Source organism: Ranitomeya variabilis, chromosome 1 (assembly GCF_051348905.1).
Source record: "Ranitomeya variabilis isolate aRanVar5 chromosome 1, aRanVar5.hap1, whole genome shotgun sequence".
NCBI classification, from domain to species: Eukaryota; Metazoa; Chordata; class Amphibia; order Anura; family Dendrobatidae; genus Ranitomeya; species Ranitomeya variabilis.
The window spans coordinates 439,778,955-439,851,043 of NC_135232.1; positions in this window are offsets into that span (position 1 = coordinate 439,778,955).

Consider the following 72,089-nt stretch of genomic DNA (forward strand, 5'->3'; position numbering starts at 1 on the left):
GAAGGAGGGGAGTGAAAAACGAATACGGAAAAACGGAAAATCCCACGGTCATGAAGGGGTTAAAAGAGGTCTGGATACACATGATGAGAGCATTATACTGCCTCTGTACAAATATCTGGTTAGACCGCACATGGAGTACTGTGTACAGTTTGGGCACTGGTGCTCAGGAAGGATATAATGGAACTAGAGCGAGTACAAAGGAGGGCAATAAAATTAATAATGGGGATAGGAGAACTACAATACCCAGAGAGATTAGAAAAGTTAGGATTGTTTAGTCTAGAAAAAAGACGACTGAGGGGCGATCTAATAACCATGTATAAGTACAAGGGGGCATTTTCAGCATCTGGAGGAGAGAAAGTTTTTCCACCAACATAGAAAAAGATTCTTTACTGTTAGGGCAGTGAGAATCTGGAATTGCTTGCCTGAGGAGGTGGTGATGGCGAACTCAGTCAATGGGTTCAAGAGAGGCCTGGATGTCTTCCTGGAGCATAACAATATTTTATCTTACAGTTATTAGGTTCTTTAGAAGGCCGTAGATCTGGGGATTTATTTTGACGGAATATAGGCTGAACTGGATGGACAAATGTCTTTTTTCGGCCTTGCTAACTATGTTACTATGTTACTATGTCCAAAGATGGGACATCACTGTACAGTAACAGTTCACTGATCTGATACTCTACAATGTTTCTCCACTGCAGGGCATCAGAGCAGTGTCTGACAGGCAGGGAATGAGGCGTGTCAGCTCCTGCTTTTAGCTGGTGCTTACAGGCCACCTTCCCATAAGGACCCCGTGGCCATATTGCGACCGGGGGTCTCCATACAGACTATCAGCACAATGCAATTGCATTGCGTTGTGCTGATGGAAGCACACAGGGGACCCCCTCCCTGTGCAATATCCTCAATGTCCCTGTCTCTATTGACAGCGGCATCAGAGGGGTTAATCACCGGCTAGCACCGATCGTGAGCGTTACTGCAGTGTTTCAGATCTCACATGGAGCTGACACCCGCACCCCATCATGGTGGCGTGAGCCTTTGCAATCACAGCGTAATACATGTACTGTGCTTTGCGGGAATGCAGCTCCCGCAGCACCGTACATGTACGCCAAATGTCGGGTAGGACTTTAACCCCTTCATGACCCAGCCTATTTTGGCCTTAATGACCTTGCCATTTTTTGCAATTCTGACCAGTGTCCCTTTATGAGGTAATAACTCAGGAACGCTTCAACGGATCCTTGCGGTTCTGAGATTGTTTTTTCGTGACATATTGGGCTTCATGTTAGTGGTAAACTTAGGTCGATAATTTCTGAGTTTATTTGTGAAAAAAACGGAAATTTGGCGAAAATTTTGAAAATTTCGCAAATTTTCACATTTTGAATTTTTATTCTGTTAAACCAGAGAGTTATGTGACACAAAATAGTTAATAAATAACATTTCCCACATGTCTACTTTACATCAGCACAATTTTGGAAACAAATTTTTTTTTTGCTAGGAAGTTATAAGGGTTAAAATTTGACCAGTGATTTCTCATTTTTACAACAAAATTTACAAAACCATTTTTTGTAGGGACCACCTCACATTTGAAGTCAGTTTGAGGGTTCTATATGGCTGAAAATACCCAAAAGTGACACCATTCTAAAAACTGCACCCCTCAAGGTGCTCAAAACCACATTCAAGAAGTTTATTAACCCTTCAGGTGTTTCACAACAGCAGAAGCAACATGGAAGGAAAAAGTGAACATTTAACTTTTTAGTCACAAAAATGATCTTTTAGCAACAATTTTTTTATTTTCCCAAGGGTAAAAGGAGAAACTGGACCACAAAAGTTGTTGTCCAATTTGTCCTGAGTACGTTGATACCTCATATGTGGGGGTAAACCACTGTTTGTGGGCACGGCAGGGCTCGGAAGCGAAGGAGCGCCATTTGACTTTTTCAATGAAAAATTGGCTCCAATCTTTAGCGGACACCATGTCGCGTTTGGAGAGCCCCCGTGTGCCTAAACATTGGAGCTCCCCCACAAGTGACCCCATTTTGGAAACTAGACGCCCCAAGGAACTTATCTAGATGCATAGTGAGCACTTTAATCCCCCAGGTGCTTCACAAATTGATCCGTAAAAATGAAAAAGTACTTTTTTTTCACAAAAAAAATTTTTTAGCCTCAATTTTTTCATTTTCACATGGGCAACAGGATAAAATGGATCCTAAAATTTGTTGGGCAATTTCTCCTGAGTACGCCGATACCTCATATGTGGGGGTAAACCACTGTTTTGGTGCACGGCAAGGCTCGGAAGGGAAGGCGCGCCATTTGACTTTTTGAATGAAAAATTATCTACATCGTTAGCGGACACCATGTCGCGTTTGGAGAGCCCCTGTGTGCCTAAACATTGAAGCTCCCCCACATGTGACCCCATTTTGGAAACTAGACCCCCCAAGGAACTTATCTAGATGCATAGTGAGCACTTTAAACTCTCAGGTGCTTCACAAATTGATCCGTAAAAAATGAGCCCGGAGTTTTTTATTTTCCCAAGGATAATAGGAGAAATTGGACCCCAAATGTTGTTGTCCAGTTTGTCCTGAGTACGATGATACCCCATATGTGGGGGTAAACCACTGTTTGGGCGCACGGCAGGGCTCGGAAGGGAAGGCACGCCATTTGGCTTTTTGAATGGAAAATTAGCTCCAATCATTAGCGGACACCATGTCGCGTTTGGAGAGCCCCTGTGTGCCTAAACATTGGAGCTCCCACACAAGTGACCCCATTTTGGAAACTAGACCTCCCAAGGAACTAATCTAGATGTGTGGTGAGCACTTTGAACCCTCAAGTGCTTCACAGAAGTTTATAACGCAGAGCCATGAAAATAAAAAATTATTTTTCTTTCCTCAAAAATGATTTTTTAACCCACAATTTTTTATTTTCCCAAGGGTAACAGGAGAAATTGGACCCCAAAAGTTGTTGTGCAGTTTCTCCTGAGTACGCTGATACCCCATATGTGGGGGTAAACCACTGTTTTGGCACACGTCAGGGAGCGGAAGGGAAGTAGTGACGTTTTGAAATGCAGACTTTAATGGAATGCTCTGCGGGCATCACGTTGCGTTTGCAGAGCCCCTGATGTGCCTAAACAGTAGGAACTCCCCACAATTGACCCCACTTTGGAAACTAGACCCCCAAGGGAACTTATCGAGATGTGTGGTGAGCACTTTGAACCCCCAAGTGCTTCACAGAAGTTTATAACGCAGAGACGTGAAAATAAAAAATGTGTTTTCTTTCCTCAAAAATATTTTTTTAGCCCAGAATTTTTTAATTTTCCCAAGGGTAACAGGAAAAATTTGACCCCAAAAGTTGTTGTACAGTTTCTCCTGAGTACGCTGATACCCCATATGTGGGGGTAAACCACTGTTTGGGCACATGGCGGGGCTCGGAAGGGAAGTAGTGACGATTTGGAATGCAGACTTTGATGGAATGGTCTGCGGGAATCATGTTATGTTTGCAGAGCCCCTGATGTGCCTAAACAGTAGAAACCCCCCACAAGTGACCCCATTTTGGAAACTAGACCCCCCAAGGAACTTATCTAGATGTGTGGTGAGCACGTTCAACCCCCAAGTGCTTCACAGAAGTTTACAACGCAGAGCCGTGAAAATAAAAAATCATTTTTCTTTCCTCAAAAAAGATGTTTTAGCAAGCAATTGTTTATTTTCACAAGGGTAACAGGAGAAATTGGACCCCAATATTTGTTGCCCAGTTTGTTGTGAGTGCGCTGGTACCCCATATGTGGGGGTAAACCACTGTTTGGGCGCACGTCAGGGCTCGGAAGGGAAGTAGTGACATTTGAAATGCAGACTTTGATGGAATGGTCTGCGGGCGTCACGTTGCATTTGCAGAGCCCCTGATGTGCCTAAACAGTAGAAACACCCCACAAGTGACCCCATTTTGGAAACTAGACCCCAAAAGGATCTTATCTAGATGTGTGGTGAGCACTTTCAACCCCCAAGTGTTTCACATAAGTTTATAACATAGAGCCGTGAAAATAAAAAATAATTGTTCTTTCCTCAAAATTATGTTTTAGCAAGTAATTTTTTATTTTTGCAAGGGTAACAGGAGAAATTGGACCCCAATAGTTGTTGCCCAGTTTGTCCTGAGTACGCTGGTATCCCATATGTGGGGGTAAACCACTGTTTGGGCGCACGTCGGGGCTTGGAAGGGAGGGCGCACCATTTGACTTTTTGAACGCAAGATTGGCTGGAATCATTGGTGGCGCCATGTTGTGTTTGGAGACCCCTGATGTGCCTAAACAGTGGAAACCCCTCAATTCTAACTTCAACACTAACCCCAACACACCCCTAACCCTAATCCCAACTGTAGCCATAACCCTAATCACAACCCTAACCCCAACACTCCCCTAACCACAACCCTAACCCCAACACACCCGTAACCCTAAATCCAACCCTAATCCTAACCCTAATCCCAACCCTACCCACAACTGTAACCCCAACACAACCCTAACCCTATCCTTAACCCTAACCACAAGCCTAATCATAACCCTATTTCCAACCCTAGCCCTAATTCCAACCCTAAGGGTACCGTCTCACATAACGATTTACCAACGATCACGACCAGCGATACGACCTGGCCGTGATCGTTGGAAAGTCATTGTGTGGTCGCTGGGGAGCTGTCACACAGACCGCTCTCCAGCGACCAACGATGCCAAGGTCCCGGGTAACCAGGGTAAACATCGGGTTACTAAGCGCAGGGCCGCGCTTAGTAACCCGATGTTTACCGTGGTTACCAGCGTAAAAGTAAAAAAAAAAAACTTACATACTCACATTTTGGTGTCCTTCAGGTCCCTTGCCGTCTGCTTCCCGCTCTGACTGAGTGCCGCCGTACAGTGAGAGCAGAGCGCAGCGGTGACGTCACTGCTGTGCTGTGCTCTCACTTTCCAGCCGGCAGACAGTCAGAGCAGGAAGCAGACGGCAAGGGACCTGAAGGACACCGAAATGTATGTACGTTTTTTTTTTTTTTTTACTTTTACGCTGGTAACCACGGTAAACATCGGGTTACTAAGCGCGGCCCTGCGCTTAGTAACCCGATGTTTACCCTGGTTACAAGTGAACGCATCGCTGGATAGCTGTCACACACAACGATCCAGCGATGACAGCGGGAGATCCAGCGACGAAAGAAAGTTCCAAACGATCTGCTACGACGTACGATTCTCAGCGGGGTCCCTGATCGCTGCTGCATGTCAGACGCAGCGATATCGTATGGATATCCCTGGAACGTCACAGATCGTACCGTCGTAGCGATCAAAGTGCCACTGTGAGACGGTACCCTAACTCTAATTCCAACCCTAACCCTAAGGCTATGTGCCCACTTTGCGGATTCGTGTGAGATTTTTCCGCACCATTTTTGAAAAATCCGCAGGTAAAAGGCACTGCGTTTTACCTACGGATTTACAGCGGATTTCCAGTGTTTTTTTGTGCGGATTTCACCTGCGGATTCCTATTGAGGAACAGGTGTAAAACGCTGCGGAATCCGCACAAAATTGACATGCTGCGGAAAATACACAGCGTTTCCGCACGGTATTTTCCGCACCATGGGCACAGCAGATTTGGTTTTCCATAGGTGTACATGGTACTGTAAACCTGATGGAAAACTGCTACGAATTCGCAGCGGCCAATCCGCTGCGGATCCGCGGCCAATCCACTGCGGATCCGCGGCCGATCCGCTGCGGATCCGCGGCCGATCCGCTGCGGATCCGCGGCCGATCCGCTGCGGATCCGCGGCAATCCGCTGCGGATTCGCAGCCAAATCTGCACTGTGTGCACATGCCCTAACCCAACCCCTAACCCTAACCCAACCCCTAATTCTAACCCTAATTCTAACCCTAATTCTAACCCTAGTTCTAACCCTAACCCTAGCAGAAAAAAAATATATATATTTTATTTATTTTTATTATTGTCCCTATGGGGGTGATAAAGGGGGGTCATTTACTTTTTTTTCATTTTGATCACTGCGATAGGCTATATCGCAGTGATCAAAATACTTCTGAAATGAATCTGCCAGCCGGCAGACTCTGCGGGCGCAGTGCGCATGCGCCCGCCATATTGGAAGATGGCGGCGCCCATGGAGAAGCCGGACGGACACTGGGAGGCCCGGTAAGTATGTAGGGGGGGGGGTGATCGGATCACGGGGGGGGGACCGGAGCACAGGGAGGGGGCACCGGAGCACGGGGGGAGCAAACAGGAGGACGGAGGAGCGGACAAGACGACTTAGGGGGGCGGACCACGCACCGGAGCACTGGGGGGGGCGATCGGTGGGGTGGGGTGGGGGCAGATTAGGTTTTCCAGCCATGGCCGATGATATTGCAGCATCGGCCATGGCTGGATTGTAATATTTCACCGTTTTTTTGGGTGAAATATTACAAATCGCTCTGATTGGCAGTTTCACTTTCAACAGCCAATCAGAGCGATCGTAGCCACGAGGGGGTGAAGCCACCCCCCCTGGGCTGAAGCACCACTCCCCCTGTCTCTGCAGATCGGGTGAAATCGGAGTTAACCCCTTCACCCGATCTGCAGGGACGCGATCATTCCATGACGCCACATAGGCGTCATGGGTCGGGAAGGCACGGGTTTTCATGACGCCTACGTGGCGTCATGGGTCGGGAAGGGGTTAAAAAAAACATTTTTGTATACTAGCCTGAGAAGTTGCCCCAATGCTCTAAAAGATTGAGATATATTTGTAACCAATGTAGGTATCACTCATCGAACACTTTCTTGGGCATACAATTATTTACACATTGCAGACAACGATGCTATTGTGCACAACATTGGGTTGGACATTGTGTGGATTTATGATTGTGGCTTTGCTAGAAATGTGTAAATATTTCACAAATTATGGCACACACCATTTGTATGCCATAACTTGTGACATTTTTTAACTTTTACAAATAGGCTGAGCTCAGCTGACGGGACAAGGTGATGCACAGCCCAAAATAATTTCTATAATTTAGACATTGGCATAAATCTTTTGATAATCTATCTCAGCTATGGGATGGTGGAAATTTGTATTTCTGTCTCACACAGCATGTAGTGTGTCAAATTTATTAAGAGGCTTTAGCTTCTTAATAAATAAGTCATATATTACTCCAGAGTGCTTTTTATTAAGGCCAGTGTAAAGCATGCCAGTCTTAATAAATCACCCTTCAGTATTTAACTTTCAATGACTACAGGACAGATTCTTGCTGGGACTGTTATAGAAAATCCATGGCTGGCACTGCTGTTCAAATTCTGTGTTGGCGATAGGTATATTGGATCAATTGTTGGAATTGATAGGTGGACAGTATGGTTTTCACAGTAACAATGCGGCTGACACAGTTGTGGGAACACTTTAGCCTCCAGGAAAGTGATGCATTGCTCAGTTCTGTTACTGGTAGTAATATTATTATTATTATTATTAATAAATAAAAGGTTCTGTACAAAAAATAACAAATTTCATCAACAAAAATAGATGATTTGATAAAACATTATTACATTAATGGAAAATATTGTGCAATATATAGAGAACTGTATGAGATACAGGAAATGAATAATCTGACAAACTATCAGTGTACAAGGATGTGGTCAAACGTTTCCACTAAAAATAAGATATGTGTCTCTCAAGCAATCTAAGGTTCCTGAATTTATAAAGTTATATGACCTGATAATTGAAGAAAATGATTTTCCCTGTGAGAAATGCATTTCCAATACAATACAGTTATTTCAAAAGCTGAAAACTCCGAGTTAAATTTTGTGGTTTTAAGTATTAGAACGTAAACAATAAAAGTTCTAGAAAAATAAAGAATCAGGGTGCTTCAATGGCTCAGTCAGTCCAGACCTCAACCCAATTAAAATTCTAAGAGAGCTTTGCAAAAATGAATGCACACAAACCTCTATGAACTTTAGCAACATTGTAAGGTGTAGCGGGCTGGGTGGTGGAACCACTGTGGGGTGTGTATCTAGGTGCCTCACCAAGTCCGATCTAGGATGTACAGCGGCTGATGACACCGTGATTCGAGAAGAGACAAAGGAGGTGGAACCAGGTGCGACACCAGGACAGAACTCGAGAGGATTGCAGCTGACCCCCAGGGGATTGGAGGCAGGGATGGCGTCCTGGGAAGTCCAGACAGGATTGGCCAGAACAGTAGCTGGCACAGCTGACACACAGGCAAGTACTGGTGGACACAGCAGGTACCTTCATAGACAGGTGCCGGCCGGCACTGCTGATGGACCGGCCTGCGAGCATGGCTGATAGACAGACAGATGGGCACAGCTGATAAAAAGGCAGACAGTAGGACAGGTATACAGGATACACTTCCTGAGACCTGAGAACTAGAAAGCCTGTTAGACATACAACAATGTTACTCAGGCACCTCCATGCTGGAGGAGGTGCCTGATATAGTAGGAGTCCTCCAGCTATTGTCTGGGGACATTTTAGGGAAGGTGTGTAACCCCTTTAAGAGAGGGGAAGAGTGCGCTCGTTACAAGCACAGTGCCCGGGGATCTGGATGCAGTTCGCGCACACATGGTAGCCGCCAATCCGGAAAGAGAATACAGAGCAGGACAGGGGCGTCGGTGGTGAATAAGCCGACGTCTCTGCCAGGGAATTGGGACAGAAGGCAGATATGCCAACACTGCATTAGGGCTCATAAACACCAGCATATACATAGCACACTGACCCATGTTATTCAGTGAGGCAGTGCACAGAGCCCATTTTTTTCACTGACAGAACCTGCATGTGAGAAATCTTGCAATGTGCTGTGATTTCACTCTGAAATTGGTTGAGATTCACTCACTCAAATCTTCTTGTTCAATCAAAAAATCAGATGCCACAGTATGGCATCCAATTTTTACGGATTCATTCAATTCTTTGACATTGGACACTATAAATAGTCTTGATAATGACTGACAACTGTTACTGTAAAAAAATTGATTGCACATGTATGACACATGAAACAAATCTTCCCACTTTTCTGGATGAAAATCGGACCAATTTTTTTATACTGTCATGTAACCCTAGTGTAAAGAAGATTAGGTCAAAAATTTCTAAGGAATGAGGTGAGAAATTGATAAAGTCAATGATGGTGTCAAAGTTGAGCACCATATTTTTGGAAATGGATTGTACATTACATACATTAAATAAAGCTAATGTGGAAAAAAATAATACTATGTAGAAAATTAACACATTCAAGATATAAATATATAGATGAATACGGTAAAAGGAAAACTTATTTAGGATAAAATTAGTAATTAAGAGATAGATTAAGATAAAAGAAATGTGTGGTGCACGTATACATATAATATTTAAGGAGCAGCATCTTACAAAACATTCTAACGATTTCTGCAGGCTTAGCCTTGCTTTCTTATAGCTGAAACTAAACATGACCTTATACAGTTGGAATGCAACTGAGATATAAAAAGTAATAAAATATGTTGGCAAATTGTGGATTATTATAGGTATATTCATCATTTTCTTTGTTTACTTCCTCCTTTTATTTAAACATAAACACCTTTAACAATCACAAAATCATTAAAATCAGTAGCTGCTTTTACGAGTAGGAAATGCACTGTTTGCAACTATTCATGAAAGTTTGAGATACAAAATGTAAAATTAAAATTTAAAAAATTGGCATAAGTGGTTTGAGAAATAAGCCAAAGAACGCACTCAACCAAAGTACTATGGAACCTATACATGAGAACGGGTCCCATTCACCCAAGTTGGAAGTTAACCCTTAGAGTTTCTTTTACCTTCCTGAGATGCCATAGCTATGGATGAGCAGATCGTTACTCGCAAGTCCACAGTCTAGGTCAATGCTTTCTGGTCATGGAGAGGAGCTGGACAAATTACCTGAGATTCCAGGTTCCCTCATGTGGCGTACGTCACACAGGTGATCAGACAACAACCCGGCAAATCAAAAGCTAAGCCTGGGATCCCTAAAGGTAAGAAAATTTGATCGGCTCCTATCCACAGCCAGAGAGCACGGACCTGTACAGTGGACCTGTTTTGTGTGAAGCGATCCGTTAATCTCTACCATTGACGCAAGGTCAGAGCTATCATCCTCCATTAGGACACACACCCTGCATTGCACTGCTGTTAAAAACAATCATCTCACGTATTCTGTAAAACGACTCTGTATATCTGTGTTAATCAAAACCGCACAGCTGCAATTACTTATAAAGTTAACAGACACGGTGGCCACAAAGGAAATACAGATTTCCAGACAAAATCACAGATTCATTTATATAATGAAGTAGAAAAACTTTAGTTGCTATCTGCAAGAATAAGTAAATTAGGGTCAGAACTATTCTGCCTGGTTACTTTTTGTGTGCATAGAATATATCTATAGCAATATACTAATGTCATTATGAAGAACATTTGTAGTATTCTGCCAAAGTGATGAAACCAGTGTGACTTAAATTGCTTTACTACATGAATGAAGTAGAATATATATCAGGACATTCATCTTTACAGTTGTTTTGACATCTAATATTAGAACACAACTCAAATGCAAAAAAAAAAAAGTTCCAAATAGTATTTGTACTCTTCTAAGACCTTATAATATTTCTACAAAAATAATTTTACTTTACAAAAAACAAGGGTTTCAACAAAGTTTAAGGGAGCCATCGAGCCATCGAGCAGCAACGTTTGACACACCCATCACATATGTTTAGGTCTCTTATTGTGACATAGTACAATTAAAGTAAAGTTTCATTCCATCCTTATGCATTGGAAAGCACTAGGAGAAAAATAAAAAGGGGGTGTTCATCTTCTCCCGATGGAAGGCTGAAGGGGGCTTAGGGCTAGTTCCGTGGGCTGGTTCTGACTTCTATTCACCCTGAAAAACCTCTTATAAATGGGGACCTTCCTCCTGTGTACTGTGCTATGGTATTTGCTCTGCTCTGCTACATCTTTGTCCTTGGGACCGGTATTAGTAACAAACACACCAGGAGAACTTGAGTACAGTTGATGTTCCCATAAAGCAGTATGCTTTACGATCCTGCCTCCATTCTGCCCGAACTGTCCCCAACTCAACAGCTTCTGTTGGCACTAGGTACTCCCATCTTTCTTGAGTCTCGCCATTGTTCCCCCTCACTCTCCCCGGACCGGCGTCTTACTCTTAGGAGAAAATAAGACATGGACTCCATTACCTACTCTGGGCTATAACCCCAGACCGTCCAGGGATCTGTGCTAGGCTTCTGGCACGTCCCCCTACTATTTGGAAGCTTGGTACTGTTAAGGCCCAGCACAGCGTGAACGTGAACTGAACTTGAACCTTTCACTAACACTGTGTGAGACTCCTATGGAATGAAGCTACTCCAATAGAATGAAACTGAAAGGGAGAAGATATAGATTAGGCATTAAAAAAGTTTAAATGCCATCTTTATAAAACTCTGAATTCAAAACAATCCACTGATGTATCTGTGATCATGGAACTTAAGTGCTTCTCTGGTTTCAAGCATCATGAGTTTTGGCCTTGGGAAACCGCAGAAATATAATTTTGCCCCAAATAATGAATATGCCATAGTCATTTTGGTGTGTTTTGGATGGAAAAAAATATGCTTGGGAACATGTCGGTCATATTATTTCACTAGGGGGTTCTATAGGAAAATATTGTATAAAGTAAAGCACATTAAGTGCTGTAACTTTCATTCCTTGTATGTATGCAGCCATCCTCCTCATCTCACCAGGGGGAGGGTTGAGAAGGTCTATCTACTTTTTCTCTTTTAAATAGTTTGCCTTTGAGTATGTCCTGTTTATGTTGGCAAATTTATAAGCACTATAACTTTTGAATATTAAATCTAAAAATTAATTGTTCCTTGTTGTTCAAATGTACCCACAACCTCAAAGAGGTATTGCCCTGTGAGAGCTAGAATGCTAGAAGTTGACTTCTTTGATACTGAACAGCAGGGTATGCATATGGATTTGTGTATTATCCAGGGTGCATCTTATTGGCCTAAAAAATTGACACGTGATGGCAGAAAGAAGTTTGGCATGGATGTATGAACTAGTTGGCTGATTTTAGCCTATTGCAATAGGTACAGTGGCTTTCAGAAGTATTCAGTCCCTTGGCATTTTCATATTTTGCTACCTTGCAACCTTGAATTTCAGGGTTTTTTAGGGGTTGCATCAGTTCATGTAAAGAATATACCTACTCTTGTGAACATTTGTTTTTTTTTAATTGTGAAGCAAATAATAAATAAGACAGAATACCTGAAAACTTCAGTGTGCATAACTATTCACATCCTTAAAGTCAGCCTTTTCCAGCAATTACAGCGACAAAGTGCTTTGGATAAGTCTCTAGGAGCCTTTCACATCTTGCCACTGGGATTTTTGCCCATTCATCAAAGAAAAACTGCTGCAAGAGAAAAACTTAGAATTTTTTGTCTGAAGGACTTTCAGAAAAAAATACCATACAGGGGAACAACGCACCTTTGGCCTGTTATGTAGCCGATTGGGGGGCTCTGTGGAATACTTGACCAAATTCTCCCTCTGGTCAAACCACTACCTCTTCTTGCCTGTTTTCATGCTATGGATCCATCCCTCTCTGCACAGCTGTGCTCGCTATGCGTGCCTCCGTGCCAGGTTGAATCAGTGGCCTCATCATCCCCCAATTCATCAATCTTATCCTCCTTCTGAGTTGCGATTTTAGGCTGACCTGATGGCCACTGTGCGTCATCATTATCCTCCCCCTCTTCAGCCATAAATGGACATTGCTCATCGTGTCTTCCTTCTGTACATGGGTGCTCAAATGTTTTTTCATCACTGCACTCCACCTCCTCATTATCTTCTTTAATGGTGCATGATGAGAGGCCTGAATAATTACTAGGGAACCTAAACAGTTCCTAAGAGTTGCCAGCTTTGGAGTCAGATGTGTCGTGTCACGTGACTCTTGATGTGGGGAGGAAGGAGGACCAGGTTGAGGATTCTGAAACCCAGCCTCTTGGCTACTGAGATTGGACCATAAGGAAGACTTGATGGTTCTGCTTGAAAACACACCGCAGCCTTTGTCTGCCATCCAACCCACAACATCCTCACACTTGTCTGGGTTTGATAGTGGTGTAGCGTGCTGACCAAATTTTGACAGGATGCTAGAACGAGATACAGTCACCTTCTGATTAGTGTTGAGGGATACCTTCTGATATCCGGAAATATCAGATCGGATTGGATCGGACCGATACCCAAAAAATATCGGGTATCGCCGATTCCGATACCAGAAACCAATGCAAGTCAATGGGACACAAATATCGGAATTAAAATAAACCCTTTTTTTTCTTGCACGTTAATTCTACATGAAGGAAAACAACTAAGAATACTGTAGAATGTATTGGGGGAGGTGAAGGAGACATTAAAGGCATAGAGGCCCAATCAAATGGAATAGCAGGAATTTTTTTTTCTTTAAGACGTTCGGAGTTACAAAGATATAGACTATGTTAAAGGGAACCTGTCACCTGAATTTGGCGGGACAGGTTTGCGGTCATATGAGCGGGGTTTTCAGGTGTTTGATTCACCCTTTCCTTACCCGCTGTCTGCATGCTGGCTGCAATATTGGATTGAAGTTCATGCTGTGTCCTCCGTAGTACATGCCTGCTTACTCAGTAGTGTATCATTTTCTATTAGTTTTATGGTGTATTAATTTTGTGTTTTTTTCTTCTGTTGTAGTTTTTCGTATCTAAAATTTTTATGCGGTGATATAAGATGAGATGCTACGTTTATGAGGAGAATTTGGAGAATCAGTGAATGGACCATCTTTTTTCCTAACAAGGATTTTTTGCACCCTGCGTTATATTTCATATGTATATGTATTTTCTTTAATGAGATATTATTGATATTTATAACTATTGAGTAATCATGAGACAATGTATGGGCATGTATATTAGATATTTAGCACAGGGAATATGTGGATGGGTTGGATATTTTAAATATTTAATATTGTGTGATTTTATATAGTCTTATTTGTATTAGAATAGCACCTTACTATAATCTTGCACTATTTTTAGGTTCCCTATATCTGTATTTATTAATATAAAATTATAATGTATAGGGTAGTTTATGGGTTGATATAAATGGGGGTATGTAATTAATAAGGTATGTATACTTAGCGGGCACCCTTGGTGTTTGCACTATGCACTATGCACTTTATTTATGTTTATGCTCATTTGCATATTTATTAAATATGATGTTTGAATCAGTATCACTCGTTTCACTTATAGGCACGATAATGCACATTGAATATTCATTATTTATCTAATCGGCACAATTTCTCCATATTACACACATTGGATATCGCGCACTCTTTATTTCAACTTTCTCCTGTCTCCTCCCTTTTTGTATTAAGTCCGCCTGGAAGGTGCTCATGCGCGCTTCCCCGTCCTCTGACACTTTCGGCTGTGCTCATATGCCGCACCGCTTGCACTCCAGCTTGCATTCCAGGGAGTGCAGGTCCGGAAGTGACGTTCATTAAGAGGATGTGGAGGAAGTGCCCATGCGCCGTGGAATTTCCATGGATGGACTGATTATAATTGAAATTGATTGCGGCACCTCCTCTCGCACAATCCTATTGGTTTCAGCGCACTATATAACCTCCCTAGTGACCCCCCATAAGCACGCCCCCAGAAGAAGCGAAACGTGCGTCGGGGTGAGGAGGGAATCTGGCTACCCACAGGATTTCAGAGCAACACTGGAATAACCGGGTAATAACTTTGTATATTATTCCATTTAACTGCCAAATGTCTCTTACCTTCAGCATAAGTTGGGATTGTTTGGACCACCATTAAGTCACATGACTTTGATATGGATGGTATGCTAATTTTCTTTCCTTGTACTGAATAGGGTCTTTTTTGGATTTGATATTGTGCTTGGCTATGGCTAAGTGTTTTCATGCTCCTTATTGAATTAGCATTTTTTGATGAATGTACCAATAGTTCCAGAATCCCTCCTAGTTGGGGTAGCTGTATATATTTTTAGATTTGTATGTCTAATTTTAACCCCTTCCTGACCTCAGACGGGATAGTACATCCGAGATCAGAAGCCCCTCTTTGATGTGGGCTCCGGCGGTGAGCCCGCATCAAAGCAGGGACATGTCAGCTGTTTTGAACAGCTGACATGTGCCCGTAATAGGCGCGGGCAGAATCGCGATCTGCCCACGCCTATTAACTAGTTAAATGCCGCTGTCAAACTCAGACAGCGGCATTTAACCTGCTCTTCCGGCCGGGCGGCCGGAAATGAGCGCATCGCCGACCCCCGTCACATGATCGGAGGTCGGCGATGCTTGTACATTGTAACCATAGAGGTCCTTGAGACCTCTATGGTTACTGATCCCGGATAGCTGTGAGCGTCACCCTGTGGTCGGCGCTCACAGCACACCTGATTTTCGACTGCATAGCAGCGAACAGCAGATCACTGCTATGTAGCAGAGGCGATTGTGCTGTGCCTGCTTCTAGCCTCCCATGGAGGCTATAGAAGCATGGCAAAAGTTAAAAAAAAGTAAAAAATTTGAAAAAAATGAAAAAAATATAAAAGTTTAAATCACCCCCCTTTCGCCCCAATCAAAATAAATCAATAAAAAAAAAAAATCAAACCTACACATATTTGGTATTGCCGTGTTCAGAATCGCCCGATCTATCAATAAAAAAAGCATTAACCTGATTGCTAAACGGCGTAGCGAGAAAAAAAATTTGAAACGCCAGAATTACGTTTTTTTGGTCACCGCGACATTGAATTAAAATGTAATAACGGGCGATCAAAAGAATGTATCTGCACCGAAATGGTATCATTAAAAATGCCAGCTCGGCACACAAAAAATAAGCCCTCAACCGACCCCAGATCATGAAAAATGGAGACGCTACGAGTATCGGAAAATGGCGCAATTTTTTTTTTTTTTTTTTTTTAGCAAAGTTTGGAATTTTTTTTCACCACTTAGATAAAAAATAACCTAGTCATGTTAGGTGGGTGGCTATGATCTCGTACTGACCTGGAGAATCATAATGGCAGGTCATTTTTAGCATTTAGTGAACATAGCAAAAAAGCCAAACAAAAAACTAGTGTGATATTGCACTTTTTTTGCAATTTTGCCTCACTTGGATTTTTTTTCCCGTTTTCTAGTACATGACATGGTAAAACCAATGATGTCTTTCAAAAGTACATCTCGTCCCGCAAAAAATAAGCCCTCACATGGCCAAATTGATGGAAAAATAAAAAAGTTATGGCTCTGGGAAGGAGGGGAGCGAAAAACAAACACGGAAAATCCCAAGGTCATGAAGGGGTTAAAATATCATAATAAAAATTGATTTTAATTTTAATGCTATCTGGATCTCTTCCTGCAGCTTCCAATGGGTGTTAGTCTGCATAGAAGATACAAGAAGGCTGAGGAACTGCCGAGAACCAGCTGACAGTACTGGAACCCGGTTGGGTAGCCGAAGGTACAAGAGCCAATGGAACTACCAAGGACCAGCTGATGGTACTGGAACCCAGTTACTAAGCAGGAGGTACCCATGCCAGAAAGCACTACCAAGGACCATCAGACGTTGGTGGAACTCGGATACCGAGAAAGAGGCACCTAAGCCAAAGGTTCTGCCTGGAACCAGCTGACGGTACTGGAACCAGGATGAGGAGCAGAAGGTACAAGAGCCAAAGACACTGCCGAGAACCAGCTGACGGTACTGGAACCCGGATGGGTAGCAGAAGGTACAAGAGCCAATGGAACTACCGAGGACCAGCTGACAGTACTGGAACCCAGTTACTAAGCAGGAGGTACCCATGCCAGAAAGCACTACCAAGGACCACCAGACGTTGGTGGAACTCGGATACTAAGAAGGAGTCACCTAAGCCAAAGGCTCTGCCTGGAACCAGCTGACAGTACTGGAACCCAGGGGGATCTATTGAAGATTGACTTCCAAAGAACCAGCTAAAGGTGCTGGAACTCAGATAGCCAGCAGAAGGTCCATATGAAAAAAAAATTGCAAGGCCACGAGCCGGCCGGAGTTACCGAAAACCCACAGTCCTACAGGGGGAGCTTGTCCTATTGGCACTATGGAACCAGCCTTCATTGCCAGATCCCACAGCCCACAAAGGAAGCACCTAAACTGCAGGCACCATAGAGTTGGCTAACCCGACCGCAACCCGACAGGACAACTTATTGGAGGCAAAGTGACCTTGACACTACCCGGAAACAGCTGGCGTGCTGGAACCAGGCTGGGCAGGAGGGAGTACCCGTGCCAAACACACTTCTGGGCAGCAACTGGCGGTGTTGGAGCCCAGGGTCAATGCTAGAAACAGAGTGTAGCCAGAGGCCTAATTGGAGCAAGTTTAATATCTGTTGTAGTGTGAGTGTGGAAAGAGCAGGAGAAATTGCCGGATACAGAGCAGGGGATCAGTTGACGTTACTGAACCCCAATAACACGGCAGAAAGTGTTGACTGTGCAGACGGCACTTCTGAGCAGCAACTGGCAGTGTTGGAGCCCAGGGTCAGTGCTAGAAACAGAGTGTAGGCTAAGGCCTAATTGGAGCAAGTTTAATATCTGTTGTAGTGTGAGAATGGGCGGAGCAGGAGAAATTGCCGGATACAGAGCAGAGGATCAGCTGATGTTACTGAACCCCAATAATATGGCAGCAAGTGTTGACTGTGCTGATGGCACTTCTGAGCAGCAACTGGTGGTGTTGGAGCCCAGGGATTACAGTTCAGGTTGTAGAAACATGAACACAACAGGAGACCTGGATACTGTTGCCAACCAATTATTTAATTTTGAAGAGGAGTGGCAAATTCCTGCGAGATCCAGGCCTTGTTCATTTTCAGAAAAGTAAGCCAGTCAACATTATCGGAGGATAGTGGCATGCGACGGTCTGTTAGTATACCACCTGCGGCACTAAAGACTGGAGCCGTCTGTGATGGTGTAGACATTTGTGGCGGGGACACAAAACTTTGCCACATTTGGGCCATACTGGTCTTGCCTTGTGCTGAGGCGCTGCTTCTGCTCCCTCTTTGTGCAGAGCTTCCTCCACTGCCTTGACGCACTGAGCTGCTTTGTAAAGCACTAGCAGCACGGCTCTTGGTTGGAATGGAGAACATGATGAAATGCACCAGTGTGTCTTGTGTGTCTTGGTACACCCGCATTTTACGCTTCCGGTTCAACAGTGTTATGAGGCTTTGTAAGTTGTCCCGGTAGCGAGGATCTAGGAGGGTGTACACCCAATAATCAGCCATGTTGAGAATGTGGGCAATGCGGCGGTCGTTTCTCAGGCACAGCAGCATGTAATCAACTATGTGCTGCAGACTGCCAACTGGCCAGGAAACGCTGTCCCCTACTTGAGGTGTCATCTCTGCCTGCTCTGCATCACCCCACCCTCGCTCTACATACTGTCTACTAGAGCATTGTGTTACTCCCTCCTCTGGAAAGATGTCTTCCACCTCCATTGACTCCTCCTCATCCTCCTCACAAAGTGTCCCCTGCCTAGGCCTTTGTGAGGAACCACGTTGCACAGACTGTCCAGAAGCAGATGGCATTTGTGACTCCTCATCCGCCACCTCTTCCACAACCTCCTCCCTTAGTACTTGCAGTGTTTTTTCAAGCAGGCAGATAAGGGGGATAGTCATGCTGACTAGTGCATCATCTGCACTCGCCATCCGTGTGGAATCATCGAAGGCACGCAAAACGTGGCAGATGTCCTTCATAGAGGCCCACTCAGTGGTGGTGAAGTGTGAACGGTGCGCAGTGCAACTTGTTTGCGCCTGATGCAGCTGGTACTCCATTACTGCTGCCTGCTGCTCACACAACCGCTCCAACATATGTAACATTGAATTCCACCAGGTGGGAAGGTCACATATGATGCGATTTTTCGGAAGGCGGAATCGGTGCTGCAGAGCTTGCAATGCGACATCTTGCCATGCTGGAACGCCGCAAGTGAGCGCACTCTCGGCGGACCTTGTGCAGCAGTGCATCAAGATCCGGACAGTCCCTCAAAAAACTCTGCATGACCAAGTTGAGCACATGTGCCAGACATGGGATGTGAGTGAGGTTGACTAGGTACAGAGCTGCCACCATATTTCGGCCATTGTCACACACTACCATGCCTGGCCGGAGATTCGCTGGCACAAACCAAACATCGCTCTCCTGCTTGACGGCATTCCAGAGCTCCTACGCTGTGTGGCTTCGATTCCCCAAAGAAATTAATTTAAATACGGCCTGTTGACATTTGGCCATGGCTATGCTCATATTGGTCGTAACAGGTAAGCGTTCACGGGTCCATGTGGAGGTAGACTGTGACGGCTCCTGCAGCGCTGATTCAGTGAAATTGGAGTATGAGGAGGAGTTTATGTGTACTGACTGGATTCCTGCAATCCTGGGAGTTGGCAGAACACGTACAGTGCCACTCTCATGATCTGTACCCGGCTCCACAACATTTACCCAATGGGCAGTGAGGGAAAGGTATCGTCCCTGTCCATGGTTACTGGTCCACGCATCGGTGGTCAGGTGGACCTTGCTACTGATGGCGTTTAGTAGTGTAGTAGTGCATACACTATGTTCCAAATTATTATGCAAATTATATTTTTCTTGGCAGAATGGTCGGTCTAAATGACAGTCAGTCTAATAAAATTCATCACCCTTTAGAGTATACATCGAATTTTATTGAAGAAACCTCCCAATAATAACAGCATAATCTCCAAAATGAATAAAACCTCAAAATGCACTGTTCCAAATTATTAGGCACAGTAGAATTTCTAGACATTTGATATGTTTTAAAGAATTGAAAATGCTAATTTGTGGAATTTGCAGCATTAAGAGGTCACATTCACTGAACAAAAAGCTATTTAAATCCAAAACATCCTAACAGGCCAAGTTACATGTTAACATAGGAACCTTTCTTTTATATGACCTTCACAATTCTTGCATCCATTGAACTTGTGAGTTTTTGGAGAGTTTCTGCTTGTATTTCTTTGCATGAAGTCAGAATAGCCTCCCAGAGCTGCTGTTTTGATGTGAACCGCCTCCCACCCTCATAGATCTTTTGCTTGATGATACTCCAAAGGTTCTCTATAGGGTTGAGGACAGGGGAAGATGGTGGCAACACCATGATTTTATATTTTTTTATGCCCGTAGCAGCCAATGACTCAGAGGTATTCTTTGCAGCATGAGATGGTGCATTGTCATGTATGAAGATGATTTTGCTCCTCAAGTCATGTTTCTGCTTTTTATACCATGGAAGAAAGTTGTCAGTCAGAAACTCTATATACTTTGCAGAGATCATTTTCACATCTTCAGGAACTTTAAAGGGCCCTACCAGCTGTTTCCCCATGATTCCATCCCAAAACATGACTCCCCCACATCCTTGCTGACGTTGCAGCCTTGTTGGGGCATGGTGGCCATCCACCAATCATCCACTACTCCACTCATCTGGACCATCCAGGGACACTCATCAGTAAACAAGACTGTTTGAAAATTAGTCTTCATGTATGTCTGGGCCCACTACAACCATTTCTGCTTGTGAACACTGTTTAGGGGTGGCAGAATAGTAGGTTTATGAACCAAAGCAAGCCTTTGAAGGATCCTACACCTTGAGGTTCGAGGGACTCCAGAGGCATCAGCGGCTTCAAATATCTGTTTGCTGGTTTGTAATGGCTTTTTAGCAGCTGCTCTCTTTATCCGATAAACTTGCCTTGCAGAAACCTTCCTCATTATGCCTTTATCAGCACGAACACGACTGTGCTCAGATTCAGCCACAAATCTCTTAACAGTAAGATGATCACGCTTACATTTTCAAGAAATATCTAATGTTTTCATCCCTTGACCAAGGCATTGCACTATTTGATGCTTTTCGGCAGCAGAGAGATCCTTTTTCTTTCCTATGTTACTTGAAAACTGTGGCCAGCTTAATAATGTGGAACATCATTTTTAAGTAGTTTTCCTTTAATTAGAATTACCTGGAAAACTAATTATCACATGTGTTTAAGATTGATTTCAGTGATCCATTGAGCCCTGAGACACAATGCCATCCATGAGTTTATTTGAAAAACAAAACAATTAAATCGTTTTGACACTTAAATCCAAGTTGCATAATAACTTGGAACACAGCGTATTTAATGTTTCCCTCCACATGCTTTTGCAGGGCAGGGACGGCTTGCCTGCTAAAATAAAAACGGCTGGGCACACTGTATTGTGGGACTGCCAATGCCATGAAGTTACGGAAGGTGTCAGTCTCCACCAGCCTGAATGAGAGCATTTCAAGGGACAGTAGTTTTGCAATGCCACCATTCAGTGCCTGTGCTCGGGGGTGGTTTGCCAAGTATGGGCGCCTTTTCTCCCATGCCTGTGCTACCGATGGCTGTAGACTGGCCTGGGAGTGTCAGGATGACAGGGAACGTGGAATTACGCTGTGTCTCTGTACAACAGTGCCAGAGGTTCTTCCATGGCGATCCTGTGAGGAAGCCGAACCAGCTGTATGTGAGCTGGAGGAAGAGGCTACAACACGAGCTGAAGAGGTGCTACGTGGCGCTGTAGGTTGGCCTAGGTCTTCAGTGTGTCTTTGTAACTCCACCACGTGCTTGGCCCGCACATTTTTCCACATATTTGTGGTATTGAGGTTGCTGACACTTTTCCCTCTTTTCACTTTCTGATTACACAGCTCGCATTTGACAAAGCAAATGTCATCTGCAACTGTGTCAAAAAAGGACCAGACACTGCAAGTCTTGGGAGCGCCCATTTTGGATTTTGGAAGAAGCATGCTCCTAATGGGTGCCGAAGTGGAGGCTACAGGAACTGCAGTCTTCCCCCTCCCTCTCCCTCCTTTTTGGGCTGTTCGGGGAATCTCTTCCTCAGAGCTGCTCCCACCACCTTCCTGTACCTCACACATGTGTCAAGGACCTCATCATCTACACTACCCTCTTCCAACAATTGCTTCTCCTGGGTAGTCTCAGCAGCACAGTATGCACCAGAAAGTGGCACCTGAGTCTCATCATCAGATGCGTACTGAGGTGTGCTGACCGGAGGCACTGGCCCATCTGCCTCTTCAGATTCAGAGAGAAAAAGCTGTTGGGCATCACTGCATACTGCCTCTTCTTCCATTTCTCAAATGCTGCTTGGCTGGCCCCCTCTTTCCAAGCCAAGAGATTCAAAGAACAGAAGTAGAGATGGCTCCTGTCCTGGGCTCTCTGACTGCCTGGGCAATTTGGCAGGTGGTGAAGAGACAGATGGGTGCTCTTCAGTGCTCTGTGCCTGAGAGGATGTGGAACTAATTGAAGTCAATGCGTTAGCAGCCATCCATCCGACAAGGGCTTCAATTTGTTCGTCCCGCAGCAGTGGGTTACGGCGAGCTCCTACAAAGCTGCGCATGAAGGACTGTTCTCTGCTAAAACTGGGGGATGATGACGAGTCACCGGTGCCCGCAGCAGGCACAGAATCCCCACGTCCTCTTCCTGCAGAAACTCCACGCCACGACCACGTGTTTTACTCCCTGCCTTCTTCATCTTGGTAGACTGATAAAGATAGGCAGAAAAGTACTAAGGGCTTAGTGTGCTTATTCCTGAACAGCTGCTAACAGGTATAAGAAACACTAATTTTATATAGTGTGGACTAGACTTTAATATGAGCTAATGTGGCCTACACAACTGTAAAGTGGAGTGTTTGGTGAACTTTATTTGTTTGTTTTTTTTTAACAAAAAGACACTGGATGTGCCCAAAGATGTAAAACAGATAGTATCACAAACTTTTTGTAGCTTTTACAATGCAGGAAGGTAACCTACAATGCAATAGATGAGGCTCCAAAAAATAGGCTAATGCTAATCTGGCTGGGGCTGCAGGGCACAAGGCTGCAGAAAGGCTCCTCTATAGTGTTTGCATGCAATCTAGTTGGATACAGATGGAAACACACTCATAGGAGAAATCAGGAAAAATGGGCAGCAGCACTAATGAAAAAAAAGGACAATGTAACAGTATGAGGCAGTGACACACGCTGAGCAGACTACAACCAGATGTGGCTGCAGAACACACTGTAGCGTGAGCTGCACTCACACACACAGAGACCTTGCAGACAGCCGTGAACAGCGCTGCAAGGCAAAAAAAAGCTTCTCACACAGCGGTTGCTACAGTAGCCTGGGTAAAGCACAATGAAGCAAGTCTCTATCTCAAACTGTCCCTCAGTCAGAACAGCAGCGTCCTGTCCCTAACTGAATTCACAGCAGAGTGAACCCAAAATGGCAGCAGGGGCTTTTATAGTGCATCATGACATCATTTTAGCAGCCAATCACAGCCATGCCATTAGTTACATGCCTAACATGCATAACAGGATGTGCCCACACTTCTTAGGATTCCTCATTGGCTGAATTTAATCAAACTGGCTCACAGCATTATGGGAACTTCCGATTCCGGTATTCGATATTGCAAAAGTATTGGAACTCAGTATCGAAACTCCGATACCGCGAATATCGGCCAATACCTGATATTTGCAGTATCGGAATGCTCAACACTACTTCTGATCTGTCACATGGCCTTGGCGGGCACCACCACATCCATGTCGCTGTTCCTCTACGTCACCCTTTCCCATATTGAATGCGTTAAAAATAAATTCCTGGCTTTATTTATCACAAGTATCCTCACAGAGGTGTTAAGTACAAATTCTTTGTTTCTAGCAATGTGTGGGTAATTTTGTTTAGTTATCACTTTTATTACACACGGCAACAGCAGACTCAGGTAAATTGCTGGTAAATAATGACCATATGCGGACTTACATAAATTAGCCGAGCAAAGAGATCCAGAATAAAGTCAAAAAAATCAATTGCTTTATTAATAAAATGTTTGAACAACATATACAAAAACAAGAGCGCCTTCACGAAGGAGGGACGCTTGGTTACAGCATATCATGATCATTGTAAAAAGCACATATTAATACCCCATAGGTTTCATACAGCATATATAAAGATCTATTGTCTGATTTAATAAAGGCTACCTAAGTGTGCACATAAAGATACAGAAAGGAGATGCATTACCAGAGGTAAAGGTGAAGTGATTGCTTGCCTTATGCCAACCACAGCGTCCCTCCTCACCCCAATGCACGTTTCACAATAAGCTTCTTCCGGGGACAAGCCTCAAAACTTCTGGAACAAGGTAATTTGGAGTGATGAGACTAAAATTGAACTTTTTGGCCACAACTATAAACATGATAATGTAAATGAATGTAAATGAATTTGTTTTCAGTTTTACTTACAAATATTTTTTATTTCATCTATAGGATCCACAACGTGAGGAAGGACAACCGGATATCGATAATGAAGTCCTTATTCAAGCTGTGCAAGAGCGAGCAGCGTTTTGGGACCCTCGTGATCGGAATCATTCCGACTCAGCCTTGATCCGATGACTCTGGGAAGAAGTGGCAAGATCGCTGTTGCATGATTGGGACCATGCAAGGCCACAAGTCAGAATGGATTTTCGTAAGTATTGCAATGTGGTCTTTTACGCTTCGGTTTTGCTGTAAATGTTGGTGTCTTTTTACAATAATTTTTTTTCTTCCCCCTGCACAGTGAAGAGAGAAAAAAGTTCATTGGCGCTCAATGAAGGATCACTTCAATAAGGACATGAGAGAGGAGATTCGGGTTCGAAGTGGTGCTGCTCAAAAAGTCTGAAAATATAAGTACCATCAGCGGCTTTTTTTCCCTGAGGCCTGTGCTTTCTCAGCAAACATGAGTATCTTTTGTGTTGTCTTACTATTATTTAAACTCTTAATTTTTTTACTAATGTTTTTCATTTATTTTCAACATAGAACCTGGTGCAGCACCACAGTACCTGGATTGCCCTCTGTTGGAGCGGCCCCTCATCGTCCAGCCAACGAACAGGCCCAATCTTCCACCAGCGATGGAGCAACCAGGAAGGCTTCACAGGCTGGGGAACAAGAAGCTGATCCATCAGATTTTCCCCTCTCCCAGCCCTCTGCCACTACTTTACTTGGGTCTGGTCTTCAGCGGCAGAGGGCCTGTGAGAGGTCAGTCATGCCCGAGTTTATTCACTTGAAGGGAAGGTACCATAAAAAAAAAAAAAAAATTACAGCGATTCAGAAAACATAAAGAATTAATGTTTGAATTTTCTTAAAAAATATTATCATTTGTTCATAATTTAGTAAAATATGAAAAATAATTTTAAAAGGTTTGGCATTTCCACTTTTAAACTCTAGGGGGAGCAGCTACTGAAATTTGACAAAAACCTAGTGTACAACTAGCTCACATTACTGCACTGCAGTAATTATGGGCGGAGTCTACTGACGTGTGTGATGTCTCCTCTCCTCCCCTCCTGGGTGTTTGCTAAGGGATAAGAGACGATGATATTCAGGAACACAGCGAGCAGCCATTTTGTTGGTGACTGCAGAGTTATACTGACAAGTAGACAGTCACCGAGGATGGCAGGCAGCAAGGATTCTGGGAGATATGTGGTGGAGGGAGCAGGGTGACAGCAGCACAGAGTATTTCAGGAGAGCAGTGTGCTGGTCTATGGGGGGCACCCTGTTCGGTGCGCGGAGCAGCCAGGGATTGTACAAAGAGCGCTGTCTTTTATACACATGGATGGACAGTTTGCTCCACAGAAATCCAGGAAACATTTCTGCGGATTGATGGCCTGTTCTGATCCAGACTTTGCATGTAAAGACCCCATTCCCCTCCTCAGATCCTGTCTTCTCCATCCTGTCCCGGCAATGTGTGAAAGCGAGGTGACAGGCGCAGTCCGGGTGATGCTGGGAAGGAAATGTAACCATATAGTAATGATAAACATGAGACCCCTATCTTCAGCTGCCTCACCAGCCCTGACTGCACCTAACTGGAGGTCATGCTGCCCCTTCTATTACCCCAGACCCGTGTGCAGCTGCTCAACCAGAACAACCCTAGAGTGGGTCCCCTTTCTGAAGATAATACTGCAATAGTGTCCTCACATAATACTGCCACACAGATCACACATAACACTGTCCTATAGTTCTCACATAATACCATCATATAGATCGCAAATAACGCCGCCATATAGATTTCACATAATACTGTCCTATAGTTCTCACATATCATCATATAGATCGCAAATAACGATGCCATAGTGTTCTCACATAATACCGCCATATAGATCACACATAACAAGGGGGAGAGGAGTGCATAGGAGAGGATTAGATACACGGCCCAGCAGTCAGTATCGCACATAGGAGGATTAGATACACAGCTCAGCAGTCAGTATCACACAGGACAGTATTAGATGCACAGCTCAGTCAGGATCACACAGGGAAGGATTAGATACACGTCTCAGCAAAGTATCACAGGGTAGGATTAGATACACGGCTCAGCATACAGTAACACAGAATAGGATTAGATACACGGCTCAGCACACAGTATCCCACATGAGAGGATTAGATACACGTCTCAGCAAAGTATCACAGGGTATGATTAGATACACGGCTCAGCATACAGTAATACAGAATAGGATTAGATACACGGCTCAGCACAGTATCCCACATGAGAGGATTAGATACACAGCTCAGCACAGTATCCCACATGAGAGGATTAGATACATGGCTCAGCACAGTATCACAGTGTAGGATTAGATACACGGCTCAGCAGACAGCATCACACAGGAGAGGATTAGATACACAGCTTAGTCAGTATCACACAGGAGAGGATTAGATACAAGTCTCAGCACAGTATCACACAGGGTAGGATTAGATACACGGCTCAGCATACAGTAACACAGAATAGGATTAGATACACGGCTCAGCACACAGTATCCCACATGAGAGGATTAGATACACGTCTCAGCAAAGTATCACAGGGTATGATTAGATACACGGCTCAGCATACAGTAATACAGAATAGGATTAGATACACGGCTCAGCACAGTATCCCACATGAGAGGATTAGATACATGGCTCAGCACAGTATCACAGTGTAGGATTAGATACATGGCTCAGCAGACAGCATCACACAGGAGAGGATTAGATACACAGCTTAGTATCACACAGGAGAGGATTAGATACAAGTCTCAGCACAGTATCACACAGGATAGGATTAGATACATGTCTCAGCACAGTATCACATAGGGTAGGATTAGATACATGGCTCAGCAGACAGCATCACACAGGAGAGGATTAGAAACACGTCTCAGCACAGTATCACACAGGATAGGATTAGATACCTGTCTCAGCACAGTATCACACAGGGTAGGATTAGATACATGGCTCAGCAGACAGCATCACACAGGGTAGTATTAGATACACGGCTCAGCACAGTATCACAGGGTAAGATTAGATACATGGCTCAGCAGACAGCATCACACAGGAGAGGATTAGATACACGTCTCAGCACAGTATCACACAGGATAGGATTAGAAAGATGGCTCAGCACAGTATCAAACAGGGTAGGATTAGATACACGGCTCAGCAGACAGCATCACACAGGAGAGGATTAGATATGTCTCAGCACAGTATCACATGGTAGGATTAGATACATGGCTCAGTACAGTAACACACGGGGCGGAGTTTCGGCCGCGCATGAGCGGTCGAAAACGGCGGACGCGACGCACAAAAAACATTACAATTAACTTTTTTGTGCGCCGCGTCCGCCAAAACATGATGGATGCGACGTGTGCCCATCCGTTGATAATGCAAGTCTATGGGCAAAAAACGCATCCTTCAAGCACATTTGCAGGATCCGTTTTTTGCCCATAACGACGGATAGAGATGGAGCCCAGGAGACGGAAGTGTGAAAGTAGCCTTAGATTGCCTCTCCCCCTCCCCCACTGAGACTTACTTCACGGCTCCGCTGCTCCTTTTTCCCTCGCGTCCTTGGTCTCCTCCTCCTATAACCACAGGGCTCCTGCGATTATACTGGGAAACTGGAGCTCACAGCACACTCTGACCCTCCAGAAATATGGCGCCGATCTCCTGCCTCTGCTGTGATGTGGACGGCTCAGGGGGCATGGCTAGATCACATCAGGGAGCAGCTCAATGTAAAGTATAGGGTCGGATGCCGACCGCAGATGTCTATACCCAGGGCTGCCGTATTTGCAGAGTGTAAGTGTCGTGCAGTTACACTTACACTCCTGCAAAGCAAAATGGTGGCGCCCAGTGGCTGAAAAAATAATTAATAATAAAAAAAGTTAGAGTTAAAAAAATTTTTAATTTGTATTAAAAACAATTGTTTCAAACAAGTGAACAAGTGAAGAGAAAACTCATGTCCATAACAATTAAACAATTTCACAAGTCTGTAGGAAATCTCAGGGAGAAATGCAATCAGCAGACAGTCTGTAAAGCACAGTCTATACTTGAGAATGCTGGAAACAAATAAGTGCATGTCTAGTCCATGCACGGATAAGAAAGTAGAAGTCTTAGATTAAGCAGAGCAGTCAAGAGCTTTGCATCTAATTAAGTGAAGAAGAATCAGCAACCAGCTTACATGTTTAGCAATTGCAGGTGTAGGTCAGCGGCATAGAAGAAATATCACGAGCAGTCAGGAGCAATAGGTGCACTGGCACAGATGCATGCAGCATGATCTCAGAGAGCGAGGAGCAGAATATTCACACAGGTTTGCAGGAGCAGCCAGAAAGCCAGGAAGCCACCAGGAGCAAGAGACACCAGCAGAATACTCTATCACAGACTAGAGTATGGGGTGGAGTTATAAGACAGGAAGACAAGGGGCACATGAAACAAAAGATGCCATCTTGGAAAAGGGCAGGCATGCCTAAAAGGTAACCAAAAACATTCAGAGTCCTGACAGGATTGTGGGTTCACTCACGTGAACACACTTTTCCAGGACGTCCACAGACACCTTGACCACCTGGAAGCCAACCTTAATAGACCGGCGCAACATTATTTTTCCACTTTCCACTATAGAACAGGGCATGATGGAAAACCTTAGTCCTAATATGCAACTCTATGTGATGAAGGCCTGTAAGGATGCTTACACCAAGGCCATGCAGCGGTCCAGATATCAGCAGCAGGCACCAAGTTCTTTCCCTACAGGGCAACAAGCTCCAGGACAGCATCAGTGATACTATCCACCACCACCACAACCACCACTGGACATTAGGACTTTTCCAACACTACTCAACTACACCATGCAGCCCAGCCTTCCACTTCTATCATGCAGCCGAGTGCAGCAGCCCAGACTTCCACTCCCACCACGCATCAACAGGAAGGAAAAGGACGAGGAAGCAGCAAAACTAAATCCAGGAAGCATAAAAATGCCAAAAAACATTAACCACCCCCTCCACCCTCACCTCCGAATGTGTCTTTGTTTTCAAGTCTGTCCACACCTTTCTTTGTTCTTTCCCATCCAATGTGTAAATCCCTTCTGTCATGATTCTCAATGGCGAGAGAACATAGCCCAGCATATATGAGAACTAGCTCTTGGAAGATGGAAACTATACTGACCATGAACTAAACCTGCCGCACAACTAGAAGTGGCCGGGTAGCATGCCTACGTTTTTTTATCCCTAGATGCCCAGCGCCAGCCGGAGAACTACCTAATCCTAGCAGAGGAAAAGACAGTCCTGGCTCACCTCTAGAGAAATTTTCCCAAAAGGCAGACAGAGGCCCCCACATATATTGGCGGTGATTTAAGATGAAATGACAAACGTAGTATGAAAAATAGGTTTAGCAAAATCGAGGTCCGCTTACTAGATAGCATGAAGACAGAAAGGGCACTTTCATGGTCAGCAGAAAACCCTATCAAAACACCATCCAGAAATTACTTTAAGACTCTAGCATTAACTCATAACACCAGAGTGGCAATTTCCGCTCACAAGAGCTTTCCAGACACAGTAACGAAACAGCAGCTGTGAACAGGAACAAAATGCAAAAACACACAAGGACAAAAGTCCAACTTAGCTGGGAGTTGTCTAGTAGCAGGAACATGCACAGAAAGGCTACTGATTACATTGTTGACCGGCATGAAACTGACAGAGGAGCAAGGTTATATAGCGACTCCCACATCCTGATAGGAGCAGGTGAACAGAGGGGATGATGCACACAAGTTAAATTCCACAAGTGGCCACAGGGGGAGCCCAGAATCCAATTTCACAACAGTACCCCCCCCTCAAGGAGGGGGCACCGAACCCTCACCAGAACCACCAGGGCGATCAGGATGAGCCCTATGAAAGGCACGGACAAGATCGGAGGCATGAACATCAGAGGCAGTGACCCAAGAATTATCCTCCTGACCGTATCCCTTCCATTTGACCAGATACTGGAGTTTCCGTCTGGAAACACGAGAGTCCAAGATCTTTTCCACAACGTACTCCAACTCACCCTCAACCAACACCGGAGCAGGAGGCTCAACGGAAGGCACAGCTGGTACCTCATACCTGCGCAACAATGAACGATGAAAAACATTATGAATCGAAAAGGATGCAGGGAGGTCCAAACGGAAGGACACAGGGTTAAGAATCTCCAATATCTTGTACGGGCCGATGAACCGAGGCTTAAACTTAGGAGAAGAAACCCTCATAGGGACAAAACGAGAAGACAACCACACCAAGTCCCCAACACAAAGCCGAGGACCAACACGACGACGGCGGTTGGCAAAAAGCTGAGTCTTCTCCTGGGACAACTTCAAATTGTCCACCACCTGCCCCCAAATCTGATGCAACCTCTCTACCACAGCATCCACTCCAGGACAATCCGAAGATTCCACTTGACCGGAGGAAAATCGAGGATGAAACCCCGAATTACAGAAAAACGGGGACACCAAGGTGGCAGAGCTGGCCCGATTATTGAGGGCGAACTCCGCCAAAGGCAAAAAAGCAACCCAATCATCCTGATCCGCAGACACAAAACACCTCAAATATGTCTCCAAGGTCTGATTAGTCCGCTCGGTCTGGCCATTAGTCTGAGGATGGAAAGCAGACGAAAAAGACAAATCTATGCCCATCCTAGCACAGAATGCCCGCCAAAATCTAGACACGAATTGGGTCCCTCTGTCAGAAACGATATTCTCCGGAATACCATGCAAACGAACAACATTTTGAAAAAACAGAGGAACCAACTCGGAAGAAGAAGGCAACTTAGGCAAGGGAACCAGATGGACCATCTTAGAGAAACGGTCACACACCACCCAGATGACAGACATCTTCTGAGAAACAGGCAGATCCGAAATAAAATCCATCGAGATGTGCGTCCAAGGCCTCTTCGGGATAGGCAAGGGTAACAACAATCCACTAGCCCGAGAACAACAAGGCTTGGCCCGAGCACAAACGTCACAAGACTGCACAAAGCCTCGCACATCTCGTGACAGGGAAGGCCACCAGAAGGACCTTGCCACCAAATCCCTGGTACCAAAGATTCCAGGATGACCTGCCAACGCAGAAGAATGAACCTCAGAGATGACTCTACTGGTCCAATCATCAGGAACAAACAGTCTACCAGGTGGGCAACGATCAGGTCTATCCGCCTGAAACTCCTGCAAGGCCCGCCGCAGGTCTGGAGAAACGGCAGACAATATCACTCCATCTTTAAGGATACCTGTGGGCTCAGAATTACCAGGGGAGTCAGGCTCAAAACTCCTAGAAAGGGCATCCGCCTTAACATTCTTAGAACCCGGTAGGTAAGACACCACAAAATTAAACCGAGAGAAAAACAACGACCAGCGCGCTTGTCTAGGATTCAGGCGCCTGGCAGACTCAAGGTAAATTAAATTTTTGTGGTCAGTCAATACCACCACCTGATGTCTGGCCCCCTCAAGCCAGTGACGCCACTCCTCAAAAGCCCACTTCATGGCCAAAAGCTCCCGATTCCCAATATCATAATTCCGCTCGGCGGGCGAAAATTTACGGGAAAAAAAAGCACAAGGTCTCATCACGGAGCAGTCGGAACTTCTCTGCGACAACACCGCCCCAGCTCCGATTTCAGAAGCGTCGACCTCAACCTGAAAAGGAAGAGCAACATCAGGCTGACGCAACACTGGGGCGGAAGAAAAGCGGCGCTTGAGCTCCCGAAAGGCCTCCACAGCATCAGGGGACCAATCAGCAACATCAGCACCCTTCTTAGTCAAATCAGTCAATGGTTTTACAACATCAGAAAAACCAGCAATAAATCGACGATAAAAGTTAGCAAAGCCCAAAAATTTCTGAAGACTCTTAAGAGAAGAGGGTTGCGTCCAATCACCAATAGCCTGAACCTTGACAGGATCCATCTCGATGGAAGAGGGGGAAAAAATGTATCCCAAGAAGGAAATCTTCTGAACCCCAAAAACACACTTAGAACCCTTCACACACAAGGAATTAGACCGCAAAACCTGAAAAACCCTCCTGACCTGCTGGACATGAGAGTCCCAGTCATCCGAAAAAATCAGAATATCATCCAGATACACAATCATAAATTTATCCAAATAATCGCGGAAAATGTCATGCATAAAGGACTGGAAGACTGAAGGGGCATTTGAAAGACCAAAAGGCATCACCAAATACTCAAAATGGCCCTCGGGCGTATTAAATGCGGTTTTCCACTCATCCCCCTGCTTGATTCGCACCAAATTATACGCCCCACGGAGATCAATCTTAGAGAACCACTTGGCCCCCTTTATACGAGCAAACAAATCAGTAAGCAGTGGTAACGGATATTGATATTTAACAGTGATTTTATTCAAAAGTCGATAATCAATACACGGCCTCAAAGAGCCGTCTTTCTTAGACACAAAGAAAAAACCGGCTCCTAAGGGAGATGACGAAGGACGAATATGTCCCTTTTCCAAGGACTCCTTTATATATTCTCGCATAGCAGCGTGTTCAGGCACAGACAGATTAAATAAACGACCCTTAGGGTATTTACTACCCGGAATCAAGTCTATGGCACAATCGCACTCCCGGTGCGGAGGTAGTGAACCAACCTTGGGTTCTTCAAAAACGTCACGAAAGTCAGACAAGAATTCAGGAATCTCAGAGGGAATAGATGATGAAATGGAAACCAAAGGTACGTCCCCATGAGTTCCTTTACATCCCCAGCTTAACACAGACATAGCTCTCCAGTCGAGGACTGGGTTATGAGATTGCAGCCATGGCAATCCCAGCACCAAAACATCATGTAGATTATACAGCACCAGAAAGCGAATAACCTCCTGGTGATCCGGATTAACACGCATAGTCACTTGTGTCCAGTATTGTGGTTTATTACTAGCCAATGGGGTGGAGTCAATCCCTTTCAGAGGTATCGGAGCCTCCAATGGCTCCAAATCATACCCACAGCGTTTGGCAAAGGACCAATCCATAAGACTCAAAGCAGCGCCAGAGTCGACATAGGCGTCCGCGGTAATAGATGACAAAGAACAAATCAGGGTCACAGATAGAATAAACTTAGACTGTAAAGTGCTAATTGAAACAGACTTGTCAGGCTTCTTAGTACGCTTAAAGCATGCTGATATAACATGAGTTGAATCACCACAATAGAAGCACAACCTATTTTTTCGTCTAAAATTCTGCCGCTCGCTTCTGGACAGAATTCTATCACATTGCATATTTTCTGGCGTTTTCTCAGTAGACACCGCCAAATGGTGCACAGGTTTGCGCTCCCGCAGACGCCTATCGATCTGAATAGCCATCGTCATGGACTCATTCAGACTCGCAGGCACAGGGAACCCCACCATAACATCCTTAATGGCATCAGAGAGACCTTCTCTGAAAATCGCCGCCAGGGCGCACTCATTCCACTGAGTAAGCACAGACCATTTGCGGAATTTTTGGCAGTATATTTCAGCTTCATCTTGCCCCTGAGACAAGGACATCAATGCCTTTTCCGCCTGAAGCTCTAAATGAGGTTCCTCATAAAGCAACCGCAAGGCCAGAAAAAACGCATCCACATTGAGCAACGCAGGATCCCCTGGTGCCAATGCAAAAGCCCAGTCTTGAGGGTCGCCCCGGAGCAAGGAAATTACAATCCTGACCTGCTGTGCAGGGTCTCCGGCAGAGCGAGACTTCAGGGACAAAAACAATTTGCAATTATTTTTAAAATTTTGAAAGTGAGATCTATTCCCCGAGAAGAACTCAGGCAAAGGAATTCTAGGCTCAGACATAGGTGCATGAACAACAAAATCTTGCAAATTTTGTACCTTTGTGGCGAGATTATTCAAACCTGTAGCTACACTCTGAAGATCCATTTGAAACAGGTGAACACAGAGTCATTCAAGGATTAGAAGGAGAGGAAGAGAGGAAGGCTGCAGTATAGGCAGACTAGCAAGTGATTCAATTAAGAGCACACTCAGAAGAAAAAAAAAAAAAATTGTAGCAGACTTCTTTTTTCTCTCCTTTCTCAGCCAGTAATTTAACCCTTTTTCGGGCCGGTCAAACTGTCATGATTCTCAATGGCGAGAGAACATAGCCCAGCATATATGAGAACTAGCTCTTGGAAGATGGAAACTATACTGACCATGAACTAAACCTGCCGCACAACTAGAAGTGGCCGGGTAGCATGCCTACGTTTTTTTATCCCTAGATGCCCAGCGCCAGCCGGAGAACTACCTAATCCTAGCAGAGGAAAAGACAGTCCTGGCTCACCTCTAGAGAAATTTTCCCAAAAGGCAGACAGAGGCCCCCACATATATTGGCGGTGATTTAAGATGAAATGACAAACGTAGTATGAAAAATAGGTTTAGCAAAATCGAGGTCCGCTTACTAGATAGCATGAAGACAGAAAGGGCACTTTCATGGTCAGCAGAAAACCCTATCAAAACACCATCCAGAAATTACTTTAAGACTCTAGCATTAACTCATAACACCAGAGTGGCAATTTCCGCTCACAAGAGCTTTCCAGACACAGTAACGAAACAGCAGCTGTGAACAGGAACAAAATGCAAAAACACACAAGGACAAAAGTCCAACTTAGCTGGGAGTTGTCTAGTAGCAGGAACATGCACAGAAAGGCTACTGATTACATTGTTGACCGGCATGAAACTGACAGAGGAGCAAGGTTATATAGCGACTCCCACATCCTGATAGGAGCAGGTGAACAGAGGGGATGATGCACACAAGTTAAATTCCACAAGTGGCCACAGGGGGAGCCCAGAATCCAATTTCACAACACCCTTCCAACTTGTTTTCCACTCCTAATGTGTCCTCTTCCCCCAATGTGTCCTTCACCAATGTTTCTGAACCAATCCTCCAATTGTCTTCCACTTCCCCTACTTCCCCAACCACTCCAAGCCTACCATCACAGCCCGACACCCCCAGGTCCACCACGTCACTCCCTCCTTTGGAACCCAAAAGTTATCACATTTTCCTTTTTTTTATTTAAAATAGTTTTTATTTTTGTTAATAAAAATTATTTTGATTCAAAATAAATGACTCACTGTGTTTCCTTTATATGTTTATTTAAACATGTGTGTATTGTTGAGTGAAGTGTTTATCTCCTTATATAAACATGTGTATTGTTGAGTGAAGTATTAACGGATGTTACAGTTAAGGTGTTAAATTTAAGGTGTCAATATTACAGTCAGAAAAAAGTACAGATACATAACTGTTAGGATTTGAACCTGTGACTCTTTGTTTGTTAGTCTGTTCCTTTGCTTGAGGAGCTATTCGGAACTTGCTTGACTTCTGTCTGAAACCATATGAACTTTGTCTGGATAGAGATCATCACTGCCCTGTTGATTTGCCCCCGCCCTGACTGAGCTTGATTGGACCTGCTATATATACCTGGCCCTGTGCAGCTTCCTGTTGCTGAGTATTTTGTTGTGCTCAGTCTAACTGAGTGAAGCAATCTCTGAGCTCCTGGTTGGAAGATGTCTTGCTGGCATCTCTCTGCTTCTTACTGTTATTCTGCTGCTACTACCCTGAACTCCTGCTGCTCATGCGGACTTTGTGCAAATGTGTAGTACAAGCTGGCCCTTGCTCAGGCTGGTGCCTGCATCTGCGGATATATTGAACTATCACTGCCAAATATTGCATCTCCAGAGGTCTTTCCATGGTCCGGTCACTTGTATACATCTACTTCAGCCACTGACCTTCAGTCCTGTATCGCCAGTAACGTGACAATAACATTACAGGTACATTTGACTTATTTACGTCTTAAACCATTTAATCTTGCCATGACACATGTCCAATATCAGAGACAAAGTAGGCAGCCAATTTATCCGTCATTTGGGCAACTTCCACTGTAGTCCTCAGAGGGTGAGCATGATAAGCTGGCACTGTGGTATTAACAGGTTCCTCCAGTTCGAAGTGGGGTTGCCCTTTTGCCAGGATGTAATTATGCAGAACAACACACACTTTCACAACCTCATCAATTGTCTCTATTTTAAGATTGATTGGTGTTCCCAAAATGCACCATTTAGCTGCCAGAAAAGCAAAGGCACACTCCACAGTTCTTCGTGCCCTTGTCAATCTGTAGTTGGAAATCCTTTTGATGTGATTCAAGTCCCGACTTGAGTATGGTTTTATGAGTTTGGCACACATTTGAAACGCCTCATCCCCAACAACAACAAATGGCATTGGTGGTCCTTTCGTGTTTGGAAGAGGTTGTGGCGGTTGAAAATTGAAATTATTAGCATACAAACGTTGTTCCAAGTCAGAGTTTTTGAAAGTCTGTGAGTCATTTCCTCATCCAAATGAGCCAATGTCAACAGCGACAAATCTACAATTAGCATCCGCAATCGCCATGAGAACAATGGAAAATTATTTTTTATAATTGAAGTACTCTGATCCACTTCAAGCAGGTTTAAGAATCTGAATGTGTTTGCCGTCCACAGCCCCCACACAGTTGGGAAAATTACAAATTTCCTTTAATTTTTCATCATTTTTCAGCCAGAGTTCACTTGTGGGTTGGGGAGGAATTCTGCACACAGAACATCACACAATGCATGGCAGGTGTCTCCAACAATCCCAGAAAGGGTGGACAGTCCAATCCGAAATTGAAAATGTAAAGATCTTAAGGTCTCTCCGGTAGCCAGGAATCTGTGGAAAAGAAAATGGGAAAAAAAATCAATACATGGCTTTTATAACAAGAATACTAATGACAGGTGTTTCTTTTTCAAAATTATGTACCTTAGGGTCACCAACAGATGTTCCTCAGAAGGAATTGCTCTACGTAGTTGCGTGTCCTGCCTGGTGATGGATCCTCGCACACAATGCAGCAATTCATCTAAGCTATGTTCAGACATCCTCGTGTATGCAAAAAACTTTTGCGGGTTTTCACAAAGCTCGGTGTACAATGACTGGCAGGCTCCATGGCTCTCTCGGACTCTAACAATGGGGTGTTGCCAATAGCGATAACGAGGTCTTCTCCATCTTTATCTTCTCTTTTCTTCCTCACAAGCCACAGCAAAAGCCAATTTCAATGATAAATCCAGATTCAGATTGAAGCTCTCCACGCTAAGATCCATCTTGCAGCAGTGAGGTATATCGTGGCACTACTGTGTTGGTGCACAAGGTAGGTTCCCCAAACCAGTGAACATAGATAAAGAAAGGTAACTCGGCACTCAACTTGGTTATAAAGGTGGTTTTGAATATGCTTTTTTATTTTCAAAAATGGCAGTCCCAAATAAACGTTTCGGTCTGTCTAGACCTTCTTCAGTAGACTGAATCAAAAGAATATATATAAAAAACAAACATTGTTCAATCACAATATCAGGTTTACAAAGAATAACAAAAAAAGCAAAAAAACTAACAAGATAAATCTAACAATGTTTTAGTGAGTAGTGCTGGATAAAGAAATAGGGGGGTAAGGAGGGGAAGGAAAAATATGACACATACCCGACTGCTCAGGAGATTGTTGTGTAATGTATCTCTGGATATTTCATAAGTCCATATGTGTAGGGCTGCTGATTGATCGGGTATGACGACTAAGAACGGTCGTACTGTGATATAAAGGAACATATCCAAGTATTAGGTATACAGTGTAGCGGTGGCTGCTCCTTCAGTCCCATGTACGTATACTGACCCGGTGTAGTCCGGTGGAAAGGATAGTCAGTAAAAGGTGGGTTATAATCTTGTATAACGTAACTGCAGGAGAAAATGCTATCAGTTGTAATTGTCTAATGGTGAAGGTATGTTGGTAGGATTACCTATGTAAGGGACGACCTCTCACCTAATAGCAAGATCCCTATGCGTGAGGACTTCACGTATATGTTATGCCAGTGTGGCCACAGGACATGATATATATCTATAAGGCAAAATAGGCTGTGAGTAAGTGATGCTCAGAGTGGAAATGATAAACATATAGGAGGGAATATACATGATGACTCACCCGCTGTATTGGGGTCTCCAAGATAGTGGAGTATTGGTTGGACCAATAATATGAGAGGCGTGCCTAATGGATATAAGTACAAAAATCCCATAATGAGAACTAGTGTCCGTAATGTGGGGCTCCAAAAAGTGGCTAGACGCTTACCTCATGTGCAGAATAATAGAACGCCCCACAACGCGGTGTCCGCCGCTAGTTGCAGGCATTCTGTCTAATGGAGTGTGTCTAAATAGACCAGGGGCGGGATTAAGCGTGTGGCCGGGGACCGGAAGTGCGTCACGGGGTATGACGCTAACTTCCGGTCTGGAATGCGCTCGGTCGTCATAGAAACTGACAACACGAGCAGAAGGAGTGTGCGTAATGCGCCAGAATTAGGAGGGGGGCATAATATAGATGGCGAAAGTGCACCCATGTGGGAGATGTATGAATTTGGTATGGAATGCGACCGAACCTAAAACTGGGATGGACGGTCACATGTGTAAACACCATGGTCACATGATCGCACTATGAGCTGTGTGTACATGTAAAGTGGCTCTGTCATAGGGCACATGAAAAAAACGGTAGAATGACATATACTGTATACCTAGGGAGACACAATATAGCAGTCGGGTTGAGGAAGGAGGGAGAATCCGAGGGTAGGGAGGGATGAGGAGGTGACTTGAGTGAAGTGGTCAATATAAACGACTCTGTAGAAGAAACACATGTATTAGTAACATAATATATAAGAACATTATATATATATATATATATATATATATATATAAAAATAAATAAAAATAAATATAAAAGAACCCACAAGACACAGGTGACAATAATGGTAAGCATTTGGGTTTGTAACTTTAGTTGCTTAATATCTGCCTTATCCATGTACATAGAAAAGGTGATCCCATGGGGGTAAGTCATAGATATTAGGTAAAGGCCAGTGGATCATAGTCCCTGTTTAGCCCTCTTGGTGCTAAGGTCTGCAGCTCGTGGATCCAGAAGGCTTCCCTCTTTTTAAGGGTATATATTCTATTACCCCCCCGTCTTGGTGTTGGAATATGTTCCAATATCTGGAATCTTAACTGGGATATGTTGTGTCCCATAGAAATAAAGTGGAAAGGGAGTGGCAGTAGCATATTTTTGCAACGAATTGTCGACTTATGCTTGGAAATACGGGTTTTGATGGCCTGAGTAGTTTCCCCGATGTAAAGAAGGCCACAGGGGCATTTGATAGCGTAGATAACAAAGGAGGTATCACAGGTCGAGAAACATTTAATTTCATACCTTTTACCGGAATGAGGATGGTAGAAATGATCTCCCCTTATCACGTTATTACATTGGTTGCAATGTAGACACGGAAAAGTGCCTCGCTGAGGTGTGCCGAGAAAACGTTGTGTAGAGTCCTCTTTTTTACCCCCAAAGTCTGCTCTAACTAGAGAGTCCCGAATGTTAGAGGGGCGTTTGTAACAAGGGAGGAAATGTTCCTGAAATTCAGGAATTCCAGGATGGGCTGTGCGTAACATATTCCAGTGTCGTCTTATTGTGTGATGTAGAATATGTACGTAGGGATGGTAAACATGGACAAATGGCAATCTTTTGTTTACAGGCGTACGTGCCATCCTGGAGGGATTAATGGTTACCATTAATCCCTCCAGGATGGCACGTACGCCTGTAAACAAAAGATTGCCATTTGTCCATGTTTACCATCCCTACGTACATATTCTACATCACACAATAAGACGACACTGGAATATGTTACGCACAGCCCATCCTGGAATTCCTGAATTTCAGGAACATTTCCTCCCTTGTTACAAACGCCCCTCTAACATTCGGGACTCTCTAGTTAGAGCAGACTTTGGGGGTAAAAAAGAGGACTCTACACAACGTTTTCTCGGCACACCTCAGCGAGGCACTTTTCCGTGTCTACATTGCAACCAATGTAATAACGTGATAAGGGGAGATCATTTCTACCATCCTCATTCCGGTAAAAGGTATGAAATTAAATGTTTCTCGACCTGTGATACCTCCTTTGTTATCTACGCTATCAAATGCCCCTGTGGCCTTCTTTACATCGGGGAAACTACTCAGGCCATCAAAACCCGTATTTCCAAGCATAAGTCGACAATTCGTTGCAAAAATATGCTACTGCCACTCCCTTTCCACTTTATTTCTATGGGACACAACATATCCCAGTTAAGATTCCAGATATTGGAACATATTCCAACACCAAGACGGGGGGGTAATAGAATATATACCCTTAAAAAGAGGGAAGCCTTCTGGATCCACGAGCTGCAGACCTTAGCACCAAGAGGGCTAAACAGGGACTATGATCCACTGGCCTTTACCTAATATCTATGACTTACCCCCATGGGATCACCTTTTCTATGTACATGGATAAGGCAGATATTAAGCAACTAAAGTTACAAACCCAAATGCTTACCATTATTGTCACCTGTGTCTTGTGGGTTCTTTTATATTTATTTTTATTTATTTATATATATATATATATATATATATATATATATATATATATATTATGTTCTTATATATTATGTTACTAATACATGTGTTTCTTCTACAGAGTCGTTTATATTGACCACTTCACTCAAGTCACCTCCTCATCCCTCCCTACCCTCGGATTCTCCCTCCTTCCTCAACCCGACTGCTATATTGTGTCTCCCTAGGTATACAGTATATGTCATTCTACCGTTTTTTTCATGTGCCCTATGACAGAGCCACTTTACATGTACACACAGCTCATAGTGCGATCATGTGACCATGGTGTTTACACATGTGACCGTCCATCCCAGTTTTAGGTTCGGTCGCATTCCATACCAAATTCATACATCTCCCACATGGGTGCACTTTCGCCATCTATATTATGCCCCCCTCCTAATTCTGGCGCATTACGCACACTCCTTCTGCTCGTGTTGTCAGTTTCTATGACGACCGAGCGCATTCCAGACCGGAAGTTAGCGTCATACCCCGTGACGCACTTCCGGTCCCCGGCCACACGCTTAATCCCGCCCCTGGTCTATTTAGACACACTCCATTAGACAGAATGCCTGCAACTAGCGGCGGACACCGCGTTGTGGGGCGTTCTATTATTCTGCACATGAGGTAAGCGTCTAGCCACTTTTTGGAGCCCCACATTACGGACACTAGTTCTCATTATGGGATTTTTGTACTTATATCCATTAGGCACGCCTCTCATATTATTGGTCCAACCAATACTCCACTATCTTGGAGACCCCAATACAGCGGGTGAGTCATCATGTATATTCCCTCCTATATGTTTATCATTTCCACTCTGAGCATCACTTACTCACAGCCTATTTTGCCTTATAGATATATATCATGTCCTGTGGCCACACTGGCATAACATATACGTGAAGTCCTCACGCATAGGGATCTTGCTATTAGGTGAGAGGTCGTCCCTTACATAGGTAATCCTACCAACATACCTTCACCATTAGACAATTACAACTGATAGCATTTTCTCCTGCAGTTACGTTATACAAGATTATAACCCACCTTTTACTGACTATCCTTTCCACCGGACTACACCGGGTCAGTATACGTACATGGGACTGAAGGAGCAGCCACCGCTACACTGTATACCTAATACTTGGATATGTTCCTTTATATCACAGTACGACCGTTCTTAGTCGTCATACCCGATCAATCAGCAGCCCTACACATATGGACTTATGAAATATCCAGAGATACATTACACAACAATCTCCTGAGCAGTCGGGTATGTGTCATATTTTTCCTTCCCCTCCTTACCCCCCTATTTCTTTATCCAGCACTACTCACTAAAACATTGTTAGATTTATCTTGTTAGTTTTTTTGCTTTTTTTGTTATTCTTTGTAAACCTGATATTGTGATTGAACAATGTTTGTTTTTTATATATATTCTTTTGATTCAGTCTACTGAAGAAGGTCTAGACAGACCGAAACGTTTATTTGGGACTGCCATTTTTGAAAATAAAAAAGCATATTCAAAACCACCTTTATAACCAAGTTGAGTGCCATCTTGCAGCAGGACACAGCATCAAAAGAAGAGGATTTCATCTGTGAAGGGTCTATATATAGAAATCACATTTGCCACGCCCATTGGGAAATACCGTACGTATAAACAACGCAAACTCATGCAAAAACACATACAAACTCATGCACATGCAGCTTTTTTTGCCATCGTGCGTAAGATCATGATTATAAAAAACGCAGTACAAACATGCATTTGCATGCGTTTTGGCATGCGTCTGTGCATGCAGATCATATGCTGCACACATAAACGCTAATGTGAACCTAGACTTAGTCAACCTATCATTGGCTAGAGCAGAACAAAGTGAAGGTTTTGGAGTGGTCATCTCAGTCTCCTCATCTCGAAATCACTGAGCCACTCTGGGAAGATATCAAGCACGCAGTTCATGCTAGACAGCACAGGAATTTACAGGAACTGGAAACTTTTTGCCAAGAAGAGTGGGCAGCTTTACCATCTGAGAAACTAAAGAACCTCATCCACAACTACCACAAAAGACTTCAAGCTGTCATTGATATTAGAGGAGGCAATACAAGCTATTAAGAAATGTGGTATGTAAACTTTTGATCAGGGTCTTTTGGATGTTTTAGGTTGTCATTATAATTTAAAAAGAGAAAACACAGTAGTTTGACAATAAATGGCTTCCCCAAAAAATTCCTATAAAATGTCCTTTATTTGGATTCACATAAAGCAAAGGTAGGAGAGTTCACAGTGGAGCCGCACTGGATGACGGCTGTTTTGTGCTAATGTGCGCTTTTATGGGTCCTAGGTGGAGAGAAAATGACGAGCCTCATATACGAGTATAGAACCTCCCCTTCTCTGATGTTATCCAGGTAACTGGAGACCACTTACCACCTTAAAACAACTGAATGAACAAACACACGAACATGAACAAAGAAAAAATAAATCATGTGCAATTCCCATCAAAAAACATTTTTTGAGTTACAGAAAACAGACATATTCACTTTATCATTAAATCCTGATGCACCCTGCGCTTGGGTCTTTAGAATCCACCTGGCTTCTCTTCTAAGTAACATCTTATGGAGGTTTCCTCCTTGTGTAGGTAATATAACTCTCTCAATCCCAGCATAAAACAATACTTCTGGATTGCTGGAATGAATTTCCCTATTTTGCTCTATATTGATCTGTTCAGTATATTCTGGTACTGGATGTGAAACCCTGCTTCTCTCTCCCTACTCCCACAATCTGTTAATACACTGTACACAATAAAAGCTAGCAGAAATCTGCAGAATGTACTTAAAATGCTAACACCCTGCCTACCTTTCCCTCTCCCTGGTATTAGATTTCTCCCTACACTATCTCAACCTAACAGAGAACTAATCCTCACTTTGAGTATCTATTAAAAGAGCTTTTTGGGCTCAAACACTCTCCCTAAATGCTGCTTTCACTCTCCCTATGCTGACACTAAGCTCTCACTATGCTGTTTCCGTATGCAATGTGTGCAAGATGGCGCCGGCAGGGCTTAAATATCCCCCTCTGACGCTGTATGGCCAGCCAATCACAGTAATGCCACAACATAGATGGCAACGGCTTTACTGTGATTGGCAAGCCAGCCAAGCATGTTCATTGGCTGAAAATACGGGCGGGTCACTCGAATATACAGCGAGTAGCTAATTACTTGCTGAATAACAAATAGCCGGAATAGCATACTTCTCGTGTGAGTAACAAATAGTGCCAAATGTATTCACTAATCACTAGAGTGAAGTGATCCATAGATCTCAAGATCTAGGCCCAGACAATACTCCCACCTAAATATTGTTTGCTCCACCTCAGTTCATTCCGCAAGTCTTACAGGAATCCAATCCCTATGTTTTCGTGGGTCACCCTGGGATTAATAATACCCATCAAATTGTGGCCAAGTATTTCTGATGGCCAATGAAAGTTAGACTATAGGTAATTTGTGCTTGCTTGTAAAATTTATGCCAAGCCAAAATGCCCCATTTTTCACCCACCAGATTCCTTCAGCTCTTACCTGCACCACAAAGACTTTGGACCCACCCCTCCATGGACTTCATTACTGACCTGCCATTCTCCAAACAGAAAACTGCTTTTTGCATGGTGGTTGACAGATTTAGTAAGCAGTGTCATTTCACTCCTTTATCTTGGTTGTTTAACTCTCAAACCTTAGATGGTCTGAGACCTAAATTGTCCTTTAAGAATATCTATTTTTACACTCTAAGTACTTTTGTCATTTTCTTTAATATAAAGTAACTTACACTTATCTATATACAGCTATTTCCTAAATATTTTTATTTTCTTCACTGCCTATGGTGATTTATTGGACTATATTCTCAAACAAGGTGTCGTAAGGAGGCTCAAGGTTGCACTCACTCTTCTCTATCATCTATCACCCAGCCTATACCAGGACATAATTATGGAGTAGTGCTGCACTCATGTACCATCCATGGCACTGATAGATGCTGTGGGGGCAGTGACTGAGGTGTCGGCACTCAGTTTCTGTCCTCGCTGGCCACAGCTTCTTCTGATTAAAGGAGACGTCATTAGGGAGCAATGATATAAGCAGGGTGATTAACACCGGTGCCGCCCAACAACTTCTATCTCTGCTGCAAAATAAATTGTCATCAGGGGGTGGTTCTGGTGTCACTAACACTGCATCTATCACCTCCCCGATGATGTTTCTACTGTCTTTGCTGTGTGTTGAGTACCACAAGTTACCAACTGTTTACCTTAGTCAAATATGTTGAAGTCCCATTAACATTTATTAGACTGTGTTTGCATTAAAGAGCTCAAAAAGGAGTTCAATACAGTTCTGGTAGTCCTCAGAATTTTGCACTTGAGATTTGCTGTGAATCAATTAATCGTAAACTGATTTAAAAAATAAAAATAAATTGAAGTTAGAGAACCTGAATAGAATAAAGTGCGAACATCTCTAATGGTTACACCAAATATTGATTTAATTTAGATTTCACTTTTGTTCATTCACTTTACATTTTGTTCATTAATGAAAAAATAATACTTTTATTTTTTCAAGCATTCTTATTTTGCAAGATTTTTTCCACATCTGCCTAAATCTTTTGCATAGCACTGTATATAAAAAATTCTGATTGAAAAGAGCATTCAAGTAGCAGAATCATATGTCTTGTAGAAGTACCATTCAAAATTTTTCATCTAGTTGCAGATAGCTTTTGAATATAGTCGCTTTTGAAATCGTTTGATTTTCAGAAATCTGTATAAGAAATGTTACAAAAATGTCATCTATCATATGAGATAATACTAAAAAAAGAGTACAAAATGGAGACTGCTTTAAAACTTACACATATTGTTCAGAATATTCACAATATGTGGACAAAAAATTGTCACTAGGCCGCCATGGGACATATTTAAATAAGTATCTGGACCAAAGTTACATAGTTAATACAGTTGAAAAAAGTCAAATGTTCATCAAATTCAACTGAGTGATGTGAAAGAACAAAGGGAACAGGCGCAGTGTGTGATGATCATTTCATCTTCAACTTGTTTAACTCTTCATAGTAACAGCATTTTGAACAGGGGTGCCCAAACATTTACATGCCACTGTATGTTTCATCTGACAGGAATCTCTGGTACATTCTGCAATAAAAGAACATTTTTAAAGGCAATCTGTCAGCAGGTTTTTGTTACCTGATCTGAGAGCAGCATCATGTAAGCAAAGAGACCCTGAATCCAATGTTGCATCACGTTTACTGGGTTCAGCCTTTCTGACACAATCAGAGTTTTTAGATTTAGCTATGCAGCAGGTCTGAGAAAGTTAACCACGCCCACACCAGGCTCTGTATATACATTGTCTATAGATAGTGAGCTACTCATCACATGAGGGGGCGGAGTTGAACTTGGGCTCACACCCTGCTTTGTCCCAGCCATAATAAGCAATTGATGCTAAAACAATAATAAACAACAGAATGGAGCTCAATAAGAGAGGTATCAATGAAATCTGTGTTTTAACCCCTACCTCATGCTGTCTTCAGGTTACATAGCAAAAAACTGCTGACAGATTCCCTTTAAGAGGTTTTCATAGTAATTTATTTTATTATATTGCAATATTATCAGACAGATAAAATGCTGCTTTTTTTTCCTCTGCAATCCCTTCCTTATGCTCAAAGATCTTACTGTTATGTGTTTACAATAAGTCAGCTTGTGATCATACTGGTATGTTTATTATAAGTAAGTTCGTGAGCACTGCAGCTGCTCTGTGACCACAGTGGTCACAAACTGTACTACTAGTATCACAACTTATTGATGAGTGCCATTTGTTTCTTAATAGAAAAGGCGAGAAGCATTGAAGCACGAAGGAAAAGAATCCTTTATTTTGCTATTTTGTAACATTTGCAGCTCTTTTTCTCTTTGATTAAATATTAGCTAACCCCCTCAGCCCCTTTACAATTTGTAAAAAGAAAAAAAACAAGGCGCCCCCAATGTGTCACACTGTTTAAAAAACACACATACAATCCTTTGTAGGGAATGTGCTCACCTATTGAAGTTGTGAAACTGGGTCACAACTCCCAAGAAGGCATAATCGTAGCAGCAGGTCTCCACAAGAATCCAAAGGGATGCTGGAGGTAATAGTCTTAGGCGAACTGAAGACCGCGCACACGAGGTAGATTTAGGGTGGTTTATTGAAGCCTACGCGTTTCAAGAGCTATCTTGCTCTTCTTCTTCTTGATGCCCTGAAGAAGAGAGCAAGATAGCTCTTGAAACGCGTAGGCTTCAATAAACCACCCTAAATCTACCTTGTGTGCGCGGTCTTCAGTTCGCCTAAGACTATTACCTTTACAATTTGTGGCATAGATGTGGGTGTGTGGAGCAGGCTCAAAAGCTGAGGTGGATCCATGCATGGTGGGTGACAGCTGAAAGATTATTGGCCTGTACTGTAAACTTCAAAAAGAGAAAAAAAAATCAAAGACCAGAATTGCTGTTTTTCAGCCACCTGACCTCCCCCAAAATTTAAGAAAAATATCATAAAAATCTCCTATGAACCCCGAAATAGCATTAATAAAAGCATCATCGTGCTAAACAGACATATTGTGTATGTCTATATGTTTTCTTACTGTTTTATACAGATTGGGGGATACAGAACAACTTAGAAGAAGGATGAATTCCCATTGCCACACAATAGAATAAAAAAGAGTAGAACTACCTGTGGGCATCATGGACATGAATTTGCTAGTATTGAAAGATAACTTCACATCCCATAAAAACAGAAGAGTCTGGGAGTACAAACTTATGATGCTCCAATATTTACTGCCACAAATGCTTCTCCACTTACCATATTGATAGTTTTGCTTCTTGTCTCTTATCTTTACTGCTGCTGGCAAGCATATTAATGGGGAGAAAATGGAGGTTGTAATATAAAATATGTCACATCATTCATCTCAGTAACAATAGAATGATGTTACCTCTGATACTGACTATAGATGAGCGACCTTGTTTTGAAAACATTTTCCAATTTCAAATTCGGCATGAACATTGCACATTTGGATTCGTGTTCGGACACCTGAGCATTTTTACAAAAAATTTTCAAGATTCGGCCAAAGTTTATTACATGATCGTGTATCTGCTAATGCTTTTGTTAGGACTTTGGCTTGGATAGTGATGCTGTATGATGAGTGGGGTGAACGTGTTTGATGAAGGGAGAGGTTGGGGAGAGGCACATCAGATTGTTCTTATTTTTTTCTTCTTCTCAACTTAATGTGTGGAGATCTCGGCAGCTAATGAGGGTGCAGAAACTATCCACAACATCAAGACACAAGGTGTGTTTGTGTCACTGGCTGCCGAAGTCACATGTTCCTCTCCATGTAACGAGCAGACATGTTGTTTTCACATCATTTTGTCAGTACAATAGCGCAGAGAGGCTGCTTCTGCTGCTGCTACTGGATAGTCAGATAGGTAGGCAGTTGACAGTCAGTCAGCTAGTTCAGATACATAAGATCCTGTGTGGCTGTAAAAGTGACCTTCCAGCAGATCAATCATTTTTGCTAATTTGTGTGGTCCAGAGACACCAGGGCACATTTCAGCAGATAACTCCTTTATGCTGCTAATACTGTGCTTGAGCCAGGAGTCCACATTTGAGAATCTAAATTGTTTGTTCTAATAGCGTGCTCCAGAAAGCAGGCCACATTTCTGTAGAAAAATATTTTGTGCTGGTAATATATTTTCCTAGGCAGAAGTCCACATTTGAAAATACAAATTCTTTGTGCTAATAGCTTGTTCCTGAAACAGGGCCACATTTTAGTATATCATAATTTTGTGCTCATATTTTTGCACCATCCAGGAAGTAACATTTGAGAATATAAACTGTTTGTTCTAATACTGTGCTCCAGAAAGCAGGCCACCTTTCTGCAGAAACATATTTTGTGCTGGTAATATTTTTGTCTAGGTAGGAGTCCACATTTGAAAATATAAATTCTTTGTGCTAATACCGTGGTCCTGAAACAAGGCCTAATTTCTGCATAAAAATACTGCATTTGGTTCTCGTAATATTTTTGTCCAAGCAGCAGTCAACATTTGAAAATATAAATTGTTTGTGCTAATAGTGTGGTCCGGAAACAAGGTCACAATTAGGTATATAAATATTTAGTGCTATTAGTTTGGCACCAGCCAGGGGTCCACATTTCTGAATCTAAATTGTTTCTGCTAATAGTGTGCTCCATAAAGAAAGTTATGTTTCAGTATATAAATCCTTTGTGCTAATTGTGTGGTTCAGCTAGCAGGCTACATTTTAGCATGAGACAGGGCTTGGACCAGCATTTTTAGCTTAAACATTGATCAGTCAAAGGTGGATGAGTGACAGATGTAGTCCTGGTGGTCTGAGAGCCCTGCAAAATTTAGGTAACACACATGAAAGAGACCCAGCTTGGAGTCCAAACATTTCCAAAAATTAGGGGCAGACACAAGTAAAGTGGCGCCAATTTATTTTATGAATTTATTTTTTTACTCACCTACAGTATATAGCGAATATTTTCCAAATTGGGGAGAACACCTAATAAACTCTCACTAGAACACCATAAAATGTAACTTTTATTTCTATTAATTAAAATAAAGTATATACAAAAGGTATAACACTTTTGTCCCTAATCTGTCTGAAAAGTCTGCAGTTATTTTATTCGGTATTCCTGGTAGTTTACGCTTATAACGTGTATAGCACCTGGTATTTTAGTGCATATTGGCAGAATAGAAAAACAAATTTTAGCACCAGCGTCCTCCCAACATGTTTCACCACACTAGCGGCTCCATCAGGAGATGGGACATAGGCTTAATGGGACATAGGTTTATAGAGTGCCATTAGTTCCACAGCGTTTTTCAGACATTATCAATTTCCCTAGAGTAAAGATAGTATAATGGGGCTCTGATACCCCTTTTACTACAGCCAGTCCATCAGATGGAGGCCAAAGCTGAAGTATCCACATTTTGTAAAATTGTTAGTAATATCAGCAGCAGTAGCAACAGCCACCACAGAAGCCTTGAGAAAGGTGTCATAGACTGAAATAACGAGTTATCAATGCTGCTGCACTAAAATCTACGCCATCACCTAGTCTGCCCAGTCTTTGACAAGGGTGCAAAAATCATTGAAGATCTATCACTTGTTCATTTTGATGAAAGTTAGATGGCCTATACTTTCAGGGTACAGCCAGATACACTTATCCGTCAGGAGATCAGCAGCAGCGCTGAAAACACGCTGTGAGAGAATGCTGGCTGCAGGGTGTGACAGGTGAGCTCAAGTCACTCTTCCATTTTTGAAAACCAAAATGCAAGAGGGTCCAATTCCTCCCTTGTTGGCACTGATATTGCAATCGAGATACTCCTGAACCATCTTCTCCAGTCGTTCACCACGTGTCAGACTTGAACTCTGTTCTGCTTGTGCACGGGCTGATCTAAAAAATGTGTTAAACGACTCACAGAAATTGCTTTTTTTTAATTTATTTTACTCATTTTTATGATGCCATAAATTACACAGGGCTTCACAGCGATCTTCGTCTCTGTGCCTATTGAGGCTCACAATCTAAATTTATGATATTATCAGTGTGTCTTTGGAGTGTGGGAGGAAATCAGATTACCCAGAGGAAACCTACACAAACATGGGGAGAATATACAAACTCATTGCAGATATTGTCCTTGGTGGGGAACAGTCTAGAATTTAGAGATATTGCTATCACTTCCACATCCTTCTCTGCTTCCTCATCTTCTTCTGGGACCACTACCTCCTCCCGAAGACTATTCAAAGTGTGCTCCAGCATGTAGATGACCAGAATAGTGATGCTGATGGCAAGGTCAGTGCTCTTCATCTTAGCAGCCATTTCGAAACTGTGCAGAAAAGTGCAGAGTTCCTTCACCTATGCCCTCTCCACATGTGTGATTTGCTACACATTCGTACTGCGCTGGACCAGACTATGCAAAATTTCATACTTTACCAGGGGTCGTCACTGCTGCCACAGTTGCTGCCACTGTGCAGAGTGGAATTCCACTGTGTCAGCACAGCAAAAATCAACCAGTTAAACGGTAGCTCAAAAGACCTCTGTATCGATGCAACTTGATGACTTGGGGGATGTCGACTTTCTGCAGCAGCGCATCCAGACTGGGATAGTGGCTGAGAAATTGCTGTTCCACCAGGTTGAGGACATGAGCCATGCAAGCCACGTGTGTGAGGTTGCTTCGACGCAAGTCCGCCACAAGGTTTGTACCATTATCGCACACGGCCTTCCCTGAGTCCAGGTTGAGTGGAGGCAGCATTGCTCAAACTCGGCCAGAATAGCTGTCCACATCTCTTCAGCTGTCTGACTGTGATCTCCAAGGAATATTGCAATGAGCCATGGCTGGGCAGTACGGAGGTGGGGGGTATTCTCTCTGCACTGTTGGAAAGCATGTCTCATGAAGAGATTGGTTGAGGGCGCAGGTGTAGGTCCTACAGGAGGTGAAGGAATCAAAAGCAGTGGGGGAAGTGTTAGATACACAGGTTTGTCAAGCAAGCCTTTGGGATTACAAGATTTGCTGTCTAGTGACACCTTGGCATCTACTGTAGTGTTTCAGTTCACTATCCCTTGGTGTGTAGTGGTTTAGTTCTCAATCCCCTGGTGTGTAGTGGTTTAGTTCTCCAACTCTAGGTGTTTAATAGTTTAGTTCTGCAACCCCTGTTGTCTAGTAGTTTAGTTCTCCATTTTATGGTGTGCAGTGGTTTAGTTCTCCATCCCCAAATGTCATGCAAGCCTTGGGGATTCCAAGACTCATATGGCAGCCCCTTCCTTGCCAGCGAGATGTAGTGCCCCTGGCCATGCTTCCTTTTCCAGGCGTCAATGTTGAAATGCATAATGTCAGGCATAGATTTTTTCAAGGAATTGGTGATGTTGTCTGTGACATGTTGGCATAGTGCAGGCACAATTTTCTTAGAGAAGTAATGGTGACTGGGCAACTGATACTGAGGGATAGCCATCAGCTTTCTGAACGTCTTTATCCACCAGGCAGAAAGTCTGCAACTGTGCATGGAATATGTGTATATACCGCCGCACAATCACTGTTAACTCCACGATAATCCCACACTGCTCATTGCCACCGCCAATCCTTTTTTGTTTTTTAAATACTAGTCGATTGGACACTTTTCTTCTTTTGAGGTCCACACCATAAGGCTCTTTTATCCCCTTTCCATCTGACTAGGGGCCATATACCGTCCACCATGAAATATAGCATATATACTTAGCACACTCCCATAGATGCAAAAGGAGTTATTTAATGGAATATGTGATACATACAGTAGTCACAAACATTTCAGTCTATGAGGACCTTCATCAGTGTACTATTGGAGGTGAGAAACGGATGTACAATTTTTACCTGTAAGTAACGCTATGCATCAGTAAATTGTGTGAGCCAGCAGTGCTGATAGTCAGGGGCCAATTACTGGCCAATCAAGCTGTGATGGGCTACGGTGTGTTTGAAGATGCGGTGTCCACCGCAAGTCAAAAGAGACACCTAAAGTTCCACAACCCCCCTCACAACTACTCAACTTTCCTCCTCCAAAACCAACTTCTCCACCATCACAGAAGATCAACTTTCTTCTTTACTCTCCAAGTCATATCTCACTACCTGTGAACTTGAACCAATCCCATTCCACCTCATTCCAAACCTTACCACAATCTTAATCCCAACCCTAACCCACCACTTCAAACTGTCACTAACAACTGGTGTCTTCTCCTCATGCTTCAGACATTCCTCGATCACACCCATCCTCAAAAATCCCTCTCTAGACCAATGTTCTGTATATAGCTATTGCCCCTTATCACTTCCCCCATGCCTCAAACCGCTTACAATCTGGCTTCCGACAGCAGCACCATTCCACTAAAACTGCCCTGCCTATAGTCTCCAGCTACCTACTAACTGCCACATCCAAGAGCACTACTTTTTCCTTCTCTTGGAGTAGCTGTCAACTGTCTTCGACACAGCGGACCAATCCCTCTTACTACAGACTCTCTCATCTCTTGGCATCACAGACTTAGCCCTATCTTCGATCTCCTCATACCTAACAGTTCAGAAATGCAGTGTCTCCCACTCAAAAACCACATCCTCATCTTATCCCTTATCTGTCGTTGTTCCCCAAGGTTCAGTTCTAGTAACCCTGCTCTTCCACATCTACACCTTCGGCCTGGGACAGCTCATAGAGTCTCACAGCTATCAATATCACCTCTATGCTGATGACACACACATTTACAGGATCATGCTGGCAGATGTCAGTGTGATTCCGCTGCTGACTGTGATCCGCAGTGGTGAAGCAGGCTTGGCCCAATGAGACTACTGCTCCCATCTGGCTATGTCTCGAGTCACAGATAACAGTGACAGCAGGTGCCGTTGATGGGAGAGTAGTATCATCTGCTGGTGCCTGGGCCAATGAGACTAATGCTCCCATCGGGCTATCTCTAGTGTCACTGATAACAGTGACAACAGGTGCCGCTGATGGGAGAGTATTATCATCTGTCAGCACCTGTGCTTAATGTTTAAAAAAAGTAAAATTACATACATATTCATGTAGATAGAAAAAAGAAAAGTGATGCATGGCACCGCTACTGAGTATTTCTAGTACCGCCACAAAAATTCCAAGCTGTTGTGCCTATATGCCTGCTGCTGGACACTTGGGTGCACGACTGTCAGTCCATGATAATCCAAAACAAAGAAAAAAATGAAGTGCACTCACCGGTCCAAAATGCAAACAGTCCTTTAATCAAAACATGTGCAGGTACAATGGGAGAACGTGGAACAGAAGGACGACGGCCGTTTCGCGCTGTTGCGCTTCAACGGGTCCTAATACCAAATGTGTATGGGAAAGGATTTTTACCTTGTTCCTCTAAAAGGGAACACCCACCTGACGTCACTGTAGAAACAAGGAACCACCCAACAAGTGAAAAAACACTAAGTGACAAATAAAACCATATATTAATTATTCACATAATACATACAGTACATGTTCACATAGAAATAAAAACACATTATACTCACTGCACACCAAATCCCCGATGCCCTCGTCTCCTAGAAATAACATAAAATAATAAACCAACATATACTCCCTGTCCACCGTAGTCCAAGGTAATCCAGATTGTCCCACAGCGATCTCACATGTAGAACAGTCACATCGGGAGATGTGACTGCTCTACCCGACCGGCGATACACTGACAGGAGCTAATCGCTCCCGTAGTGCATCAGCTGATTGGCTCCAGTGCTGTCACTTATGGCACCGCTGCATGGGAAAGTTCTCACACAGCGGTACTGCCATAAAGTGAGAGCACTGGAGTGATGAACTCTGGTGAACTCTCACTGCAGCTCCTTGATACACTGCGGGAGATATTAGCTTCTGTCACTGTATCACCAGAACCTGGGTAGAGCTGTCACATCTCCCGATGTGACTGTTCTACATGTGAGATCATCATAGGACAGTCGGTAATTGGACTGCAGCGGACAGGGAGTATTATGTTTTGGTTTATTATTTTATTTTTGTTGTAGGAGATCAAGGGAGTTGGGGATCAGGAGATGCAGAAGTATGGTTAATTAACCCCTTCATGACTCTGCCTACTTTGACCTTATGACCTGGCAATTTTTTGCAATTCTGACCAGTATCCATTTATGAGGTAATAACTCAGGAACGCTTCAATGGATCCTAGTAGTTCTGAGAATGTTTTTTCATGACATATTGGGTTTAATGTTAATGTTATGTTGTGAAAAAAATGGAAATTTGGCTAAAATTTGGAAAATTTCGCAATTTTCAAATTTTGTATTTTTATTCTGTTAAACCAGAGAGTTGTGTGACACAAAATAGTTAATAAATAACATTTCCCACATGTCTACTTTACATCAGCACAATTTTGAAAACAAATTTTTTTTTTGCTAGGACGTTATAAGGGTTAAAATTTGACCAGTGATTTCTCATTTTTTATAACAAAATTTACAAAACCATTTTTATTAGGGACCACCTCACATTTGAAGTCAGTTTGAGGGGTATACATGGCTGAAAATACCCAAAAGTCACACGAATCTAAAAACTGCACCCCTCAAGGTGCTCAAAACCACATTCAAGAAGTTTATTAACCCTTCAGGTGCTTCACAGCAGCAGAAGCAACACGGAAGGAACAAATGAACATTTAACTTTTTAGTCACAAAAAAGATTTTTAGCAACAATTTTTTTATTTTCCCAAGGGTAAAAGGAGAAACTGGACCCCAAAAGTTATATTACAATTTGTCCTGAGTACGCCGATACCCCAAATGTGGGGAGCAACCACTGTTTGGGTGCACGACAGGGCTCGGAAGGGAAGGAGCGCCATTTGACTTTTTCAATGAAAAATTGGCTCCAATCTTTAGCGGACACCATGTCGCGTTTGGAGAGCCCCTGTGTGCCTAAAGATTGGAGTTCCCCACAAGTGACCCCATTTTGGAAACAAGACCCCCCAAGGAGCTTATCTAGATGCATAGTGAGCACTTTGAGCCCCCAGGTGCTTCACAAATTGATCCGTAAAAATGAAAAAGCACTTTATTTTCACAAAAAAAACTTTTAGCCTCAGTTTGTTCATTTCCACATGGGCAACAGGATAAAATGGATCCTAAAACGTATTGGGCAATTTCTCCTGAGTACACCAATACCTGACATGTGTGGGTAAACCACTGTTTGGGTGCATGGCAGGGCTCAGAAGGGAAGGAGCGCCATTTGACTTTTTGAATGAAAAATTTGCTCCAATCTTTAGCGGAAACCATGTCGCGTTTGCAGAGGCCCTGATGTGCCTAAGCAGTAGAAACCCCCACAAGTGACTCCATTTTGGAAAGTGCTTCACAGAAGTTTATAACGCAGAGCCGTGAAAATAAAAAATCTATTTCTTTTCCTCAAAATTTACTTTTTAGTCCGCATTTTTTTATTTTCACAAGGGTAACAGGAGAAATTGGACCCCAAAAGTTGTTGTCCAGTTTGTCCTGAGTATGCCGGTACCCCATATGTGAGGGTAAACCACTCTTTGGGCGCACGTCGGGGCTCGGAAGGGAAGTAGTGACGTTTTGGAATGCAGACTTTGATAGAATGGTCTGCGGGTGTCATATTACGTTTGCAGAGCGCCTGATGTGTCTAAATAATAGAAACCCCCACCAATTGTCCACATTTTAAAAAATAGATCCCCCAAGGAACTTATCTAGATGTGTGGTGAGCACTTTGAACCCCCAAGTGCTTCACAGAAGTTTATAACGCAGAGCCGTGAAAATAAAAAAATAATTTTTCTTTCCTCAAAAATTATTTTTAGCAAGCAATTTTTTATTTTCACAAGGGTATCAGGAGAAATTGGACCCCAAAAGTTGTTGTACAGTTTGTCCTGAGTACACTGATACCCCATATGTGGGGGGAACCACTGTTTGGGCACACATCGGGGCTCGAAAGGGAAGTAGTGATGTTTTGGAATGCAGACTTTGATGGAATGGTCTGCGGGCGTCATGTTACATTTGCATAGCCCCTGATGTGCCTAAACAGTAGAAACCCCCCAGAAGTGACAGCATTTTGGAAACTAGACCCCCCAAGGAACTTATCTATATGTGCAGTGAGCACTTTTTACCCCCAAGTGTTTCACAGATGTTTATAACGCAGAGCCGTGAAAATAAAAAATCTATTTCTTTTTCTCAAAAATGACATTTTAGTCTGCAATTTTTTATTTTCACAAGGGTAACAGGAGCAATTAGACAACAGAAGTTGTTGTCCAGTTTGTCCTGAGTATGCCGATACCCCATATGTGAGGGTAAACCACTCTTTGGGCGCACGTCGGGGCTCGGAAGGGAAGTAGTGACGTTTTGGAATGCAGACTTTGATAGAATGGTCTGCGGGTGTCATATTACGTTTGCAGAGCGCCTGATGTGTCTAAATAATAGAAACCCCCACCAATTGCCCACATTTTAAAAAATAGATCCCCCAAGGAACTTATCTAGATGTGTGGTGAGCACTTTGAACCCCCAAGTGCTTCACAGAAGTTTATAACGCAGAGCCGTGAAAATAAAAAAATAATTTTTCTTTCCTCAAAAATTATTTTTAGCAAGCAATTTTTTATTTTCACAAGGGAATCAGGAGAAATTGGACCCCAAAAGTTGTTGTACAGTTTGTCCTGAGTACACTGATACCCCATATGTGGGGGGAACCACTGTTTAGGCACACATCGGGGCTCGAAAGGGAAGTAGTGACGTTTTGGAATGCAGACTTTGATGGAATGGTCTGCGGGCGTCATGTTACATTTGCATAGCCCCTGATGTGCCTAAACAGTAGAAACCCCCCAGAAGTGACAGCATTTTGGAAACTAGACCCCCCAAGGAACTTATCTATATGTGCAGTGAGCACTTTTTACCCCCAAGTGTTTCACAGATGTTTATAACGCAGAGCCGTGAAAATAAAAAATCTATTTCTTTTTCTCAAAAATGACATTTTAGTCTGCAATTTTTTATTTTCACAAGGGTAACAGGAGCAATTAGACAACAGAAGTTGTTGTCCAGTTTGTCCTGAGTATGCCGATACCCCATATGTAGGGGTAAACCATTCTTTGGGCGCACGTCGGGGCTCGGAAGGGAAGTAGTGATGTTTTGGAATGCAGACTTTGATAGAATGGTCTGCGGGCATCATGTAACGTTTGCAGAGCCCCTGATGTGCCTAAACAGTAGAAACCCCCCACAATTGACAACATTTTGGAAACTAGACCCCCCGAGGAACTTATCCAGATGTGTAGTGAGCACTTTTTTCCCCCAAGTGCTTCACAGAAGTTTATAACGCAGCGCCGTGAAAATAAAAAATATTTTTCTTTACCTCAAAATTGACTTTTTAGTCCACAATTTTTTATTTTTACAAGGGTAACAGGAGAAATTGGACCCCAAAAGTTGTTGTCCAGTTTGTCCTGCATACGTCGATACCCCATATGTGGGGGTAAGCCACTGTTTGGGCGCACGTCGGGGCTCGGAAGGGAAGTAGTGACATTTTGGAATGCAGACTTTGATAGAATGGTCTGCAGGCGTCATGTTACGTTTGCAGAGCCCCTGATGTGCCTAAACAGTAGAAACCCCCCACAAGTGACCCCATTTTAGAAACTAGACCCTCCAAGGAACTAATCTTGATGTGGAGTAAACATTTTTTTCCCCCAAGTGCTTCACAAAAGTTTATAACGCAGAGCCGTGAAAATAAAAAATCTATTTCTTTTCCACAAAATTGATTTTTTTAGTCCACAATTTTTTATTTTCACAAGGGTAACAGGAGAAATTGGACCCAAAAAGTTGTTGCCAGTTTGTCTTGAGTATGCTGGTACCCCATATGTGGGGGAAAACCACTATTTGGGCACACGTCGGGGCTCGGAAGGAAAGTAGTGACGTTTTGAAATGCAGACTTTGATGGAATGGTCTGCAGGCGTCACATTGCATTTGCAGAGCGCCTGATGTGCCTAAACAGTAGAAACCCCCACAAGTGACCCCATTTTGAAAAATAGACTCCCCCAAGGAATTTATCTAGATGTGTGGTGAGCACTTTGAACTCCCAAGTGCTTCACAGAATTTTATAACGTAGAGCCGTGAAAAGAAAAAATCCCTTTTTTTCCCCACAGAAATAAATATTTAGCCCGCAATTTTTTATTTTCCCAAGGGTAACAGGAGAAATTAGACCCCCAAAGTTGTGCAATTTATCCTGAGTATGCTTATGCCCCATATGTTTAGGTAAACTACTGTTTGGGCACACGTTGGGGCTCAGAAGAGAGGGTGCACCATTTGACTTTTTGAACGCAAGATTGGCTGGAATCAATGGTGGCGCCATGTCGCGTTTGGGACCCCCTGATGTGCCTAAACAGTGGAAACCCCTCAATTCTAACTCCAGCACTAACCCCAACACACACCTAACCCTAATCCCAGCCCTAAGCATAACCCTAACCACAAGCCTAACCCCAAAACACCCCTAACCCTAATCCCAACCATAACCCTAACCACAAGCCTAACCCTAACCCCAACACACCCCTAACCCTAATCTTAACCCTAATTCCAACCCCAACTCTAATCCCAACCCTAACTTTAATTCCAACCCTAACCCTAAGGCTATGTGCCCAGGTTGAGGATTTGTGTGCGGATTTTTCCGCACCATTTTTGAAAAATCCGCAGGTAAAACACACTGCATTTCCTGTGGTTTGACACCTGCGGATTCCTATTGAGGAGCAGGTGTAAAATGTTGCGGAATCTGCAAAAGAATTGACATGCTGTGGAAAATACAGCTCAGCGTTTCCATGCGGTATTTTCTGCACCATGGGCACAGCGGATTTTGTTTTCCATAGGTTTACATGGTACTGTACAATGCATGGAAAACTGCTGCGAATCTGCAGTGGCCAATCCGCTGCGGATCCGCAGCCAAATCCGCACCATGTGCACATACCCTAATTCCAACCCTAACCCTAATTCTAACCCTAATTCTAACCCTAACCCTGATTGCAACCCTAACCCTAGTTCTCACCCTAACCCTAGTTCTAACCCCAACCCTAGCTGTTGTGAATTCTGCTCTTGGGCTCCCTCCGGTGGTTGTTGGTGGTAGTGCAGTTGTCTTGGGGTTGTAATCCTGGCAGGTGTTTCTGCTGATTGCAGCTCTATTAGGTATTTAGGTGTGCAGGATCCATGAGTCTGTGCCAGTTGTCCATTGTACTTGGAGGGATTGCATCTCTCTCTGGCTCCTCATGCCCTGCTGCTAATTCAGCTAAGATAAGTGTCTGGTTTTTTGTCTCTGTGCACACATGCAGTGTGCTTTGCAATTCAGTGCAATTTATTGTGTTTTTGTCCAGCTTAGACTTTGTTTGGATTTTTCAGTCATGCTGGATTCTCAGGAGATGCAGATATACTTTCTATGTCTTTAGTTAGATGTGGAACATTTGTATCATCTGCTGTGGATATTTTTAGGATTTTAATACTGACCGCTTAGAATTCTGTCCTATCCTTTTCTATTTATCTAGAAGTGCCTCTTTTGCTAAATCCTGTTTTTCTGCCTGCGTGTGTCTTTCCTCTTATACTCACAGTCAATATTTGTGGGGGGCTGCCTATCCTTTGGGGTTCTGCTCTGAGGCAAGATAGAATTCCCATTTCCATCTATAGGGGTATTTAGTCCTCCGGCTGTGTCGAGATGTCTAGGACGTGTTAGGTATGCCTTTTTTCAGGCTCTAGGATTATTATATGATGAACCAAATTCTGTGGATCAAGCAGAGAAGACCTTGTTGGCCCTGTCTCAGGGTCAAGAAGTGGCAGAATTGTATTGTCAGAAATTTAGAAAATGGTCTGTGCTGACTAAATGGAATGAGGATGCTTTGGTGGCAATTTTCAGAAAGAGTCTTTCTGAATCTGTTAAAGATGTTTTGGTGGGGTTTCCCACGCCTGTTGATCTGAGTGATTCTATGTCTCTGGCCATTCAGATAGATCGGCGCTTGCGGGAGCGCAGAACTGTGCGCGCTGTGGCGTTGTCCTCAGAGCAGATGCCTGAGCCTATGCAGTGTGATAGGATTCTGTCTAGAACAGAACAACAAGGATTCAGACATCAGAATAGGTTGTGTTTTTATTGTGGCGATGCTTCTCATGTCATTTCAGTCTGCCCAAAGCGTACAAAGAGAATCGCTAGTTCAGTTACCATCGGAACTGTACAACCTAAATTTCTGTTATCTGTGACCTTGATCTGCTCATTGTCCTCATTTTCTGTCATGGCGTTTGTGGATTCAGGCCGCTTTGAACTTAACGGACTTTGAATTTGCCAGGCGTTGTGGTTTCCCCTTGCAGTCTTTGCAGAACCCTATTCCTTTAAGGGGCATTGATGCTACACCTTTGGCTAAAAATAAACCCCAGTTTTGGACACAGGTGACCATGTGCATGGCGCCAGCCCATCGGGAAGATTGTCGTTTTCTGGTGTTGCATAATTTGCATGATGCTATTGTGCTGGGTTTTCCATGGTTGCAGATACATAATCCTGTGTTGGATTGGAAGTCTATGTCTGTGACTAGTTGGGGTTGTCAGGGGGTTCATAATGAAGTTCCTGTGATGTCAATCTCCTCTTCCTCCTCTTCTGAAGTTCCAGAGTTTTTGTCTGATTTTCAGGATGTATTCGATGAGCCCAAGTCCAGTACCCTTCCACCGCATAGGGACTGTGATTGTGCTATTGACTTGATTCCAGACTGTAAGTTTCCTAAGGGCCGACTTTTCAACCTGTCTGTGCCGGAACATACCGCCATGTGGAGTTATGTTAAGGAGTCTTTGGAGAAAGGGCATATTCGGCCATCTTCTTCACCGTTGGGAGCGGGATTTTTTTTTGTTGCTAAGAAGGATGGCTCCTTGAGACCCTGTATTGATTATCGCCTCTTGAATAAGATCACGGTCAAGTTTCAATACCCTTTACCTTTGCTTTCTGATTTGTTTGCTAGGATTAAGGGGGCTAGTTGGTTTACTAAAATTGACCTTCGGGGGGCATATAATCTTGTTCGTATTAAGCAGGGTGACGAATGGAAAACTGCGTTTAATACGCCCGAAGGCCATTTTGAATACCTTGTGATGCCATTCGGGCTCTCTAATGCTCCATCTGTTTTTCAGTCCTTCATGCATGATATCTTCCGGAATTATCTTGATAAATTCATGATTGTATATTTGGATGACATCTTAATTTTTTCCGATGATTGGGAGTCTCATGTGAAACAGGTCAGGATGGTATTTCAGCTCCTTCGTGATAATGCTTTGTTTGTGAAGGGGTCTAAGTGTCTCTTTGGAGTGCAGAAGGTTTCTTTTTTGGGCTTCATTTTTTCTCCCTCATCTATAGAGATGGATCCGGTTAAGGTTCAGGCCATTCATGATTGGATTCAGCCCACATCCGTGAAGAGCCTTCAGAAATTTTTGGGCTTTGCTAATTTTTATCGCCGTTTCATTGCTAACTTCTCCAGTGTGGTTAAACCCCTGACTAGGGTTGAGCAAAACGGGTCGGCAATTTTCAGAAGTCGCCGACTTTTGGCAAAGTCGGGTTTCATGAAACCCGACCCGACCCCTGTGTGGGGTCGGCCATGAAGTCGGTGATCTTCTGAATCTGGAATCGGAATTCCGATACCGATTCCCGATATGTTTAAGATATCGGGAATTGGTATCGGAATTCAGATTTAAGTGTAAAATAAAGAATTAAAATAAAAAATATCGCTATACTTACCCTCTGATGCGCCCTGGTACTAAGCGGGAACCTTCCTTCCTTAGAATCAGCCTTCCAGGACCTTGCGGTGACGTCGCGGTGACGTCGCGGCCTGTGATTGGTCGCGCGGCCGCCCATGTGACCGCTCGCGCGACCAATCACAAGCTGCGACGTCACCGTGACGTCACCGAAGGTCCTGGAAGGGCTGATTCTTAGGAAGGAAGGCTGCCGGAAAGAAGCCGAGGGTGAGTATATTCCTATTAGGTATATACTCACCCTCGCACGCGCCCTGCTTCTTTCCGGCAGCCTTCCTTCCTAAGAATCAGCCCTTCCAGGACCTTCGGTGACGTCACGGTGACGTTGCGGCTTGTGATTGGTCACGCGAGCGGTCATATGGGCGGCCGCGCGACCAATCACAAGCCGCGACGTCACCGCGACGTCACCGCAAGGTCCTGGAAGGCTGATTCTAAGGAAGGAAGGTTCCCGCTTAGTACCAGGGCGCATCAGAGGGTAAGTATAGCGATATTTTTTATTTTAATTCTTTATTTTACACTTAAATATGGATCCCAGGGCCTGAAGGAGAGTTTCCGCTCCTTCAGACCCTGGGAACCATTGGAAACCCAATGCACTGCATTGGGTTTGGAGTTTCGGCCGACCCCGACCCCGACTTTTTTATAGGATCGGCCGATTTCACTCGACCCGACTTTTGAAAAAGTCGCGTTTCGTGAAACCCGACCCAATCCTATAAATGTAAAGGTCACTCAACCCTACCCCTGACCGATTTGACGAAGAAAGGCGCTGATGTAACGAATTGGTCCTCTGTGGCTCTCTCTGCCTTTCAGGAGCTTAAACGCCAATTTACTTCTGCCCCGGTGTTGCATCAGCCAGATGTTTCTCTTCCGATTGAGTTTGAGGTTGACGCTTCTGAGATTGGGGCAGGGGCCGTTTTGTCTCAGAGGAATTCTGATGGTTCCTTGATGAAACTGTGTGCCTTCTTTTCCCGTAAGTTTTCACCTGCTGAACGCAATTATGATGTCGGCAATCGGGAGCTGTTGGCTATGAAGTGGGCGTTTGAGGAATGGCGACATTGGCTTGAGGGAGCCAAGCACCGTATTGTGGTCTTGACCGATCATAAAAATCTGATTTACCTTGAATCTCCAAACGGCTGAATCCTAGACAGGCTCGATGGTCCCTGTTTTTCTCCCGTTTTGATTTCGTGGTTTCGTATCTTCCGGGTTCTAAGAATATTAAGGCTGATGCCCTCTCTAGGAGTTTTTTGACTGATTCTCCTGAGGTACTTGAGCCGGTCGGCATTCTGAAGGAAGGGGTGGTCCTTTCTGCCATTTCCCCTGATTTGCGACGGGTTCTGCAGGAATTTCAGGCTGACAAACCTGACCGCTGTCCAGTGGGGAAACTGTTTGTTCCTGATAGATGGACTAGTAGTGATTTCTGAGGTTCATTGTTCTGTGTTGGCTGGCCATCCTGGTATTTTTGGTACCAGAGATTTGGTTGGTAGGTCCTTTTGGTGGCCTTCTTTGTCGCGTGATGTGCGGCAGTCCTGTGGGACTTGTGCGCGGGCCAAGCCTTGTTGTTCCCGTGCTAGTGGGTTGCTTTTGCCTTTGCCGGTCCCTGAGAGGCCCTGGACGCATATTTCTATGGATTTTATTTCAGATCTTCCGGTTTCCCAGAGTATGTCGGTTATCTGGGTGGTTTGTGACCGGTTTTCTAAGATGGTTCATTTGGTGCCTTTGCCTAAATTGCCTTCTTCTTCTGATTTGGTTCCGTTGTTTTTTCAGCATGTGGTTCGTTTGCATGGTATTCCGGAGAATATTGTGTCTGACAGAGGTTCCCAGTTTGTTTCTAGGTTTTGGCAGGCCTTTTGTGCTAGGCTGGCCATTGATTTGTCTTTTTCTTCCGCATTTCATCCTCAGACAAATGGCCAGACCAAGCGAACTAATCAGACTTTGGAAACTTATTTGAGATGCTTTGTGTCTGCTGATCAGGATGATTGGGTGGCTTTCTTGCCATTGGCCGAGTTTGCCCTTAATAATCGGGCTAGTTCGGCTACCTTGGTTTCGCCCTTCTTTTGTAATTTTGGTTTTCATCCTCGTTTTTCTTCGGGGCAAGTTGAGCCTTCTGATTGTCCTGGTGTGGATTCTGTGGTTGACAGGTTGCAGCAGATTTGGGCTCATGTGGTGGACAATTTGGTGTTGTCTCAGGAGGAGGCTCAGCGTTTTGCTAACCGTCGTCGGTGTGTTGGTTCCCGGCTTCGGGTTGGGGATTTGGTCTGGTTGTCTTCCCGTCATGTTCCTATGAAGGTTTCTTCCCCTAAGTTTAAGCCTCGGTTTATTGATCCTTATAGGATTTCTGAGATTATCAATCCGGTGTCTTTTCGTTTGGCCCTTCCGGCCTCTTTTGCCATCCATAATGTTTTTCATAGATCTTTATTGCGGAAATATGTAGTGCCCGTTGTTCCCTCTGTTGATCCTCCTGCTCCTGTGTTGGTTGATGGGGAGTTGGTGTATGTGGTTGAGAAGATTTTGGATTCTCGCTTTTCGAGGCGGAGGCTTCAGTACCTTGTCAAATGGAAGGGTTATGGCCAGGAGGATAATTCTTGGGTTTTTGCCACTGATGTCCATGCTGCTGATTTGGTCCGTGCCTTTCATCTGGCTCGTCCTGATCGGCCTGGGGGCTCTGGTGAGGGTTCGGTGACCCCTCTTCAAGGGGGGGTACTGTTGTGAATTCTGCTCTTGGGCTCCCTCCGGTGGTTGTTGGTGGTAGTGCAGTTGTCTTGGGGTTGTAATCCTGGCAGGTGTTTCTGCTGATTGCAGCTCTATTAGGTATTTAGGTGTGCAGGATCCATGAGTCTGTGCCAGTTGTCCATTGTACTTGGAGGGATTGCATCTCTCTCTGGCTCCTCATGCCCTGCTGCTAATTCAGCTAAGATAAGTGTCTGTTTTTTTGTCTCTGTGCACACATCCAGTGTGCTTTGCAATTCAGTGCAATTTATTGTGTTTTTGTCCAGCTTAGACTTTGTTTGGATTTTTCAGTCATGCTGGATTCTCAGGAGATGCAGATATACTTTCTATGTCTTTAGTTAGATGTGGAATATTTGTATCATCTGCTGTGGATATTTTTAGGATTTTAATACTGACCGCTTAGAATTCTGTCCTATCCTTTTCTATTTAGCTAGAAGTGCCTCTTTTGCTAAATCCTGTTTTTCTGCCTGTGTGTGTCTTTCCTCTTATACTCACAGTCAATATTTGTGGGGGGCTGCCTATCCTTTGGGGTTCTGCTCTGAGGCAAGATAGAATTCCCATTTCCATCTATAGGGGTATTTAGTCCTCCGGCTGTGTCGAGATGTCTAGGACATGTTAGGTACATCCCACGGCTACTTCTAGTTGCGGTGTTAGTTTAGGGATTGCGGTCAGTACAGGAACCACCTACTCCTGAGAAAGTCTCTCATGCGGCTCCTAGGTCACCAGATCATAACAGTACAACTGGCCAACAATGAGTTAAATGCATCTCAGAAGAAGGGAAGAAAGAGACATTTTTTTTCTCTGTAGCCTGCTTTGTCTTTTCTTCCCTCTTTTCCTCTGGGTGACTGAGGAGTCTTGTGCTAGCATGGATGTTCAGGGATTAGTTTCTCGTGTAGACCAGCTTGCTGCTAGGGTACAGGGTATTTCTGATTATATTGCTCAGACTCCGCTTTTAGAGCCTAGGATTCCTACTCCTGATTTGTTTTTTGGGGACAGGTCCAAATTTTTGAGTTTTAAAAACAACTGTAAACTGTTTTTTGCTCTGAAGCCTCGTTCCTCTGGTTATCCCATTCAGCAGATTAAAATTGTCATCTCCCTGCTGCGTGGCGACCCTCAGGATTGGGCATTTTCCCTGGAATCTGGGAATCCGGCCTTGCTTAATGTAGATGCCTTTTTTCAGGCTCTAGGATTATTATATGATGAACCAAATTCTGTGGATCAAGTGGAGAAGACCTTGTTGGCCCTGTCTCAGGGTCAAGAAGCGGCAGAATTGTATTGTCAGAAATTTAGAAAATGGTCTGTGCTGACTAAATGGAATGAGGATGCTTTGGTGGCAATTTTCAGAAAGGGTCTTTCTGAATCTGTTAAAGATGTTTTGGTGGGGTTTCCCACGCCTGTTGATCTGAGTGATTCTATGTCTCTGGCCATTCAGATAGATTGGCGCTTGCGGGAGCGCAGAACTGTGCGCGCTGTGGCGTTGTCCTCAGAGCAGATGCCTGAGCCTATGCAGTGTGATAGGATTCTGTCTAGAACGGAACAACAAGATCAAGGATAGCTGAAGACCACTGGCATTGGGAGGGACACCAGGACTCGGGAGGCACAGAAGGGGTGAGATCAGACAGCGGGGGGACGGAGGACAAGACAGGGGGCGGAGGACAGGACGGAGGGGAGAGAAGGGCTAACGGCAGTGGCAAATCGCCGCTGTCAGTGGGTGGTGGGGGGTGGATCGGGGTCTGCAGCCATGGCCGATGATATTGCAGCATCGGCCATGGCTGATTTGTAGTATTTCAGCAGTTTGACTGGTGAAATATTACAATTGCTCTGATTGGCTGTTTCACTTTAAACAGCCAATCAGAGTGATCGTAGCCACGTGGGGGCAAAGCCACCCCCCTGGGCTGAAGTACCACTCCCCCTGTACCTGTAGGTCAGGTGAAATTGGAGTTAACCCTTTCACCCGATCTGCAGGAGCGCGATCATTCTGTGACATAGCATATGCGTCACAGGTCGGATTGGCACCGACTTTCATGACGCATACGCTGTGTCACAGGTTGGGAAGGGGTTAAGATTCAAAAAGGATTTTATTCTGGCTGTGTCTTTATTGACCATATAACTATAAGATTAGTAATGGATAGGTGTCTTATAGATGATTCTCCATTACTAAGCCATGGGTTTGATGTCACAGGACAATACAATGGTGACATCAACCCCACAATTATTACCCCACTTGCCACTGCTACAAAGCAAGTGGGAAGAGTGAGGCTAAGTGCCAGAATTGGTACATCTTTAAGATGAGCCATTTCTGTGGCGGCTGAGATCTGAGGTTTTTAGCCTAGGGGACCAATATCCATGGCCCCTTTCCAGGCTATTAATATCAGCGGCTATTAATATCAGCGTGCAGCTGTCTGCCTAGCCTTTGCTGGTTTGATTTTATAGGGGGACCCCATGTCAATTTTTTCTGGGGTTGCCCTGTAAAATAGGCAGTATAGGCTAAGCAAACAACTGTGAGCTGATATTAACCCCTTTCTGACCTCGGACGGGATGGTACGTCCGAGGTCAGATCCCCTGCTTTGATGTGGGCTCCGGCGTCTTTTGAAGCATGGCAAAAGTAAAAAAAAAAGTTTAAAAAAATATGAAATAAATAAAAAAAACATAAAAGTTCAAATCACCCCCCTTTCGCCCCATTCAAAATAAAACAATAAAAATAAAATCAAATATATACATATTTGGTATCACCGCGTTCAGAGTCGCCCGATCTATCAATAAAAAAAGGGTTAACCTGATCGCTAAATGGCATAGTGAGAAAAAAATTATGTTTTTTTGGTCGCTGCGCCATTGGATTAAAATGCAATAACGGGCGATCAAAAGAACGTATTTGCATCAAAATGGTATCACTAAAAACATCAGCTCGGCATGCAAAAAATAAGCCCTCACCCGTCCCCAGATCACAAAAAAATGGAGACGCTACCGGCGCAATTTTTTTTTTTTAGAATTTTTTTTCACCACTTAGATAAAAAATAAATAACCCAGACATGTTTGGTGTCTATGAGCTCATAATGACCTGGAGAATCATAATGGCAGGTTAGTTTTAGCATTTAGTGAACCTAGCAAAAAAATAAGCCCTCACATGGCCATTTTGACAGAAAAATAAAAAAGTTATGGCCCTGGGAAGGAGGGGAGCAAAAAACGAACACGGAAAAACGGAAAATCCCAAGGTCATGAAGGGGTTAATAGCCTGGGAACCTTTATGGCTATTGGCTCCTTCCCAAAATATTAATACCAGCCCTCAGTCATTGGCTTTCCCTCTGCTGGTTATGAAAATTACACAGGAGCCCACACATTTTTTTTTTACTGTTTTGAAAAATAAACAGATATTGTATTTAACTCAGATTTCGTGTTTGTGTGTATTTAACTCTTTATGTACCATTTTATTAATGAGGGTATCTGGCTGACACCTGTTCATTACTATACCTTGGGCTTGGTATTACATATATATAGTAGTCACTTATATTTGTATTGTGCGTGTAAACATTATATTTGAACATGGTATGTAATGATATTATGGTCTTCAATGGAGAATAAAAAAGAAGAGGTCGAACAAGGTACATTTTTCATTTTAGGACATGATCACATATCAAACTCAAACATCAGAAATACTCTGTCTGATACCTGAATCTAATACCTGATTTTGATACCTGATTCTGATACCTGACTTTGATACTTGACTTTGATACCTGACTCTAATACCTAACTCTGATACCTGACTTTTATACCTGATTCTGATACCTGACTCTGATACTTGATTCTGATACCTGAGTCTGATACCTGATTCTGATACTTGAGTCTGATACCTGACTTTGATACCTGAGTCTGATACCTGACTTTGATACCTAACTCTGATACCTGATTCTGATACCTGAGTCTGATACCCGAAACATTCAAACATCAGAATCAAAAGGTTATTCAGATTCCCTCACTACAGTACTTGAATGGTTCATCTCATAAAATTAGTCCCTGGTATCATTTGAGCTGGTGGTGCAATGGATAGGTTGCTGTCTGTGGTCTTTAGAGTTGAGCTTTTTATGGGTTCAAATCCCCCATGTTTGATTATTATTATTTCTTTTTTTTAAGTTATGCTGGTCACAACACAAACTCCAATCATGCTCCACATTTAATATCTGACATTCTTATTATCCTCCTGCTTTCTAATAAAATAATCTATAGCCTAAGGGTGAAGCATCTCCATTCCTCTTTTAATATCTGACATTCTTATTATCCTCCTCACTTATAATAATCTATATAGCCTAAGGGTGAAGCATCTGCATCACACATAGTTTTGGTTTTAAATATTAAGAAAAATAATAACAAACAATAAACATTAACTTGCATTGCTGGTATTTGATCTCACAGCTCTCTGTTTATAAGCCTGCACACCTTACCACTGTGCTATCCTTTTAGCTGGAGGATACCACTCTTCTATTTGCTTAGGTGACTGTCAAGGTAAACATGTGACACAAACTCTTTGCACAGTGATTTCAGTCTGATATCTGATACCTGATACTTGACTTCTTTCAGGCCATGTGGACACGTTCAGGATTTTTCGAGTTTTTTTCACGTTTTTTCGCTATAAAAGCGTGATAAAAACGCGAAAAAAACGCTTACATATGCCTCCTATTATTTACAGGGTATTCCGCATTTTTTGTGCAAATGTTGAATTTTTTTCCGCAAAAAAATCGCATTGCGGAAAAAAAAGGAACATGTTCATTAAAAATGCGGAATTGCGGGGTTTCCGCACACCTAGGAGTGCATTGATCTGCTTACTTCCCGCACGGGGCTATGCCCACCATGCGGGAAGTAAGCAGATTATGTGCGGTTGGTACCCAGGGTGGAGGAGAGGAGACTCTCCTCCACGGACTGGGCACCATATAATTGGTAAAAAAAAGAATTAAAATAAAAAATAGTGATATACTCACCCTCTGATGGCCCCCGAAGTGTTCCCGCCTCTCCAGTGCATGCTCTCTCTTCCGTTCCTATAGATGGTGTGGTTCAGGACCTGTGATGACGTCGCTGTCTTGTGATTGGTCGCGTGACCACTCATGTGACTCGACCAATCACAAGCCGCGACGTCATCGAAGGTCCTGAACCACACCGGCATCTATAGAAACGGATGCCGCTGAGGAGATTGGCTGTCTGCAGAGGGTGAGTATAACCATTTTTTTATTTTTTTTATTATTTTTAAACATTCTATCTTTTACTATAGATGCTGCATAAGCAGCATCTATAGTAAAAAGTTGGTCACACTTGTCAAACAGTATGTTTGACAAGTGTGACAAACTTGTCAGTCAGTTTTCCAAGCGATGCTACAGATCGCTTGGAAAACTTTAGCATTCTGCAAGCTAATTACGCTTGCAGAATGCTAAAAAAAAGGCGAAAAAAACGGAAAAAAAACCTAAAAAAAAAAATGCGGATTTCTTGCAGAAAATTTCCGGTTTTCTTCAGGAAATTTCTGCAAGAAATCCGAACGTGTGCACATACCCTCAAACTGTTTTTCAGATACCCTCAATGCAGTACATGACTGGTTCACCTCATAAGGGAAGAAAAGGGATCAAATTCAATGCTCGTTCAGCTGATGGCTGAGTGGTTAATCTCCTGGACTACGGAATGGGAAACTTGGGTTCTATCCCCAGTGAAAGTAAACCTTTTATTTTTTTAACGTAACATATGATATGTGACTTTCTGCACAAATCAAAGAGATGTTTCACTTTGATGAATTAAGGCTGGTTTCACATTTGCGGATGGAGGGCTGCATACGTCCTACGTGAAGCTCCGCCCACTGCCACGCCTCCTGTGGTCAGCTCCGCCTACGTCAGCATGCGTACCCTATCTTTACCAGATATGCAGGCCATGCCGATGTATGCGGATGCCTCCACATGCGTCGTTTTGACGGTGCGGCGACTGCACCAAATTGCAACTCATTGCGTTTGGCGCAGGTCGCCACACCGTCAAAACGATGCATGCATTTTTCTGCAGTAAAACCTTATTTCTTGGCTGGAAAGAAATTGTGGCAAAACAGTAGGTTTAGGTGCGTTTTTGATGTGTTTTTCTTTGCTGATTTGGTGCATTTTTGGGGCTACCATGTGTCTCTTTGTGCATGCTAATAAAGTTGAGTGGATGTTCATGACTTTTCTTCAGCAAAATGCTGCAAATAATGATATCTGGGTATTTTTTTGCTTTTTTTTCTGTAGCAAAATCCAATTTCTTGGCAGGAAAGAAGATGCAGCAAAAAAGCAGGTTTAGGTGCGTTTTGGTGCATTTTTCATCGCTGTTTGGTTGTGTTTTTTGGGGTGCTTTTTTTAGGCTTACTTGTCTCTTTCTGTGCATGCTAACAAAGTTCAGTTGCTGTCCATGACTTTTCTCCAGCATAAGGCTGCAAATAATGATACCTGAATTTTGACTGCGTTTTTTTATGCTAATTTTCAGCTGCTTTTTAGGGTATGTTTACACAGGGCATTTTTGCAGTGTTTTTTAAAGCTAATTTTCAGCTGCTTTTTACAGTATCAGCAAAGCCTATAAGATTTCAGAAATCTCATGCACATATATTGTTTTTTTTTGTCATCAGGATTTTGTGCTTTGCTGCTTATTTTGGACATAGAGCATGTCTCTTCTTTCAGTGTTTTTACAGTGTTTTTTGAGTTGAATGGATGTTGAAAAAACACTGCAAAAATGCAGCAAAAACACAGGTATCATTATTTGCAGCCTTTTCCAAATCAACTTTATCAGCATGCACAAAGAGACACAAGTAAGCCTAAAAAACACATTAAAAAAAAACGCTCCAAACCTGCAACAAAGACAAAAGAAAAAAGCACTAAGGGCTGTCCCACACGTCCAGATAATTCCGGTACCGGAATAAATCGGTACCGGAGTTATCCGTGTCCGTGTGCCTGTGAACTCACGTAGGCCATACGTGCGGCACACGTGTGCCGCCCGTATGGCGAGTGGGTACCACACGGAGCGTGTAGTACCCACGCGTGTGGTACCCTGCATCGTGCTGAAGCCGCGATTCATATGTTCCCTGCAGCAGCGTATGCTGCAGAGAAAATATGAATAATAGTGTTTAAAATAAAGATCTATGTGTCCCCCGCCCTCCCACCCCCTGTGCGCCCCCCCGCTGTTCAGAAAATACTCACCCGCTCCCACGTTGGCTGTCGCGGCTTCCTGGTCTGGCCCCATCTTCTCCTGTATGCGGTCACGTGGGGCCGATCATTTACAGTCATGAATAGGCGGCTCCACCTCCCATAGGGGTTAATTTTAAACACTATTATTCATATTTTCTCTGCAGCAAATGCTGCTGCAGTGAACATATGAATCGCGGCTTCAGCACCAGTGGGGGGGACAGCGCTTACTGTAGCGCTGTCCCCTGCACGGCACACGGACTGCAAACGGA